Source organism: Prinia subflava, chromosome 18 (assembly GCF_021018805.1).
Source record: "Prinia subflava isolate CZ2003 ecotype Zambia chromosome 18, Cam_Psub_1.2, whole genome shotgun sequence".
NCBI lineage: Eukaryota > Metazoa > Chordata > Aves > Passeriformes > Cisticolidae > Prinia > Prinia subflava.
This window is the reverse complement of record NC_086264.1, coordinates 8,050,905-8,122,993: the sequence shown is the minus strand read 5'-3', so window position 1 is coordinate 8,122,993 and position 72,089 is coordinate 8,050,905. Positions and strand designations below refer to the sequence as shown.

General features: G+C 42.3%; 1 protein-coding gene across 4 annotated transcripts; it reads right to left on the bottom strand.

Moving 5' to 3' along the window:
* Positions 1 to 15,624: 15,624 nt before the first annotated feature.
* PCDH10 (protocadherin 10) lies at positions 15,625 to 49,212 on the bottom strand. Of its 4 annotated transcripts, XM_063415055.1 has the most exons (7): positions 46,450 to 49,212; positions 44,877 to 44,935; positions 44,210 to 44,316; positions 34,744 to 35,049; positions 21,631 to 21,726; positions 19,516 to 19,590; positions 15,625 to 17,230 (listed from the first exon to the last, which is right to left on the bottom strand). In XM_063415055.1, the coding sequence occupies exons 1-6, from the start codon at positions 49,045 to 49,047 to the stop codon at positions 19,556 to 19,558; spliced, it is 3,201 nt and encodes a 1,066-aa protein (XP_063271125.1). In that variant the 5' UTR covers positions 49,048 to 49,212; the 3' UTR covers positions 15,625 to 17,230; positions 19,516 to 19,555. The 4 variants fall into 4 exon arrangements, with proteins under 4 accessions (XP_063271125.1, XP_063271126.1, XP_063271127.1 ...); XM_063415056.1 differs by lacking the exon at positions 19,516 to 19,590; XM_063415057.1 differs by lacking the exon at positions 21,631 to 21,726 and having other exon boundaries at positions 46,450 to 49,211.
* Between the last annotated feature and the right edge of the window lie 22,877 nt (positions 49,213 to 72,089).

Here is a 72,089-nt window from a genome sequence, read left to right as displayed (position 1 = left end):
TAGCCTCCCCTCCTCCTCCCACCCCACTATCAAAACCTAGCCTCACTAACCCAATACAACATGTATTACAAAAAATAAAATGCTGGTAAAATGATTACAAGTAGGAGGAGGGGATTTCTCCGAAGATTATGATAGGCAGCATTCAATCTTGATTAAAAGCATTTTCTTGCTTATTTGCAAATGCAATGATTTCCGTTTTTTTTTTTTTTTTTTTAGAATTCTGTATATTAAAAAAAACCCAAAAAACTTCAGGCTTTTACCATGGAGACATTGAAGCATATGGTAATTCCCGTCCCAAACACTAAAATGTGTCTGTCTGTGCCAACTCTTAATTACCAGCTCATTAACACTCAGGTGTCAATTGCTGATGGCAAAGGCAGTACTCAGTTGGCCTGGTTTCTGTCATGCACAATGTAATTAAATTGACCTCTGCAAAAGGAGCCCTGTGGTTGCCTGATACCACTTGGACACCCATTGCCGTGCTAATCACAATCGTGTAATTTAGTGAATCACAGAGTGTAATGAGGGAAAGGCTCTGGAGAGTACCAAATTGTACTTGCATATGTAATAATGACTTTAAGGACAATTAGGGAAATGGTCGCTGCTCTGTTTTCTTCCAAGCTAATAATGAACTGCAGTAACTACTTGAGTACCTATTGTTGATTTAAAACTTTAGCTGATGTTTTCTGTTTTAAAATAATGGTTAGAAGTAACTAAAATGTTTTTAAAAAATGAAAATAAACTTTCTGCTGCTTTTGGTTGGGGTAGAGTTAATTTTCTTCACAGTAGACTGTGGTTTTGGATTTCTGCTGTGAACAGTGTTGATAATTCAGGGATGCTTTTGTCATTGCTGAACAATGCTTACAGAGATGGATATGTTACTTCCCTGGTAAGGGCTCCAGCTTTGACAGCAGCATCTGCATGTGACTTCACCTTGAGTATTGTGTCCTGTTAAAGGCAGCACAATGTAAGAAGTATAAAGAGCTTCATCCTTGTTCTGGCCAGGACAGGGTTAATTTTTGCAGTAGCCAGGAGGGGCCATGGCTAGGACCCTGAGTTTATTCTATACCACCCCACACCCTACATAGGGGATGAGGAGGAGAAGGCTCCTTTTCAGTCAGGCCAGTGGTGAAACGAACGATGAAGGCAGTGCTGGGTTCTGCGTGGTGAAAAATCACACGTGAATCATTCACCTCTCTTCTAGACTCTGGTGTCATTATTGTTTCTGTTATGTTTGGTTTTATTTCATTGCTGTTTCCAGCAACTGTCCTTGTTCCAATCCATGATCTTTACCTTTTGTGTCTCCTTCTCTCCATCCCTCCACAGGAGAAGGGAAGGAGGATGGGGAGCCAGCAAGCAGCGCACGGTTGGGAGTGTTTCAGTGGGAATGTTGCACTGGGGAATACCATTGCTAAACCACAATAAACTATGAGAAAATGTCCAAAGCAGGGCTACAAAGATGGTGAAGAGTCTCGGGGTGAAGCTGTATGAGGAGCTGCTGAAGTCTGGAGGAGAGGAGGCAGAGGAGACTGCAGAAGAGGGAGGCTCAAAACTGTCTGCAGCTTCCTGACAAGGGAAAGAGCAGGGGCAGGAACAGATCTCTCCTCTCTGGTGACCACTGTCAGGACTGTTACAACCCACCTGTGAGGCAGGGCAGGTTCATTGTGAAAGGATCTTCTGGGATGGATTAAAGCAAAATGATGCTAAACAACAGAGCAACGAATTTTGTTAGAACAACCGCTTTGAAACAGTAACTGGGGAAAAAAAAAGTAATGGGTTGGAAGAGAGGTGTATAGCCATCCTGGGATGTACATTCACCCTAAAAGAGGAAATTGTAAAGGGAGAAGTAGGGAAAGAGAGGTAGAAGAGCTAGAGGGTTACCCCCACCTGTGGCACCAGCAATGTGTGGGTGATTGTTGTATGGGGTTGGGACACACAGTCCTGATCCATTTGGGGTGAGGGTAAAGGTATGCATCAAAAATTTATAAGCCTGTTTTTTTCCAGTAAACACCCCAATACCTACCCTGGAAGCAGATCTGGGCATGCATCTTCTTGGTAAGTCTGGTGGCATCGAGGGGATGGAGGGATTGTGTTGGTGTCTGTGTGTCCAGGTGTGCCTGGACAAAGCTTCTAAACAAAGTTCCTGAGTTAACTTCCCGAGTTTTGAGGCTGCTCATGGTGCAGGAAAGAGGCAGACATGTAAACCCTGCTGCTGTTCAGGATCTGTTTCTTAATGACAGAACCAAACCCAGCTTGTTTAAAGCAAAGTTGAGCCGTAAGGTCCAAGTGGTTTACTGCAAGGACACGAGGGAATGGCATGGGGAGGTTTAAGGGAACCTCAAGGGAAAGTACCCAACTTAAACCCAGTACTTAAACCTCAGGAGAGGTTTAAGCTGTTTCTTCACCCAGAGGTGGTGGGGCCCTGGCAGAGATTCCCCTGGGCAGTGATCACAGCACCAAGCCTGACAGAGTCTGAGAAGTGTTTGGAAAGTGCTCTCAGGCACATGGTGTGATTCTTGGGGTGTTCTGTGCAGGGCCAGGACCTGGATTTAGATGGTCCTTGTACATCACTCCCAACTCAGGATATTCTGTGATTCTCTGATCTGATTGATTTGTATGAACAGAATTACCCGGTTTAGCCAAAAGCTAAATAATGAGGCTTTCTCTGGCCAACACAGAGCTTCTGAGCTCTTCAGAGAACTCTCTGCCTTAGGACTTAGGAAGATGAGGCTTTTAAGACTGAGTTTATTGTATTGAATTTTTTTTTATTTGATGGCCTAAACGAAGCCATCAGCATTTGAAGTCTATGCAATCTTGACCTGCTTCTTGGCCAGGTAAGCAGCATTACCAGTCATTTCAGTGCTGCCTCAATTTCAGCTTTCTCTGATACAATTTTCTCTTTCCCTGTATTATTTAGTAGCTTGCTGCCATATCCTAATGGGGTCATCTCATGTTGATGTCTAAACTTGAATGGGATCAATCTAGGCTACGACATGCAACAATTCAAACTTGCAAAGTTCCAAAAGGTCAGACACACCTAAACTTGAGAATTTTGTCTTCATTAGTTCTGAAGGCTGAGAGTCCCCAGACTGATCTCTGTTCTTACACAAGTAGTGAAATTCCAGAATTGATATTTTGGTGAAGAAAAGAGCAAATTTTCAAACTTTTTTCATCACTGCCTGCCCTTTGTCACCAGGCCATCTTTCCTACACATTTTTCATGAAGTACAACTGAATTTCAGCACCACACAGGCTGGATTCCTGCTTCTCATTGTTGGGCACTTTCCCTTGTGATCCTTTTTTTTTTGGACAAAAGGATATTTTGTATTTGTACTAATTCATTGAATGCATTTCATTAGCCAGCAAATCATAATATGAAGCAGAATTTTTATGATACATGTGTAACCTTTTTAAGGTGTTTTTTTGGGGGGAAATTGGATGGTGTCAATTTGCAACACATGCTCAAATGTAAAAATTCAAGACTCTGCTGCAAGTATTTTGCATATAATAAAAATCTGCATCTTAGATGTTTCTTTTACACTGATATCAGTGGGATATCTGAACCCTGGGCTTGTGTGTGATTGATTCAGTTGTCATGGTGAATAGCTGAAAAGCCACCACCAAGGAGTGCAAGCCATCTGATGAAGAGTTACGGAACTGGGAGAAGAACAAAGGGAAAGTAAAAACTTTACTTCTCTGAGAGTGAAGTAAATAGACTTGCTGACAACTTTATGCAAAGCACGTAGAAGGAACAAAATAATTCTAGAGATGTTACAAAATCTAAAGAATAGTTGAAAGCATTTTGTGTGATGATGTGTTTATTAAAGATTGTGAATTCTGGAGAAGTGATCCATCTAACACAGAGAAAGCAATGCTGTGCAGAGATTAGGAACAAAAGGGAAGGATCCTTCTCAATGAGTGGCAGGCCATCAAGGAAAGATACTTCCCAGTGAAGTGCTAACAGATGTAACAGATGAGACTCTCTCTGTTGAAAGTTATACAATCTACAAACAAGTGGAATTCAACATTGTTCATGCATAAGTTCCTACCTGCAAAACAGTGCTCAGCATGGATTGCATAAATATGCAGCTGAGGGAGACAGGAAAATTCACTGTACCCTCCTAGCAGACATCTGTAAATGTGTCTTGTGTTTTTAGAACAAAGAAAGCTTATTGTTGAAATAAAGATGATGGAAATGCTGCATCCGTAATGGTGGGAGAAAGGAAGCCAGGCTCTTATTAATGTAGGAACTTGTTTTTGAGAAACATTGAATATTCCCAGCACCCTTGGACCTGTGACTGCTCAGAAAATTTTTAAATCATTTTTCGGAGGCAATGCCCTGGTTCCAGCCAGGACAGGGCTACTCTTTGCAGTATCCAGGAGTGGGGCATGGCCAGGACCCAGAGGGTGTTCTGTGCCACCTGGCATCATTTTCCAGGAGCAGGGGAAGAGCTCCCATACAGTTTGGGGTAGAGGGCTGTGGCTGGGCACTGTCAGGCTCCACATGGTACAGTGGGTGAGCATTTGCATGTGATTTATTCTCTCACCACCACCCTCCACCCCTTTTGTAATTGATGTTGTTGCTGTTACCTTTAATTTTCTTCTTTAATTGTTTTTCCTTTTGTGCCTCCAGTTCTCCTGTCCATCCTGCTGCAGGGGGAGAGGGAGAGGGAGAGGGAGAGGGAGAGGGAGAGGGAGAGGGACAGGGACAGGGACAGGGACAGGGACAGGGACAGGGACAGGGACAGGGACAGGGACAGGGAGTGAGCAGAGCATGGTTTGGAATAGTTTCAGTGGGAACTCTAAACTGGAGAATACCACCCTTAAACTGATACAGTCATGAATCACTTTTGGATAAAAGTTACTTTCAACAGCTGATTTCTTTTTGGCCGTGAGTTGTGAAGGATGCACTCTTCATCCTGAGCACAGACCAAGGGACAGCTCCACAGGAATGGCCTGCTCTCTATTTCACTCAGTGGAAGGTAAGCAAAGGGAGGCTCCATGCTGAGGTCCCAGCAAAGTGAGCTCACTTTGTGCAAAGAAGGCCGTGCTGTATTCCCCAAACAGCCAAGTTATCTGCAGCCTTCTGAAACTCCAAACTTCTGATTATTGCTGTACCTATTGTGTGACACAAGCACACATAAACAAACCTAATAAAAATGCCTGGCGCTTAAAAGTGTTTTCCATTCAGTTTTTGAGAGGCAATACAGTATATCAATGCAGACAGAAGTACCAAGATGTGTTCACAGAATTTGCCCCTGTCTTGGGTTTAAAAATGTAACCAAAAAAAAAAGTGTATTCTATTTTCCTCTGTTGAAACCATTTGGGAGATATCATTCTTTATCTCTTGTAACTCTAGAGGGGAAGAGAGTGGATGCCTCCTGATAACAGCCCAGCTGGGACAGTGTTTCTTATCTCTTTCATCGACTTTGTGTCCCCCTCCAGGGGATATCTTCTGTTCATGGGCCATTGAGGCTCACCAGTGCCATCACACATTCCATCATCCATTGGGAGATGCTGCACCCAGTGGGGAGGAGCCAACCATTCCTACCCAGATAAAAATGGGGACACAGGGACCCCAGGGATCCTCTTTTCCACTGGATTCCCAGAGGAAGGCCGGACTCATCTCAGCACCACTGAACCTGTCTGCAGGATCATCTCTACTCCAACAGAACCACATCTGTCACTGCAGGAGGATTTATTTGGACTGCTTCCAACACCCTGAACAGGGTGTCAGGGCGTATCTCTGACTCTGTCAAGGTTCTCTAGGACTTTGTTTGCTTGCTTGTGGGTTTTGGGTTGTTTTTTTTTTTTTTGGTGTTTTTTTTTTTGTTTTTGTTTTTGTTTTTGTTTTGATTTTGGTTTTGGTTTTGGTTTTGGTTTGGTTTTTTTTTGGTTTTTTGTTTTTTTTTTTTTTTTTTTTTTTTTGGTATTACTGCATTTTTATTTTTAATATTTCTAGTAAAGAACTGTTATTCCTATTCCCATATTTTTGCCTTGAAGCTCCTAATTGCAAAATTGTAATAATTTGGAGGGAGGGGGGTTTACATTCTCCACTCCAAGGGACACTCCAGTTTTCCCTGACAGATCCCTGTTTTTCCAACCTAGACAGCCCCATATTCCCCAAACAACATTGTTAGTTACTCATTCACCACCTCTACTGTCCATACCACTCCATTTCTCTTTTGTTTTGCCTTCCCCTGAGGACGCAAGCCCTAATTTTTGTCTGTGTATGTTTATCCCCTCCAAGATGAACTCCCACACTTTCTGATCATGGCAGCTGCTGGTGATTTAAAATACAAATGGCAGCCAGAAATCAGCAGGCCATAGGGTGTCATTTTTTATGCTATTTTATCTTTGATTCTGCCCATTCTCAGGGCAATAAAGAGAAGGATGGCGCTGATATAATTCAAGGTGATAAGCAGGTCATTCTGGCTTGAATGGGCTTCTTGTGATCTTCCATATTATTTAAGGGTTCAAAGCCTACTGAGGTTTTGATCTTTTAAGAAAGACATTTTCTCCCAATTTAGCTCCTGTGTGTTGAATAAGTACAGGGGGAATACAACAGGGTGTTAAAACACAGAAGATCACTCCAGAGAGGCATTCTCACCAGCATCAAGACAGAACAGTGTCTGCTGCTCTCTTCTTTCCTCTTTGAAAGCCCTAAGGGAACACAAATCCTGGGAATAGGATATGAGCAGAGAGAGATCTTTACTTCTAATAAATAGTCTGGAAGCAATGTAGTCTGGATGGCTGATGACAACTTGACAAAATTCTGGTATAATCAGCCTATCTCAAGAATGCAGAGTTATTAATTCAGATACCTTTTTATATTTGCTCATTTCTTCTTCCCTAGGTTGTGAGCTCTGTGCTGCATCTTTCAGAGGACAACCCCATACCTCACTTTTTAATTCAGTTTGCATTCACTGATTATTTATGTTTATTCATTCAACTATAAAATTGTAGTTCGACATAGATATTTGGTATTTCAATTAATACATAATTTTGCCCTCTTTACAACAGACCTGCCAGGGCAAGATGTTAACCTGTAGCAGGCTAAGAATCTACATTTATGCTCCTTAGTTTATTTAGATGAAACTGGAACTGAAACAGAATTTCACCTCCATGCCAACAAAATTCTTCACAATAACTTCTTTTCATATGTCTCTCATTATATTACTCATTCAAGGTATTTGGTCAGGCCAATTTAAGTCTCTCAGAGGGATGTAAAATTGGGGAAAGAGGGAGAGACAGAGACCTGTCATAGGTCTGCAAGGTTTTTTCCTTTGTAAGAGCAAGCCAAGACCAAGAAATGAAATAAAAATAAATTTAAAAATAAAATAAAGATAATTTTAAAAATTAAAAATAAAATTAAAAATATAATTAAAATATAAATAAAAATAAATAACAAAAGTAAATAATAAATTAAAATTAAAATTAAAAATAAAATTTAAAAAAAGGACCTTGAGTAACATAAGTGGCAACATATGCACAGGAAATGTTCTTGTTTGATTTATTTAAAACAACTAGTGTTTTGCAATCTAAATACTCTACTATTTCAAAATAACATAAATTCAAGGAAATAAAATTATCAAAACAAAGCTGCATCTCAAAATGAAATATTCCTTTTCCACCACGTTTGGAATCTCCCTTTTACGGTGGAGGCATATCATGCCTGCTTTATTCCAGTCTCCAAGAACAGGTTAGGTCAATCTGTGTTGGCAGTGGCACCCAAAGTGCTGATCCTGCAGCAAGGCAAGAGAGCTGGGACAATGTCACCCTGCTGTCAGGGTGCTCAGGGGACAGGACCTCCCCAGGGCTGGCAGGACAGGGTCTGTCCCACTGTCCCAGCAGAGAGCAGTGGGGACAGCCCCAGCTCTGGGCACTGAGCAGGGGACAGGGCTGGGCCAAGGAAGGGCTGAAATGTCATAGGGGTCAGCATCAGGCCTGGTGAGGGGAACCAGAGTGAGATGCAGCCTGGGGAAGCCTGAGGCTGTCAAAGTAGTCCATGGGAATCTGAGGGCTGGGCAAATCCTGTTTTTCCACCAGCAGTTCTGTAAGCCACTCTCTTACTTTGTGTCTTCTCTGCCTCTTTGCAGTTGGTGACGCTGGTGTGCAGGCGCTTGTTCCAGGGAAATGACCCAACTGCTGTGGTAATTTTGTGGTCATCAGCAGGATGCTCAGGAAACACCTCACAGAAAATTTATTCGATTGTCCAAAATCTCTGAACTTTTCCACATTTGCTGAGTAAATACCAGGTAAGTCCCTCCCAGCAATGCATTCTTCCAGTGCAGGATTTTCAGACTGCCCTTGCCACCGTTGTGTCCAAACATTTTCTGGTAAAACATTCATCTACAGGACCAGCATGCCAGGGGTGGTTTGCTCTTGACCTCTCCCTTTGGAAGAAGAGAAAGCTCTCTGCAATGTGCCTGCTGCCACTCTCTGTGTCACCTACAAACACCTTCTGAGCAAAACCTTTTGCACAGTACTGAACACTCACTGGGGAGCAAGCAAATGAGCCTGTGTTTAATCAGTGGTGAGCCATGGGAGGTGGCAAGCGTGCCTGCTTCCTGAACCAAGAGATGTTTAAATGCTCTTGCAGACTGCAAGAGTAGAAAAGGAGATAATCCTCCACCTTGCTGTTTAGAAATTCCTCTGAGCTGGGTGTGGATGCAGAATTTACATGAGGTGAAAAGAACCGAATACAGATTTCTCACATGCTAACAAAATATTCCAGAAGTTACACCCTCTGCCCAGGAAATCTTAGGTATCTAGTCCTTTACATCTTATCAAACATCTCAACAAACAGGATCCTATTTTTAGATGTTTGCAGAAAACATGTATTGGGCAGAAAACTACCTGACAAGGAAATGCTGATAGAGGCCCTTTTTATGCCATATGATCACAGTATTTGCTCATAATCTTGGCTGCTGAGGACAAATGCTTCTTTAATATGATGGGATCTAAACCCAATTTCCTTTTCCCAACCCTCCCTAATCATCAAATCCAAAAGGACTTAGGCTCTGAGTGGAAAGATGAAGAGCTCTTCGTTTTTCTCTTTGAAGCTGTCCCATTTTGAAAAGAATAATTATATATTCTTTTGACAGAGAGACCAAGGGCACCAAATTGCATATTGCTCTCTAGACTGCTAGTTAGCTCATTAACCTGGATGTGGGGAGAGCTCATATGGTAGCACCCATGGGGTTTCACATTATTTTATTGCATAATGACTGTTGTGGTGGTTTTATCTCTTATTATTTTGATTTAGGAACTAGGTTCTGTTCCCACCTCTGCAGTATGAAGTTTCTCAGTTATGCCTCAGGAAAATAAGGATAGTGATGTATCTGTCATAACAGTGGAGTGTATTTTGGTTACTAATAAAGGATATAAAAGCACACAGAACAGCAGTCAATAAATCTATCTTTAAAAATCCATCTTAAAAAAACTATCAATAAAAAATACCTATCTCTAAAATAAATATTTTTTCAATTTCCGTATATTTTCCAGTGCTGACAGTTATATTTGGGATCAGAACATAAGATCTTTGAGGGGTTTTTTTTCCTGAAGCTTTAGATCTGTGAATATTAGCAACATGTTCAGTAAAGTGGTAGATTTAAATCTGTGAATGAAGAATTCAACACCTAAGAAGTTTGCATGCAACTAGTGGTTTCCAGTTTACTCCAGGTAGAAAGGAAACAGGAAAGCAATTTTCCCAGTCCAGTGAATCAGTGTGCAGACTTCAAATATTTTCTGTTACTGCATTTCATGTCCTTCCTCCTGAGCAGTGGTAGGTCTGGAAATTATTTATATAAAAAAGCAAAACAGTGAGCTATTTGATTTTTCCTCAATCTTGTCCTTATTAAGGGGTACTTCTTAGATCAGACTTATTAAATAAAACAAAATTTCATTTCTTTAATAATAAAATAAATTTATTCCTTGTGTTAAGGCATCAACAACAGAAATTAAAGTGGCAAAATTAAACCCAGGAGCCTTAATCACAGTTTCTATATGATAAGGGCTACTTGAACTCCATCTATAATTATAAAGGAAAATTTAAGTTAGACTGGTAAGTCCACTACTTAAGTATTCATAATGACAGGAAGCCATAAAAAATAGCTGACATAAATGGTCAAAAGCACAGTGAAATATCATCCCTTAAAAAGTAGTATTTGAAGCAGAATATATAATAATATATCTGTAAATTCTTAAATGTTCATAACAAGATGAGGAGTGCTCCAGAATGTTCCTGTCCCCACGGAGGTGCTGGATGCCAGGACTAACCCCCTTCCCACCCCCTGGAAACAGGTGTAAAAAAATATGATAACTCACAAATATATCTCAGCCATTTTATTTCAACTGAGCTGTGACCAATCTGATGTAAATGTCTACCTGGAGTGCCAAGAAGCAGAGTAGTTCTTTTTGTTTTGGGGGTTTTGTTTCCTTGTTTGTTTAATTTTTAGCAGATAGTTTCAAGCAGCTCAGTGAGGTTTAATGATATTATTACAAGGTATATTGCATTTTCCCTCTAGATTATATTAATTACCTATCTTTAACTTCCAGCACACTGTCTCTCTTCTCTTTCTTTGTTGACAGCCAGAATATAAATCAAACAGAGCCTCTCAAAATCTGAATGGCTGTGAGCTCCAAGGGCATCATTTACCCTCATCTTCAGGGGGTTGAGCAGGAGAATGTTTGCTTGTATTCTTTTTTTTTATTATTATTTTATCTTTTTTTTTTTTTAATATAGTGTAAGCCACAACACATATATTGCTCTCATGGTGAAATCTTTCTCCTTTCATGATATTTATGTTTCTGAACAAAATACTATTTAAGTATCAATGAATGCTGTCTGTGAGACTAGGAAGGGCAGAGGATGCTCCCTCCCTTTCTCTCTTCTCCTCTTTTTCTTCTTCACATAGGAACAGCACCACACCACTGCTTTTCCATCTGCATCCCATAGAGTTTCAGCCCTAGATTATTCTGATGCCTGGTTAGAAAAGCTGCAGTGATGGGGATGGAATTACCAGGCAATTTTGACATCAGGCTTCGTCTAGGTCTTTTTTCCAGATTATTCTCAACAAATGGGAATACCCCCCTCCACTGAGGTGAATGTGCAAACCATTCAGAGGATTGTTTTACACTCCAAATATGTTAGAGCAGCAAAGATGATAGAAAACATCCTTCAGGCAAGCCTGAAAGGAGATAATGTTCTCAGTATCTGTCACCTTCCAGAGCAAAACATTTTGGATCATCCATTAGATGGAGGTTGATATTTTCTTTGCTTGTTTTGCTTACATTTTCAACCAACAACTAGAGGAGTGGAAGAATACTCTGTCCCAATGAATTTTTAGTTGTCTGAATCATAATAAAAATATGATTCTGTCTTTTCAGGACTGCATTTCTGTCTTTATCTTAATAGAAAACCTAAATATTTATATCAGTTAACATCTTGTGTTATTTTGCTCTGAGATAAAATTATCATAAATGTCTGTTTTACACTGACACATAACCATGTCCAAACTTTCAAATTTCCAAACTGGATTATGTAGATTTTTTAAAAGCAGAAACAGTGAAGTTTCCCTTTTTCTACTGTCAAATAATTTCACTGCAGGCTGCTCTTTCTTAAAAATGCATAAAGAAACGAAAACTCCCTTTTGCTCTCCTTCAGATCACTGCAGCTTGGGCCACTGCCTTTAATGGAATTAAGCTCTGATGCATATAAAATACAGCTCAGCATTGCAACCTGAATGTCTGGATCCAACACTTCAAAAATTTAAGGTTGGTTTGGTTACATTCCCTTTATCATGTAAGGCTTTGTCATACAATACTTTGCTCTCTGGGGTTAGTGCAAATCAAAGATGAGTTACCCAAAATATGCTTCTAAGCTGAGCATCAGATGAACTTTAATCTTTGAAGTGCATGTATTTGAAAGCATTCTCTTTTCTTAAATGTTTGTCTTAATTGGTTTTTCTATATGTAGGATATAGATGAGTATTTCAGTATATATTCACCTATTTGTCTAAGTCTGTCTTCTGCATGGATGGTAAACGCTATCTGAATCCTGTTTGCAATTTTTGATATCTTCTGCTTGCCTAAAGTGGTTACCATCCAGAGGACACTTTAATCAGTGCTGACACAGTGAACAAGAAAGCTTTAGCACAGCATCTTTCATCTTGACTCAGCAAGATTTCCAGCAGTTGCATTTATACAGCTTTTTGACAGGATGCTTCCTAAGTGAAGCGTTTGCCTTCTGGAGAGCTACACCCACAGAGATTTCATTTTTCTTGATGTCTGTCAATATCATGAACTTTATTAACAAATTCAAATTCAAAAACAATTTCAGTTCAAGAAATCTGTCCAAGTTAGCTCTTGCTTATTTCTTACATACGAGGATATCTACAAAAACACAGATGCTCAACAATGGATTGTAAAGGCTGTGTATATTTGTTTATATATATATATGTATCCATTTTTTAGAGACAAAATAAAATGAAGGAGCTCTTTAAGAAGAATTTGATCTCTGATTGTAGGGATCAGTGCAAAGGTTTTGACTCACAGTTTCAGAACTTGCCATAGCACAATATTATTATAAAGTCCTACTGGCTGTCTTTTACATTACTGCAAATAGAATAGAATTAACAACTTCCTACCCTTTATTGACATCTGATGCCAAGTTTTTGCAATCAAATTGCAATAATTAAATGTGTATCAGATATGCTTATTTGGCCCCTACTGCTTTGTATAGGTTTTAATTCACAAGTCCAAGTGCCATAAAGCTTGAGGCTAGAACATGGAACAGTGGCAGGATATGATCAGCTTTCTCCAGGTAAGACACACAAATATTTAACAGCCTTGCAAAACTGCAATTGCAATTTATCAGCCTAGGAAGACTATCTATTTATCCACCCTTTACCCTGAGGAATGATATTACTTTCAAAAAGAATGAAAACAAAAAACCAACCTTTCTATGAGCAGGTAACATTTTGGAATTTAAAAAAAAAAAAATAGTTGTGTGCTTGATTGTGGGTATAACACATGAAGAAGTGGCTGAATTTAATTCTTGAATGCAAAAACTCCATTCTACACCAAGGAACAAGTCTAGTTTTCTAGTACCTTAACATGTGTTTCTACCCTTTTTTTTTTTTACATTTACTGACAGGAGCTGTAAGAAAAAAAAAAAAAATCCCATGGCAACTTCCCAGAATTTGAACTACAGTTATACACACACACACACACACACGTACCTCCCCCACAACTATATAGAGACTATAATGCAGGAATCTTTACAAATTGTATTTATCTGTGTATTTTCATTTCACCTAATTTTGCAACAACACTAATGAAAACTTACTAGTTCTTGTCCCAGTAACTTAAGAATATGGTCATGGAAATACCTTCCCTTAACAGGCATGTTTGCAAAAACTTGCTTTAAAAAATGGGAGGTTTATTTCAAGTAGTGAAATGTTCTAGTATTTCTAAGTTTTGGAAGAATCCATCTGGAAGAAACTAAAGTCTGATTTTCAAGAATTTTATTAGGCAAGCTGCTTAGAAATCTATTGCTACATATCTAAATCAGGAATTGAAAAAAAAAAAAAAAGGTCACAGACCTGATTCCATATTGTTATCTTTTATAAGACCCTGTCTCCTCTTCTTGAACTCTAATTTATTCCAAAGACAGTTGTTCTCACAGGCAGCTATTGTTCCGTTATGCTCATAAATTGTAAACTTAAACATTAAATATTGCTTCAAAGAAATAATTGAAGGAGAGAACATTCTGATCCCTACAGCTGTGCACAGATTAACTCCTCCAAAGCTCAGCATGCCCCACTAGGAACAATACAGAACAACAGGACTGAGCCTTCTCTGTGCTTTTTCTCTGAGGCAAGTTTAAGTACACTTAGATCATCCCTTACAGGTGTTTTTTGAGCTGTCCTTGAAAATCCACAATGAAGGAGATTCCAAAACCTCCCTTATCTCAGTTTTATGGGTATCAATAACATCCAACCTAAATATTTCCTGGTTATTTTCAGTTCACTGTTGGGTCCAGTGTGCAAATGAGAGTCCTTCAGCATTCTTGTACCCCGTGTGCTTTGCAGAGGAAGAGGCACACACACACCAAGGTGGTGTTTGAAGGCATTTACGGACCTGTCCCTGCACACAGGGCACCCTGCAGCACCACGGAATGCACGGGACATGCTGACAGCTCCAAGGGGAGGTGGCCAGGTGCCAATAAAACAAAAGGACAGGATTGAGCCTCTGCAGTGCCCAGTTTGCCCTTCCCTTGGGACAGCAGCTCTGTGCTGGGTTTCCATGTGCCCCAAGGCTTGTGCCAGCAAATGTTAAAGCACCAAAACTCACAGTGAGCAAGGGAAACCAGAAAAAGCTTCAGCTCGAGAGCTCAGGCTGTAACAGTACTTCAATTCCCTTCCTTTCCCTCCTGCCATGACTCCCTGTAGGACTCTCCCAGTGAACTCAGAAGGATTTCTGTGTGTATATGGACCAATGGTATTTAACATTAAAAAAAATAAAGAAGATTAATAGATCTGTATGTATATCACACTTGATTGCAAGAGTTTGGTTTTGGAAATGAATGACAGGACATGATATGGTTAATAACTTTTTCAGAAGAAAAAGGCATGCAAAAGGTGAAGAGAGTTTCACTAAATCAAAAGACTTTGGCTGTTCATGAAATAGAAAGTAAAACCATTTCCTTTTCCTCCAAAAAATTGAAAACAACCATAGATTACCATATATGCCTGTATTAAAAAGTTACTTAGAAACAGGTTTAAGAATGGCAAGGACTTTCTTGCTTTAAAAGCAGAAACAAGCTTCTAATAATCTCCTTTAAATGAAATATTTGTCACAAATTCTCTTGCTTTTCTTCATAAAATAAATGAAGCCTGTAGGCAACTAAAAGGTCTGCTGCCTATGGCAGGAGGGACACTTCACTGTTGTATTTGCTCAAATCAATAGCTACTGAAGTTGTTGGGGGATTTTTGGATTGGGTTTTGTACAACGCACATTTTCAAAAGGATCTCATGAAACAATTTTTCATTACACAAATGTGCTAGATGTGCACATTAAAGTGTTTAATGAGCATATTTTTTTTGTTTGGAATATGAAATTAACAACTTCAGGGCCTAGTTCATCAGGTGTACAAAGAACTTGTAGGATTTGAGCGGGAATGTTGGATTCCCTGTATATATTTGGATCCACAGCAGGATGGTTTTCATATAGGTGATTTATATCCTCCTATCTAATAGAAACTGCCATTACAAAGAACAAAAAAACCCCAAACAAAACAAAACAAAAAAACAAACCCCAGAACCAACAAACAAAACCAAGAAACCCAAATTCTATTATGACATAGCAATGACACCTCACACATTCATCCCATGACAGCATTGGTGGGGACAACAGAATTCCTACATAACAGCATGATCCAAATCCCACTGCAATCAATGAAACATTTTCCCTTGTTTTACATTATTTGGAATTATCAGTAGGAACTGATAGGTTTGAATTTGGCAAGGCATTGGCTGGCAACAAGGCGTGCGCTCATTTGCTTTCATTATTTGACGTTTTAAGGTAAAGCAGGGGGAAAAAAACACAGCACAAAAAAAAAAAAAGAAAAAATTTTACTAGATTTTTACATTTAGTAAATGGACATGAAAGTAGTTTTAAACTTTACCTTGGAAATTTTACTTTTTTCAATATTTCATAGAAAAGAAACGCTCTAAGATACTGTTTCAGACCACAGAATTATTACAGAACATAAAGATTATATGCAAGGGCTTAATCCTTTTCCCAACAAAGATGGTGTTGGCCACCATTTTAACTCCAATGGGACAGGGGTCAGCTGAGAATGTGCCATGTTCCTAATTGGAAATCTCCTTTGTGATAAAAGAGTCTGGCATATACTTTGCCTTTGTAATTTGAATTCTATCAACAACTATTCCTAGCCACAAGAGAAATATCTTTAGGCAATATATTTGTATAGTTTCACGAAACTATGTTAAAGAGAGATGTGTGGGTGTTTGTGTGTGTGTGTTTATGTATTTATGTATGTATGTATACATATTTATGAGCTTGGGATGATTTTCTTAAAATACTTAACTTCACTTACATTATATCTTACATTGCAAAATGTACAGACACCCAGTGTTCTTTTTTAACAACATATACAGGTGAATTTATAGAGCCTTATAAAAGATTTCGTGATTCCAAATTAAAAACCATAGAAACATAATCAAAACAATGGAGAGTGATTTATACCTCTGATAGTACATAGCGCTCAATCGGGTCATATTGACAGCTGCATCTTTGGCATTGAAAATTCCTTACAACTCTTCAGACAAAATGTTGTTGCTTACAGCTTTTTTTTTTTTTTCTTTTAAACAAGAAAAACCAGGATTGACCAAAATACGAATTTTGGGGAAGTACTACTAAAAGTTTATTTTTTTTTTTTTTTTTGTTTTTAGCAAGGATAGCTTAGGAACCCTGAATTATCTTCTCACTTTAGTGTATGGTGTGGACTGTATGAATCCATTTAAAAATCAACTAAGTTGTACCACGTTTTTCGGAAAATTATATATAATATAATATATATATATTTTATATTTATTTAGAAGCTTTGAAATAGTACAGTAAACACTTTGCAACACGGTGTATAAACTACAGAAATGTCTTTGATAATTTTGTGGGTCTTCAGATTAACAACATTTTTATGACCCACAGGTGAAAAGAACATGATCACAATCTCTCTTGTAAAGTTGGAATAGTTTGGGGAACACTTGATCACACAAAAATAATATAAAACAGTCAAGTTTAAAACAGTGATATTGCATTTATAATGCACATCTCTTTTATCTGTACGATTGGCTTTTTGTGGTGAATATAAACATCTAAAGGGCTCAGTGACATTTTGGAGAGAGAAAGATATATAGTGCTGTAAACAGGCACACACTGATCAGAGAGGCAAGATCAGTTGCCTCTGAAGTTTCTACAGTTCTACACATTTCAACTCATTTCTCAGGCCTGCTGAGAGCAATTAGGTCCTATGGTTGGCCAGGATGTCTCCAACAGCACACAAATCCTTCAGTTACACAGAACTGGATGGCCAAGATAATGAAGTTGAAAGCTGATGCTTTTTGTTGGTCGACTTTTCTTTTGTGCAAATCATGCTGCTTCAGGTAAGTCCTGTAGAAGTGACTAGCATATCCTTTTCCGTGCTGCAGGGAAGAAAGAAAGACACTTCTGAGAGGAGCAAAAATAAAAAATCAGTCTCCAACAGTTCTTAGGTTTAGGATTTCTTAGGGTGTAGAGAAACAATCAAAACTTGTCACAAACTGATGCTGGAAATTCCCATTATAGCAAACAGTTTAATGTTGATTCACTTCTCAGAGAAAAGCCCTCTTTTTGAGGCTTGATAGCCTGAACACCAAATTTCATAGACTGTTTTATTATTCTGTCTAACTTGTCATGGCAAATATTCCAACGTGCCTGTTAGAAAATCAGTATAAAGATAAGGCAAATACTCAGACTTACAGGTGAAGTATTACTGGAATTTCACAGGCTAATTTTTCCCTAGTTCAGCTTGCTCTTTGAAGCAAGATCTAGAATTCCCCCTAAAATTCAGAAGCTGGTTTTCCTTCTCTTTCAAAGTGAACCATTATCCTCATCACTAAATGACCCTTCAGTCTGGTTTGACAGATGAAAAAAAAATGGTGCATTAGTGCTAAAATTCAAATTTCAGCATTTACCGTCAGGCTGAAAATTAACTGATGTCACACGGATGAAGAAGGTTAATGCATCAGCAAAGCCACATCCCAATCCAGCAGCTGCAGCAGCTATATTACCTCAAGACACTGACTACTTTAAGTGTAATTGGGAGCAAAAGTAACAAATGATTTGTACTAGCATCCAGCAAGAGCCCAGGTTAAATTCTGATCTCAGTCACACATTAAAACAAGGAACTAACTCACTATAATAACTCAAATATTATAATTAGCATCAGCACCATCATTATCTGGTAAAGCCTGTAGTGGTAAAATCAGGTGTTACCTTAGCTCCAAATCAACCAAATCCCTAAATCCCCAAGTTCAGTCTGCTTCTCTGCATGCAGTTATACAACGGAAACAAAAAAGGAATCGTAACTTTCGAATGAATCTTTGGATCATGTTCAGGTTGATGCTTGCATGGTGACACAAAAACACATCCAGTCTCCGTTCCATTTAACATAAATATATACCTTAGCCATACTTATTTCCTATATATATATATTCACTTGTAAAGGTGTGAAATCTGGGTACTGTATCACAGGGAAGTTAAGTTACAGGAAAATGTTACTGTGGGTATGTTTGTCTAATCTAGCCTGACTACGCTACAGGATGCACACAGAAAGGTGAAAAACATTTCTGTATAAGCTATCTGTTCAACATACAGAAAATTGCCAGATGTGTTATTAAAATTAAAACATCTAATAGATGAGGTTTCCAACGTTTCAGGTCTGTAGCAGATTAGTAGCAGAATTAGAAAGGATTTTTTAAAAGCTTCTGCAAGATGTTCTTTAAACAAAGTTTTTAAGAATAATGAGATCAGAACCTTCATGATGTTTTGATGCAGTACAGGCACAGATTAATCCAGTATCTGGACATCTTTTAAAGTATCTTTTTTTACTCTTACAAGAAACAATCATTCCAATAATAGCAGTACAAATAACAAGACTTATATTGGATCTTTAAAACATTTTTTTTTTCCCCAAAGTTCAGACATAATTTCAGTTCTCTTGCAAATATTTAGGCATAATTATCTAGATTTGTGTCTGCCACTGAGGAACTCGTGCTGCACTACAGACACAGCAGGACTTTGCTGGGAGAAAGATAAACAGAGATGCAGCTGGGGCTTTTATGCAGCACCACTGCCCCACTCCTGTCTGACACAGAGCCTTGATGTGGCACCCTTGCTCAGATAATGCAGAGATTGAGTTAATGGCTGTGTCTGGCCTTTTGCCATATAAACTGATGCATTTTGAAATTTTTCATCTCCAGTTAACATGTTTATATTGCAAAACAATCAAGCCCTTTTATAGTGGTGACTAAATATTATACGTTAAGTTGCAGAACTACTGCAACTCTTGCCACCTACAAAAATGGTACCAAATCTTAAAATATGCTCTGCCAACACATAAAAATCATTGGATTTTAAAGGCAAATTTTGTGCTCTATGTTTGTCTGGCTTTTTTTCTGGCTCTGCACAGAAATACATGTGCAAGCAAATCTCTCCATGTCTATACCAATTTCCGTCTTTTTACAGATGGGGAACATAAATCAGAGAGGTTAAATGGAAAGGAGGATGGACTCAACTGAAAAAAGAGAGCAATGAAAGTTCTGACATCTGTTTGTGGCTCTGTGTGTGTGCATGCATGTGTGTTCGTAAATCAACTTTTAAATAACAAACACTAAGCCTCTCTGTATCACAATTTCTCCATCTGTAAAATGGGAATAATATTGCTTACCTATCTCCTAGAGGTGCAGGAAGGTTTAAATCACTATTCTTTATAATCCACTTTGAGATCCAGAGATGGCAAGTGCTATAGAAATGGAAGTATCACAGTCAGTGTAAGAGCTGGAACAAGAACACCATAATTTCTGGTGCCTAATATCTCCTCTGAGATCACAGCTCTCTCCTTCATCCCTATTTTATCACCTGCTCTGAACTCTCAGACTAATACAGAGAGAAGTTTCAAGCCTGTGTGAGTATGGGTAGTCAGACAAAAGGCTTTAATAATAAGCAGTTTCATAATTCTGATAATGTAATTATGCTAATTGTACACATATTCTAATATTATTTGAGGTGAACAAGATGATTGAAGGTTCACAAGTATTGCAATTCAAATTCTTAGGGTACAGGATTTGTGCTGCATTGATCCTTCCCAGAACAACAAATATTTTGGGTGTTACAGGAAGAGTACTTAATGCATAAAATCTGTATGGAATAAAATAAAATAAAATAAAATAAAATAAAATAAAATAAAATAAAATAAAATAAAATAAAATAAAATAAAATAAAATAAAATAAAATAAAATAAAATAAAATAAAATAAAATAAAATAAAATAAAATAAAATAAAATAAAATAAATATAAAATAAAAATTCAATTAAATAATGAAATAAGACCTAGCAAAAATATATGAAGATTCATTTGTTGCTCAATACACCCTAATAAGCCTTGCATCCACAGTGAGCTAATTCTGTGTAGACTGGTAAGAGAAGACATGTAAAGACATCAGTGGTAACTGAACAGAAAAAGAAATGAAAACCACTAACATAATAAACAGGAAAGAGACAATAAAGTATGCAGTAATTATTCCTAGTTCATGGATCAGAAATGAACAGAAAATATTGTAAAGCCCTTGTCTCTTTAATAAATCTTCCTTTCACCCTCTTGCAAATCATCCTATTACACCCAAACTCGATGTGGGATTACCACTTTACAACTGTGAGTACAGGCAGGAGCATTTCCCCTTATGGAAAAGCCTGGAAGGGATTGCCTGTGCTTGGAACATCCTCAAACTCTCTGAATCACATTTTGCTCCTGCTAAGCAGTTGTAGCTGATCTAAAAGGGACAGAGAAAGGGCCCAGTGCTTCCCTACACAGCTGGCAACCCAAGCAGCGAAAGAAAACACATCCCATGCCTTTTGTAACTATTGTCACTTTGCCTCTGGACTGTATTTAAGAGCTCCATAAGCTCCTGCAGCATCACTTCTGCTCCTAACAGAACAACTGCTGAGTCCCCCCAGACGCGCCAACAGCCTAAAGATCCAAAGGAACTGCTAGGCAATAAAATTCCAAAGAATATCAAATACCAGCCATGCTGCTGCTGTTACTCCTGATCCCCCTTCACTTTGGATAAAGATGACCTAAAACCTCTTTCTTTTAAATCAAAAACCTCTGCAACAGCAGAGCAGGGGTAAAGCCACCATGTAAAGCCTCATCTTGCTTCAGATAATCTAGATTAAGTTCAGACAACATCCAAGCAGTATTTCTCTTCACACAGGCTTTCACATGCAGGCTTTTGTGCAAATGCTCTGTCTCCTCTGGTGGAGCACAAACTCACCACACCACCAGATCCAGCCTTCCCCACAGAGCACAGCAAATGCTGCAGCTTCCCCAGGAGTCAGAATTCCCGCTGCATTTCACTCAGGAACAGCAAAACTGTTCTGGCTTCACTTGCAGCGAGCAGTGATTTAAAAAGGAGTCAATTATCCCATATGCACTATGGTAAGGTTGGCTTTAAATCTGCATTGTTAATTTTACCTGTCCTTTGTATTTTGCCTCACAGTCTACGTGTTAACTGTAGCATTTGAAACACAGCTCTTCACCAAGCCCCACGAGCTTCACCAGAGGCAGAAATGGATAATTCCAGCGACCAACCAAGCAGCCGGACTGCATGTTCAGCACTCCTGCTCCAACTCAGCCCAAGCAAACAGAGACCACGAGCCAGGCAGGGGCAGAATGCACTCTGTCACACTGTCCCAGCCAAGTTCAGATCACCAGCAGCTACGATTTTTGGACAGAGGTCAACAAGAAGTGAACGGGAATGCAGAGTAAACTACCATAGCTCCCTCACCCTTCGTAGTGGTGCATCCAGGTAAGGGGTGAGACACACGGCTGGGGCTGGGGCTGGGGGATGGAGGATGGGGATTACTCTGCTGCCACCCATGTTCTGTGGATAAAAAAGCATTCCAGTCACTGCAAGTGTCAATTCAGTATATTTTGCAAGCCATAAAGTCTTTTTTTCTTTTCTTTTCTTTTAAAAATGATCTATTGCTTAAAGAAGTTTGCTAAAGCATTGCTAATAATCTTCTATGAATATTCCATTAATGGCATCATAAAAAAGAGAGTGTCTTATCCAGGCCAATAAACTTTGGTACACAAATATAAAAATAACACTTTACTCATATATCATTTCCTCATGAATTAGTTTAAGGGGAACTTTTTCCTTTTCTTTCCAGGCTCTAGTGAAAAGATTTCATTCTTCAAATCTGTATATTCTGTAGAGAACTGTTGGATAAAACACCTTGAATTCCAGATGCCCACGTTTCATTTTACGCAATTAATGTGGGGGTTTAACTCTGTATTATATCAAATAATTGGGGGTGGGGCAAAAAAAAAAAGGAAGATGGAACGTACTTACTTTTGTACTTGAAAATATAGATAAATAATTGAGTAAGACAAAATCTCCCCCACTGTCAGTGAGTCTGCTGGCTTTGGTGATCACTGTTAGTGCTTTAGGAGCGTGTCTGAAGGGTCCTGAAGGTGTTAGGAGAAAATCAGACCCCGCTGCCTGTCCAGTTCTGGCACATCACAAGACAGGCAAGGCAGGAGAAGCTCCTGCCTGTGAACCTGGCAGCTGCCCCAGGGTGGAATCTGCCCCCAATAACAATATGGCACTTAGTATGGTTGAAATGTTCCTTCTGGCATCTGCAAAATCCAAGATATAAATACTGTGTCTAAAATAAACCCAGAGCATTTGGACTGATGGGTACAATTACCCAGATTTCATGTGAAACAAGAAAACCAATTGTGAGCATTGGGTCTCCAGGCTGTGAATAAATTAGTGTAGGCCAAAATGCAAAAGTTTTTGTTGCTGCACTGAAACTTTTCTGGAAACAGGCTTGATTTTAGCTAAATAAATAATTTCCACAGGCCATTAAAATCTTTTCTTCCTTTGAGAGTGTATCTTTACTTCTGGAACAAACATGATTATGCAAAGGAAAAAACAAACCCTGTCTTGTATAAAGAAAACTATGTAACCACATATATTGTGCTCCTCTTTCTCCTTTCATTAAGTGCATACATTTCCATGTCTATATACATTTAAATCAGTTCAAGAAAGAAGGATTCCCAACCATGCCAAAATTTGACAGTGCTGGAAACTGCACTGACCATAATGCAGCAAACCTGACAAATAATGTTACCTGCTGCAGGAAAAGGGGGCGAGAGGTTTGTCCTTTAAACTTTACAAAACTACCACTTTTCAAATCTGAGCATCATGTTCCAGACCAACAGCAGATTATCGCTATTTTTCCAAAAACCTTCTTGACCAAATTGCTGCCTTACACATAACACCACTTCTTTTAGCTTTGAGACTGAAAAATACATACTTAAAAGGTATTTAGGTATTTTCTGATGTTTGGAACATGCAACTATTTTCATGTGGCGAGTGAGATGCCTGATACAAATGCTGACACGTTATGACAGCAACTGAAATAATGTTTCTCTGGTGCTAATGGGTGCTCTGAGATTTATATGCTACCTGGATTTAGCTAATCTTCTGGAAAAGAAAAAAAAAGAGAAAGAAAAAAACCCAAAACTATTCAGTTCTTAAGAACTACCCAATTCCCAGTTCATTTAAGCAGTGACCTTAATCAACATGTGCTTTACATCAAGCCCATGACTAAGAAGGATTGACTTTTGAATCGAGCCCTGGGTTTTGTCATGAATGTTCTGTTCCACACAAGATACTTTTATGTGCATTTGATTTTCTGTTCTAAATGCAGAGAATTTTCTTTTCCACCCCCAGCAACAGCCCAGCGGCATAATTGATGTCAGATTTGATTTATCTCTGGTTCTGATTATTTACTACTGAAACAATGCTTTTTAGTTACTACAACTCAGCAGACAAAAGTACTAAGCTATATTCTATAATGTACCATAAAAACACAAAAGACCATTTTTCCACAAGATACAGTGGGAATAAAGCTTCTTTGTCTTTCTGTACTATTAAAACCATATTATCTACCTGAAAACACTAAAGATAATACATGACATCACCATTAAAGGCAGAGAACCACAGATTTTGCAAAATTTAATTTTGCTGGAGTTCTTATAATTATGTACTGTGTTAAGGCCTATTAAATAACTCCCAAATTGCTCCTGATGTATGTAAGGCTTACAGCACAGAGCATATTCCCTAAATATATTTCCAAATTCTGTGTCAACAACTTATTCTAATTGCATACATTTTGTAGTACCAAATTCACATTCTTTGCAATTCACTATAAGCTAATAATTTTGGTATCATCCTTAGTAAAACTCCTATTTGACTCCTTTATTTAATTATTTTTTTTATAAAAATTGCTTATGTGTTTGCATGCAACAATAATTTCTTCTCCTCAATCTTATTTGCTTTTTTCTCTATTTGTTTTTGCTCTTTGTTTTTCAAAATTCACCCTTTCTATTGCATTCTTACAAAATCTGCAGGACACCTTTCTTTCAGCTGACAAGCCTGAAAATGAACATTTCAGTCTGAGGGTTAAGCAATGCAGAGCACACTAAAGGCCAGCTACAATGTGACTTAAAATTTTCAGAGCCCTGGGGAGAAGAGGAGGGATATGAACCATCCCTCCTAAATTGCTCATAAGTGCCTCAGTTCCCTATAGATCCAAGGGAGAAGCAGACATGTAGATCACCATTTGGTGGCCTTCAGAGGTGTCTAAATTATTCATGCAGGATTTGGCCTGAAATAATTAGATTTACTTGTTCTTACATGAGGCAACATGCATTACAGCATTACATCAGCATCACACTATGCATTCCTATCCAATGCATCTTTGCCAGGATGTTTTTCCCAGTGCTCTTCTCTCCTAGCAGGGATTAGCTGGCATTAGGACCTGGCAGATATGTTCCCATTCCTCCTCTGAAAGTTTTATTTTCTGTTTCTGAAGCACATGCTTGTCATGAGCAGCACACGTGCTGATTTCAGGGAGTCTTTCCCAGTTCACCAAGATAACACAATTATGCGTATCAAAGGCTTCTCACAGGCCTTTCAAAACTTCTCTTTTTCAAAATCACATATTGGCTCATTTCTATCCAATAAATGAAGTTTGCTTATCACCATTCTTTGTCACTTAAGATTACCAGAATGCAATGATTTATACCCACAATATTAAAATTTCTCAGAACACGTCAAGCAACCTACGTGGGCCACAGCCTGTGAACATATTCCATCTGCTGTCAGGAGTGGTGCCTGGCACCATCTCCCAAACTTGTTAGGGAAAAAATCTGGCTGACACAGGCTAAAGGCAGGTCAGAGAGTGTGAGAGAACAGACCATGGCACTCCAGTGGTGGAAAGGATCCTGTTTAGCTCATCAGAGTGGCCATGAAGAAGCGTGGAAGTACAAAGCACACAGTCCTTTATCTCAAGTGGAGCAGAAAAAAAGAAGTTATTACTGCATCTCATTTGTGAGGTAGGACTTTTTTAGCTCTCAGTTCCTATCAATAAGCACAGCTGTGTGCAGCTCCATTCAATTGTCATCTAAATTCCAATTGAGCATGGATGGATGTTAAATTAAAGCCCAAACAGTCAACTAAAAAAAGTCAGAAAGTGACAGAATTTTACTCTGACAAAAGATGAATTCACCATATCAGCATCTATAAAATTCCTTATGAATAAAGAAAGGTTGTGTTCAAGCAGTTTCATAATGGATCTTTTTCCAGGGCTGAATGCAGCCCTGATGCTGAAGGTGAAAAGATAAAGTCAGAAGACTCAGCTCACTTGCAAAAACAGGAGTCTGTCATCCCTGTACCTCTTTGGGGGATCTACTCTGCATCCTTTATTTTTCCTTTCTAATCCACATTACTTCTGATGACCTGTAAAAATATCATGTAAAGTAACCCCCTTTACACATATGAAATAGGTTTATGTGTATGCAAAAAATGCAGATTTACTCTTGAAACTCATACAAGCATGAGATTTTCAGGGAGAATTTAGGAACCAAGATCTGAAAATTTGCCTCTCCATGTTCACAGTATTTCCTTCAACCAGTAAAGACTATTATCCTAACAAAGAAAGAAATCAAATTATCCCAGCAGACTTTGGATTTTCTGTGAACCCACATCCCATTTAGTTCTTCCAACATTTCGTTAGGTATTGGAGTTAAAAATTCTTATTGTATCTCCTACTTCCTCTCCAAAAAGGTCCCCAATACTTAATTTCTCACTTTTCTGCCCTCACCATACTATGTTTCTAAAACAAATATATTCACAGCTACTTCCCAGCAGCAGTCATCAGACTACTGGCATGGAAATGTGGATTCTCAGTGGTTAATGCACAAATAAAGCTGTTTACAGGCTTGCCAGACAAACAGCAACACCGATCCCTACAGCGTGCTTGTCCAAACGTGACGAACAGCTGCACTTCCCTCTCTTACTGGATATTTGTTGCACTCTTTAAATGGTTTTCCCTGTTTTTCCCACTTAGGACAAAGCAAGGAAAAGTAAGGAAAAAGGAAAGGAAACCCTCTGAAATCAAAGCAGTGGAAATGACTGTGGAAAATCACAGTTATTGTGTACAGCAAAAAGACCCAAAGCAAGGGCAAGGAGTTCCCTGGACGCAGAGAGAAGATTTTCTGTGCATGGACCCAGGATCAGGCACACAATCAATTCTCCAGCTCCTGACTGTCACAGGAAGGAGGTTTGTACATTGAAGAGCAGCATTTATTTATAATGAGTAGAATTTTGCCTATCAAAAATAAATAACTGCAGTGCCTTTGAAAATTTCAACTGCAAACATGCATCTCCATGCTTCCCACAGAGACTCGTGTCCCTGTGTGGCTGAATTGCTTTTGTCATAGGATTTAAATTTATGGGACAAGAGGCATTTTGGAATTTTAAAGCAACATAGCACAGTAATCTTAAAAATTGCCCTGAAGTTTCAAGCAATCTTTCTGCTGGGTTTTTTGGTCTGCTTCATACTCTGCTGTAGGAACGCAGAAAATGGTGTTTCATAATTAAAAAAAAAAATCTCCCCAGATGGTATATGCACAGCACACACAAGCACTGCCAAAATTGACCTAAATGAATAAATATAGCACCAGTCTGAGATAGCTAAGATACACGAGACTTCTGTGTAGTCAGAACTGGCAAATACAGATTTTACAGCCATTAGAGGAAAAGAAGCAGCTGAAATTCTGTATTTTTAAGACTAACTCAGAGTATCATTTTATTTCAAATAAAACTTACTAATTTTTAAAAACTTTTTCAGTTATTTTTCTGCACTGTAGCTGGGAAGAGCTCTAGAGTCATCTTAGATAAAGGACATTATGTAAACCTAAAGATGGGCACAATTTTAAATCAGTACTTTGTACAGTGCTGGGTACTGCTAATGCTGCCCAAGACCAGTTGCACAAACGGATTGAAGCAAATAGTATTAAAAGCTATCACCTGTGCTTTAAAATTAAAAGAAGAGGGCTTATTTCACTGTCTTATATTCATTATTTCAATAAAAATTGATAAAATAATGTAATTTATAGGCTTTATTGGGCTACAGCCAAGTTATCTTTGCATATTTACATATTCCTTTCTAAGCTGGCTTTCTGAATTATCTATTTCCTTTTTGTTGCTGCAATAATGCCCTGTAAGTGCTCTCCCCCTTGAGCAGGAGCTGCAAGAGGAATACATTCCAAAAAAAAGGCAAACCAGCCATGAATGTAAGATAAAAATACCTTTCAGAAGTTATGCAATAAACACTGAACAGTTGAATCATCAGAATTCAAGATCTTCAAGATCATAAAGATCATAAGGATCATAAGGACCATAAAGAACCTACTATGATGAATAAAAATAAAAGATCATAAAGATCCTACAATGATGAATAAAAATACACCAGAGTCTTGCTCTCCCTCAATTCTATTTTAATTAGCACACATGTTTATTTCAGGTGTAGGAGCTATTTTGTAAGATTCATTTACCTAACAGATGATGTAGCTGAGGTGGCAAACTTGAGTTATGAGCAAATAAATCTCAGCATTTCAAATACAGGAAAGTACATTTACAGTCTAGTAAATGCTTTACTAGACTTTTAAGAAAAGAAAAGGTTTCCCATTGGGTTTCTTAGCACTATTAGATGGTGGCTTTTCAAGTCATCCTCCACTTCTGCTGAGGAATTTTGCACATGCAAAGCCTTTCTCATCTGTGCAGAAATCAGAGCTGCAGCCTGTCCCGGGATGGATCCCTGAACAGAAGTCAGGAGTTTCACTGGGGCAGGATTTGCAGGATGTCCACACAGTTTTTCTTTTTGACCACAAAACTTGTTCACAAAGGAACTCATTGACTGTGCACATATAACTTGTTTATTCTTGCCAATAAGAATTTTGTTTCAGCATGACTTTTTATAATCCAGCATTATAATGTTTTCTTTTTAGCCCAAGAACTGAAATATGTACATGCCATTTATTGGTGCTAATTTCTTTGGTTTTACTTTTGGGCTTTTTTACTTTAAGTGTGTGTGAAAATCAAAACTTGAATTAAAAAACTATTAATGAAGGGATCAGATAGATCACAAATTTATACCTGATTAGTATTAGAAATTACGTAGGCTAATTTTAAAAGCAAAAATGCAGACAGGCTTCATTTTTAAAAATTGGTCAAGTGTCCCATTCAAAAAAGCTGTTATTGATGTTTCTGTAAAGGGAATACTATTATGTCCATCACAGCTGTGATAAAATTACCCAAATAATTTCCAGAAATGAGATGTAACTAAACAAATAAAAACTGCAAGAAAATTCTTCTCCCATCATATTGACTGTAGCAAAGTGTAATTTCTTTCTCTTTTTAAGTTGTTTCAAGACAGTGAAGACTTCTTGCTTAAAACATCTTTTCAAATATTTATGTTAAACATCAGCAGAAAACGTTGTGTTACAAATCCTGGCGTACAGAATTGGGCCTTTATGATCCTAACTAGATCAAAATACACAATAAATATTTACATGCACTTTTTTTATTCCTTTGAAAAATAATCAAAGGATTTTGGAGGCACTTCTTGTCCTGGTATAAATACATGAAATTTTTTCTCCTCTAGGTCATTTATTCTAATCTAATTCAGGGATGTGGATAATGACTGGAAGTTAAACTTTGTGTCAGCTCTGTGGTAGATTATTTTAAATTAATTAATGGTCCAGTTCTCAAACACTGAACTGTTAAAAGGCTTTTGAAAAACTTTTAAATTTCATTTGTAAACCAGCTTGACTTGGACAGATCAAGTCAAGCAGGTGGCAGATACTTTGTAGAGCGAAGCCATCAGATTTCAGGTGTACTTTTACAGAAACACAGGGACTTGTGCTGGGGCCAAATCCTGTTCAGACCTTCCTGGCATCTCTGCTGCAAAGGGAGTCAGAGGCAACCCAGGCAAAGAAACACAGGCATGGGATGAGGCCAAAGTTGTGTTTAATTTCCTTGGATGGCACTAACAAGTCTCATCCAAATCCTCTGACTCTGCAAGCCCAGAACTATGTGCATCTACCAAAGAGAGTGCTGATGTTTAGAAACAGTGCCACACAAACCAAAATAACCAAAATGTCAAAAAAAAAAGGATTCTTTTCTCCCTTTCCAATTCACCTAGCTTAGACAGCAGCTCTTTGAGTGAGAGGCCAGATTTTTATCCTCTATGTCCTACCTAACACGATAAAATCCTGATTCAGACATTAAATATGTTGATGGTGGTGGCAATATTTTCCATGACAATGACACCATTTCATCAGTGAGGATGAAAATGCTTGAGTGTATGTAGAAAATGTTGCAGAGCTGAGTAGGGGGCTACTTTAGAACACAATTATTAGTCCAGAATGTCTCCCTCTATAAACATGTTATTTCATGCAGGAAAATGTGCCCTTATGTAGTTTACTTTAACCTGCTTTCAAAGTAGATTAAGCATTGCCAAAGCCAATTTTTTCGAGCAAAATAAACATTTCCACATAGAAATTTCAGGTGTTATGGGAATTTTTGACTAGTTTTGTATATTGAAGAAATCCTAACCTTTTAACAGGAAGAAAAATTCTTCTATCACTAACGTCAGTATGAAACTTCAGGAAAGCTCTAAAGCATTATAAAATTATTGTCCATCTAGAGTGAACCAAAATAGTGTTTAAAAAAATGAAAGCTGTTTCTTATTAACTTATTAATTTCTTATTAATATACAAAAATACTCTACTGAGGTAGATTTAATGGTGCTGTTTCCCCTGCTACCATCTCAGGAGCTGATTCAAAGTATTAGAACTAGAGCAGAATCAGACTGATCATTGATTGTGAAGACAGTCTCTGTTATATCCTACAGAATCTGGTCCAGCAGAGTTTGAATCTTGGATTAGGGATTTTGGTAATTACAGCAATATTATTTATAGAAATAATGGCTAATGTAACTACCACTGAAAGAAAAATTAGCTAGAAACGGTTAGAATTTAAAACATAGGTATTCTTTAAAAGCTACATTTTATTTTCCTCACCAGTGTTATTTCACTTATTTTCTCAAGTCATTATGAAAATTTCTTAACTGTCTGCAAAAATGCAGTGTTCAAACCACTTGGATAAATAAGAAGTAGTAGGTGTTAGTTATACCGTGAGAAGAATATGTAAGTTAGGAGAATCCTGGAGTCACTCTTATGAGAAAACTTTTCAAAAATCCTACAATTTACTGATCCCATCACAACTTTATAACCTGTACTCATAGTAATTACGTAAAACTTACATAAATATTCTTCAAAATATATTATTTAAGTATGTAGAAGCCTATTTACATTCTATTTTGTTCAGAATAATACATAGGGTATGCATGTTTAGGTGGAAATTGGTATATGAGTAAGTCCACTGGCTTAGACCAGCAAAGTGAAAATTTGATGATGGAACAGAAAGACCCTCTGTCAGGTATGAAATTTGTATACTTTTCTACATAACAATTTGCAATATAGCTGCTGTTTTCACTTAACCAAGCAATGACCTAAACCTCCAACCACAAAGACCCAAATACCCAAATGCCCACACTATATTAAGCCTTCAGTTTGAGTCATGCTGCACAAGTTCAACAAGTTACTGCAATTAATGACAAGTTGGTATAATTTTATCAAATGTGTATGATCTGATCAGTTTGTCACCCTGCTGCCCTCCTTGCTGCTCTCTTGCTGTTGAGCCCAGCAAACAAAAGCACACAGTTCACTTTCTCACTTCTCATGCAGCCTCCTTCACTTCCCATGCCCATCACAGCTTGTGAGGACATTAATTAGTACTAAGCTTTTGATGTGACTTTGCACAGAGTTATTTTGAGTATTGTTGCTACTGTGCCACGTGTTTCTATGGAATGAATAGAACAGTCTAGAGGAACACAGTGACATGATCTGTGTAGGGGTTTTGTAGCACTTTGCTCAGTGTATTTTCAATTCAATTCCTTTTTACAACCTGATATTTTATTTCCTTCTTGTTGGCTTTGTGTCAGGGTATTATTCCACAGTCTTTTTTTTTTTGTTTTTTTTCCAGGATGAACCCAAACTTCTCACGCTAACATGCATCACCTCCTCCATTTATCTTCTCCAGGGTTCTGCAGTGAATGCAGGCACTGGAAGGCAGGGAGGAATCCCAGAAAAGGCAGACACACTCCTGTGGCACCGTGGAAGCTCCACCTGGAGCTCCCAGCCAGCCTCTGGAGCCAGCTGCAGCCAGCCCCAGGGCACAGCAGCAGGCAGGAGCTCCTCAGCCTCCCCAGATTCCCAGCCCGGAGCAGGGACCTGGGAAGCAGAGGGGGTTTGCCCACACTTCACTGCACATCGGGGTAAGTGCCACCCCAGACCCGTGCACCCCAACCCCTCCCTGACATCTGCAAACACTGCCCACTTTTTTTCTGATCTCTCTCTCTCTGGGTAACTCCTTTTTTTTTTTTTTTAACTCCATGGATTTCCGCATAAATGCCTGGGGAACTCTGCTTCTGCTGAAATGTTCCATTTGTCCTTATGATTTTCTTTTCCTCTTAAGCACATAGTCTGGTAATGCTTTGCCCTATGACAACGCTTGATTACTTTGGGAGCTTCTTCTACCACACAGAAGCTGTGCTAAAAGGGGTTTTTTGACAGTTTAAATACACTCTATTGATTAATTCTCACTCACTCTATCAAAATTCTGACAGATTGACAATCTTTCTGTATTACTTTCCTGGTCAGATTCCAGGTACCTTGTTCCTAAAACCGCTAAATTACAAATGTATGTTCTATACTGAGGGTTCTCGTTGGTCTCTAATTTACAATGTTTTCTAGTACATTTTAAAGGGATAAACACAACTGCTGACATTCTTTGGTTACTAGCTCTTCTTAGAAGACAAAAATTAAAGAAACACATAATCCACGTGTCCGTTTGTTTTAGTCAATTTTTTCAACAACATCCTCTTCAATTTTTCACACACTTATTTAAAATGGTTACCCGGGATGGGTGCCTTCCCGGATATACCTGTCATTCTCTGTCCCTCATTTACAGAAATGTAAAGAACATTTAGAAAGTTTAGAACCTCTGCCACATCCTTGTCCTCACTACCTGCAGCTCAAGAGACTCACGAATTCTCTCCTAGCTTACCACACGTGGTATCCTGAAGCTGTCCATACTGCTCTGCAGGCCTTTGGCTAATTTGCTCTAAGGTATCCCTCTTATGTTCACTAATTACTACCCTAAAAGTCACTGGATAGAATTTCTGTTCTTTTCTGATCATTTGGTTTAGAATCTCTTCTTTTTTTAAAGACACGTATCAAATTCAAATAGTTTTTGCATTCTGCAATATACACTTTTTACTCTTTGCTACTCATTTTTCATGCGGCCATTTTCATACATGCTTCAACATTTTATACAGTGTTTTGCTTAATATGAGGGTTCTGTTTCATACATTTTAATTATTTCTTTTAAAAAGTCATTCAGCTAACAAACTGATTTTGACATGGTCTTCTGTGTTAAGAAGTTGAATTTAATTTTATTTTTAATTGCAATTTCCCAGTGAATCAACTGAAGTTTCTTCCTAAATCAGCATCCTCTTATATATATATTTTTTGCCTTATTTGTTTAATACATTATTAATAAAAAATATTTATTCATTTCTAGTGCCCACTTTCTTTTTGTTGTTTCTGCTCTTTGCTATAAAATTATAATCTAAAATAAAAAAAAAAGGAAAATAAAACAGAAGAGCACTACTCTTGTTTTGTGGAAATTTTAGCTTTGAGGTTCAAGGAAAAAAAGCAAAATTAAATCTGGATTCTCAAGTGTGGATTATGTAATAACACTAATTTATATTGGTTACTTCTTATATTTTACTTTCAATTTTTTATGTCCTTATACCTTAAAAGTGCAAAATGTAGATCAGTGTTTTTATGTGAAGACATTGTTCAACAACACTACTTATGTTAGTGTAACAAAATCAAAAATTCCTCAACTATCAGTAAAATAAACATGTCATTGCTATTTGAAATTAAACTCCCAGGCCTAGAACAGATCAGGACAGAACTGCCACTGTGGTGTCACCAGGAACAATCACCACTGCAACACCCACACTGCACCAGAACCCCGTCGTGGTTACACCCTCTAAAGATGCCACCAAACTTGTCAAATTAAAGTTAAATTTTTAACTGAGCTGACAGTGCTGAAATCAATACTGCCAGATCATGCCTTAGTGCTGAAGAATTTTTCAGAGAAATAAATGATGGAAGACCACTTCAGGAAAGACTGAAAGTGTACTGAAATTTCACACTGGTCTTCAGAGTATGACTGGATGATCGGCACAGGACATTTTGGCACCCACAAAATAAGCTGATTGTCTCAGGACAGGTTTTTAGGGGTGGCTTTCTTGTATCAGAACTGGTAGTCAAATTTAAAGCTGTCAGTAAAGTGAATCTAAAGAGTAAAGTGGTAAAAAGACCTCTCCTAAATGAATGAAAATACCAGGACAGGCAGTTAAGGATGGAGAACTCAGCCGTCTGTGCTGAGAATGATCTGTGACAAAGATCTTCACATTTCAGGACTGCCAGCACACCACCCCTCACAACAACTAAAGGCTTTAGGAAAATAAATAAATTAATACAATCCAGAGAGATTCTTCTCTCTTTTACCCTCAATCTGCTGTCCTAAAAGACCTCAGTTGCTTTAAAAAAGGGTCGATATTGCAGTGTTAATGTCTTTGGCTTATTTGGATGAGATAAACATCATAAATTCTTGAAGTCAAGGAAATTACAGCCTCTAATAAAATACAGAACACAGCAAATAGAATGAAAAGACATATTAGATCAAAGTGCTATTCAAGGGTTCTACAGCTGGCTCAGACTCCAAAGGAATGATGAAAATCTTTTGGAGATCTATCACCCTCTTTCATGCCACATAACCATAGTCAAAAGGTGACTAAAGAAAGAGGCAAGACTTTGGAATGAGACAGAAGGCACAGAGGAGCACTGACAAGAGTCAGTACTATGTAGGCTGAAAGATGATCAGACTGAAAGCTCTTCCTCCTTCCAAACTATGTAAACAGCTACTTCAAAATAATATACATACTGTTTATTCACAAGATACTTCTCAATTGTAAAAAGAAGCTCCTAGGACCGTTCTCTCAATTTATCTCTAGGCTTAGAAAACATCAACGTTTAAACCATCTACCCAAGAAAATTTTGAAAATAATCCAGCATCAGAAAACAAAGCTGAACAACTCCTGCACTAATATCAGCTGACATTTTTGTCGTTGACAACGACACACTAAAAACAATCATGATTTTGTCTTTTTTAAAAAAGCACTCAACAATGCCTTCTTCACTGGTGCCTGGATCCAAGAGAAGCCATTTTCCCCCCAGTTCCTAAAATCGTGCCTGCATTACTCCTAGCCTGAAAAGCAGGAAGAGCTAATTTTCATTCCCACCAAGGGAACACTTCTATAGAGGTTTTTTGAACGGTACTTACTCAAATACGGTGGTTTGTAAGGCGCTCGTGTATTAGACAGCAGTCCATCGAACTCCTTCCTCTCCAGACTGTTGTGAAGGGCCTTCTCTTTGCCAAAGGTGGAGAAGGACCTTTCTGCCCCGGGCTGGGCTTCTGGTGTTTCAAACACTTCAGTGTCTGGAACGGAGTCCATGCCGGGTACGTGCAGATTGCTGCGGTAATCCGCAGCTTGGCGTCCATCGGACGGAACAAAGGAAGGCATCCAGCACCGATCTGAGTGGCCCAGTGCTTTACATTCCTCTGTGCAATTGGAGAAGAGATCCATGCCTGCAAGCATGAAAGAAGAAAAAAAAACAACAAACTACAGATATAAGCTTCGGCATCATGAGTAGCTGCTGACAGATAAGAAAGATTACGCCAAGGAAAGAGAAGCGGAAAGAGGAATGCCGTAAGAACTTCTTCCACGAGTTTCATCTCCTCAACAACACCATGAGAAAAGATCTAGCTGTCCAGAAGCCAAAGACACCCTGTAACAAGTGTAACTAAATGCCAGAATGTCACACACACACAGAAACAGCACAAGAAGAAGAGTATCGGTGGCTCTGTCTCAGAATCACTTGCAGATCTCATCATTTAGAACACTTTCATACAAGGTTCCATTCTGCTGGCAGGTTGATGCTGTGGCTCACCCCTTGAAAATGCCTGCTTAAGAATGCTAAGGAATTGTTTTATACATGAATGTGTCTCTGAGCAAAGAAATTAAAAGTTTGGATTTAGAAATCACAGATTTTGTTCATGAAGTGAAACATTAGTGAGTCCTATAGAGGAACTATCTGTGCATACATCGGTATACAGATGGAGCCCATTGATATTAAAAGCAGATGTTTCAAAGCAGGAATTGAGCTTTCAAGTGATCAGGAGAGCTTATTCAATCGTCACATCACTCTTTCAGAGACAGTCTTCACTGCTGCTGCAGCAGCATCATCAAGTCCCCCAAGAAACGGGCAGAACCCTACAATGAAACGCTGCAATTAGCAGTACAAAGGCACCTGCAGTCCAGGGTGATGGGGCTGTGGATATTATCAAAAAATTGTTAATGCTTCCCCTGTATAAGCAAACAGTTATCCATGCCAACACGAAAATGTTTGCTTACAAATCCTTTAATGCTATTAAGATCTCGAATGACAAGCTATGCTGCTTTTGACTGCTTTCAGATCAGCCTTCCAGAGGAATATTTTCCTGGCTATGAGTCACTAAATCATTGGATTATACTTGTTTTGAGAAGAATGGTCTATGAAATCACAGGGACAGAGTAAAATAAATACCAGCATCTCCAAGTTGGTTTGTCCTGCTTTTGGGTGGGACAGAGTTCATTCTCTTCCTGGTAGCTGGTACAGTGCTGTGTTTTGGATTTAGTATGAGAATGATGATGGTAACACGTTAATGTTTTGGTAGTTGCTCAGTAGTGCTTACGCTAAATCAGGAACATTTCAGTGTCCCATGCCCTGGACATGTGAGGAAATGTTCAATTTCAGTGAGGAAATGCACAAGAAGCTGAGAGGGAGCATGGCCAGGACAGCTGATGTGAGCTGGCCAAAGGCTATTCCATACCAGAGACATCATGCCCACTGTATAAACTGGGAGAGCTGGCAGGGAGAGGCTGAGCATCCATCAGGGACTGCTGAGAAAGTGTAGTGTGCATCACTTCTCTGTCTTCAATTTCATTCCTCTCTCTTTCTCAGTTTTGTTATTATTATATTTATTTCAAATATTAAACTATTCTTATCTCAGCCCACAAGTTTTACTTTTATCTGATTCTCCTTCCCATCCTACTGGGCCTAGGAGAATGAGCAAGCAACTGTGTGCTGTTTTGCTGGTTTTAAACTAATGCAATCTTCATCATACAGGAAAGCAGGTAAAAACCTCTCCTTTTCTTGTATTTATAAAAAGAACTGAGCATCTTAGGTGTGTGTCAAAACTGCATTAAATCTGTTATGGACATTGCATTTACAAGTATTTCCTTAAGATTACAAAAAACAAAAAACACACACACACACAAAAAAAAAAAAAAAAAAAAAAAAAAAAAAAAAAAAAAAAGACACTACTCATAACAGAAATAGGAAAAAAGTTGAACAGCTGTAATGTAGGACAAGAGGACACGGTCTTAGGCTGTGCCAGAGGAGGTTTGGGTTGGACATAGGAGGAATTGCCTCGCAGAAATTGTGATCTGGCATTGGAACAGGCTGCCAGGGGGTGGGGGAGTCCCTGTCCCTTGGAGGTGTTCAAGGGAAGGCTGGAGGTGGCACTCAGTGCCTTGGCCTGGCTGGCAAGGTGGTGCCAGGGTGGACTCAGTGATTTCAAAGGTCTCCTCTGACCCAGCTGATTCTGTGATTCCAAAATGAGATTCAGGTAATGTCGCTCATTTACCAGGCAACACTGTAAAGAACTGGATTAGCTTGATCTTCAGTGTGAGGATTAGTACTAAGAATTCTACCATAGTTTTGAACTACAATTTGAATCATATTAATAATATTTATGTAATATCTCACACTACAAAAAAAGAGCAATCTCTTCAGAAAGGAACAATGATTATGAGCTATCAACAAGTTCTTGAGTGAGAAAGGCAATCATTTAGACAGAAAAAAAAACTCAAGGAAATGAGAAATAAATGCTTTTTATCTCTGATTAATCTCACTCTATAATGACTTTTTAATTTTAAATTAAGCCATATACAATGCCAGGTCCAGTTTCGATTAGAGGCTTGCTGTGATAATTGGCATGCAGAAGCCTGAAAATAAATTTCTGATCAGTGAACTGTCAAAGAATGCAAATGTGAATTGCAGACATGCTTAAGGAATCAGATGAAGATCACCAGGCAAGGAGAAAAATAGTGCAAATATAAATTCTGAAGTGGCAGTAGCTATCAAAGACTGAAAAGAAATATTAAGATGCAGGCTTCCCAAAAAGAAACTAGTATCTAACAAAGTCTATAAAACTCTGTGTGTATCTTATATATCAAAATGTCTGAAGAAAAATATTTTTGCCTTTCCAAAGATTTAAGGGACAATAAAACACAAAATGGTCATTTCAATTTGCAGACTTCTTGGCAAAGCTACATGTAAAAAACAAATAGCCCTACATTTAATAAGAAAATGATTACAGTTCCATTTTGCTGATAATGTATCAATGACCACATACATTTTAACCTTTCCTGAAAGACAGCACAAGAAAAACTTAAGGGTAAATATTAAATTATATTCTTTAGTCTAGGGGGAGGAAAGGTTAGAAAAATATTGTTTTAAGTATATCCATTCAAATAGATACCCTTTCCTTCCCTTCATGGGTCTTTATTTCACCTGGAAAATTACCCTCCATTTTACTATTTTGTTCTCAGATAAGCTGCTAAACTGCAAAATGTCTCTATCCAACTTTTTTTTTTTTTGTTCCCTTTTGAATACTGCGTGTCTACTGCAGTGCACTGAACAGTATTATATAACAGCTTATTACAGAAGAGATGTTATAGCCACTATAAATCAGGATTTTGAATAAACAAAGTAATGAATGTAGAGGATATAAAATGTGAGCTTGTATTGCAAACTTCTTCCCTTTTTGAGAGGAGAACTTGTAAAACGAAAAAAAGTTTATATCCGTCGGAATTTAAATATACACTGCTGGAACACATAGCTAAATGTAATGCTTGTTTAGAATAGGAACAAAATGTTCAGAGAGGCAAGGGTTAGGAATTGTTCCAGCTTGAATCAGTCACAACAGTCCCTGAGAGTTTAACAGGTGCAGAACCAAGCTCTTGGGTTTAGTATTTTGACAGAAAAGAAATTCAAATTAGCAGCTTATTTTCAAAATCCCTGGGCAGCCATGCAATTTTCACTGCCTGTGGTGTGAATGCTGGCTGTTCTTCCCCCACCTTTTTCCTGTGGGTCAGAGTATAGAATTTTCTGGTTCTAACTGAAAAACATTTAACACAGGTTTGGGGAAGGGTGAGGGCTATTTGCTGTTTTCCAAGAAGGAAAGACATACTGTGGTAAAGAAGTAAGACACTCAGCACAGAACTCCTCCATAGCCCAAGAATCACATTCTTGAATATATATATATATAAATAATGAAATCATCTTTATGACAAAATGTTCAGCAGTTTAACACTTCCATCTCATCTCCCTCATAAATCTGGTTTTATATATATATATATGATCCTTCTGAACTAAACTATCCATCACAAGTCCACATCAAAGAAAAATGCTTTGTATTTTTCCCTGTTATGCTGTTAGACCTTGCATGCAGATAAGCTGAGATTTAAAAGGTGACTCAATTAGGAATTTCCAGTGCCCTTTGTGGGTACCAACAGACCGTGCAGTGCACTGAAATTCTGACACTGATGAGCACTGCACTATTCCAAATTCGGCATACACATAATAAATAGCTCACTCCTATTTGTTCAAGCCTTTTTACTGGGGGGACAGGAAACAAAATGAGCTCTCCCACAGCCTTGACTTTGCAGATTTTGAAGGAAAACAATCCCCTGCCCCTCCTTCAAAAGTTGACAAAAACTAGCAAAGGTGTTAATTCAGTTTGATATCTGAATTACCTGAACTCAAGTGCTTTGAACCAGATACCTGGAAGCGCTGCATTTTGGAAGCGTGTTCCCAATTTGCTTCCTTTTCATATTTCAAAGGGAGGAAATCAAAATTTCTCAGTGACTTTTAATTGGATTGAAAGACTGTTTTGTCAAGGCAAGAAACTGGGCCTAAACCCATTTTTAAATAATGTGTCCTCCTCAAAGCAATTAAGGGATAAGAACCATACACCAAGAGCAACAAGTGAACACTTTCATATGTATTACTGAGTAAAAGATGTAACAAAAAATGAAAACACAAATTAAATGCTGACAAAGTATTTTCTGCAATACCGTTATTGGGAGGGGGTTTTCTCCAACACGTGCCATTTTTTTTTTAGAACTTGGCCTTTTACTTGGAAATAAATGACATTTCTGTTTCTCCAGTGCTGGTTAGATGTGAGATAGGTGTGAGGTAAGGAACCAAATCTTTTCAGAGCTCCCTTCCCAGAACAACTATCCATTCAGTTAGATTATCAATGAGCAAGTTATTAATTTCCCTATGATTCATGATTTGTATTGGGAAATAAGGATAATGATGTTAACATACTTTGTAGCTATCTACTGAAGAATTGGACTCCATGAATCAGAGTTATTGCTCTTTCTTGCTAAGTAATTGGTGTGCTGCCTTGGATAAAACACTGACTTCATCTTCATCAAAACATGAATAAATACTCAAATATCTTCATTATTCAGCTCTTCCAAATCTCAGCTTCAAGGGCCTGTCTGGACCACTCAGATGTGAACATTATTAAGCGTGCAGACCAAGGAAGAAGAGAAAAAAAAAACAACAAAAAAATCCTAGAAATAGCACTTAGCTTCAGTCCAAGCACTTCTTTTCTAAGTCATTTTCATGTTCACTTTCACTTTATCTGAGATAGACTTTTTGCCCAAGTGATCTTCAAAACGGGATTTAGCTGTCAGTCTGCATAGGCTCAGAGGAAATACTGGTTTTCTCTGTCCCTTTATCACTAAAATTCTTCTTCTGACTTCTCTCATGCTTCTCCTTATGGACACTGAAGAATTGCAGCTCTTCTGCCATAATGAACCCTCTTGGCATTCAGCTGATCTGTTCTGAAAAGGTGTGAGCCAGTGTTTCACCCCGTGCCTTTGCATCAGACCCTTATCAGTTCCCGTCACAAAATCCGCCAGGAGAAGCCTAAATTCAGGTTTCACCAATGTAAATTGTCCAAAAACAGATCAAAGAAGCTGATGCATTTTACAGGACATGCACAGCAGTGCATCTACTTGGCTCCTCATCTTGGGCACTCCTCCCTGAAGTGCCTCTGAGCCACTGTGCCAATTCCGTGAAAGGAAGGGTAATAATACTGTGAAGGACTCTGCTTGGGAAAGCCAAGTAGCTAGTGAGCAACCAAACGAAATAAGTTGATGGCACCAGTCCAAATCTTACAGGACAGGTGTCTAATCATACTATTTAAATGTACACACATGCAGAGTATTAATTGGCACCCAAGCTGGCAGTTTCACAAGGGAGGCCAAGAATTTAATCAACCGTGGGAAATAAACTAACCTCGTGTTGGAGAATTACTCCTCCAGAACAGGGCTGAAATGCAGTGTGTTAGTAAGAGGTGGAAGCATTGTGTGAGTTGTGTTTGGTCTATAACAAGTAGCAGCTTTTCTCTCAACAATTTTCAAAGAAGGGCAGAGGTTATTAAAACCTAGGGTTTGAGAAACCCCTCCTCTGTTTGCCAAAAACCTCCCGCACCTCTTCACCTTTGGAAAGTAATTTTTTCAAAAGGCTCGGATTACTAACCCAGTCAATGAAACTATTCAATCCACAAAAAAAAAATAAGATCTTGAGCATCTCATTCCTTGCCATCCCCTGCCAAAAACATGTGACAATACTTTAGTACTTCAGCAGTGTTAAGGTAGGTAAGGATGTGGATAATTATGAGGCATTCGTGTGGTACTTTAATGGGAAAAATATGAATCCCTTACATGCATTTCAGCACATTTAAAACACGATTAAATCACTTTTAAGAAAATAGATTTTGCGAAAAGGTGAACTATGATCTAATTTCAAAACCCAAGAGACCATTTTATGATATGTAGAACAGCATAGTTCAGAATTTTCACTAAATAACTGCAAGATAAAGCTGTGGCAGTGTGATACATTTTCATCCTACATGTTTTTCCTTCCCAGTGAATAACTGACCATGACACCCAGTTTGGACAGCAATGGACTACAACAGAATAGCAACTTGTGTGCCACAGGATTGTTCACCAGTGACAGAAGTCCCATGGCTGAACAGTAAAAAGATGTTTCGCCAGCAGAACATGTTGCTGACTAAAAGTGGTGGGGAATGAGTTTTGTCTGCCAGTGTCAACTACCTCCTATTTTTAGATGCTTTTGAAAACAAATGTGATGCTGCATTAGGTAACATCTTGGAAGAAAAAAACAGCCCAAACTGCTGCCATGTCATCAATCAGTGTGTTTTCCTTCAGTAATTTAGAAATAATTGATTTTAGAGCATCAGAGTGACCAAAACAATTGACAAGATATTCCCTCTGTACTTCCTCTAGCCATCTGACAGGAAACAAGATTTATGCTCCCTTTTTGCCCCATAAAATTCATCACCAAAAGCTAATAGGAAGAGTGAAGTTTTTATGTCAAAATATCTTCTCATCACTGAAGTAAAAGGGCACACTCTTTGCATCAAGACAGCATGATTTAGCCCAAAACCTACAGGCAAAGTATATAATATGTGTGTAGAAGATTAAAGCAGTTTCTACAGAGATTTGTACTGAAATATTTATTTGGGACTAGCATTAAAAAAATGGTGCATGCAAATTATTCTCAAATCTCAGCACCAATAAATGTAATTGGTGTATTCTGAGTTTTCAGTTCAAGCTACTAATTGTGAGTAGACCAAGCCTAATTTCATTACTTACTATGTGATCACTGAAGACACAGGAGTTCACAAATCACATCAGATTCTTAAATGATTTGAAATTATTTAAACGCACAGAATAGCTTTTCCCCACTATTTGATAAAATAGAAATGAAGAAGAATTCACCCCACTAAGGATCAATGCCAACTATGACAAGTATCCATAGTCTACTTTTAAAATGGAGGGAAAGGATAAAGAACAGAGGCACAACAATAATAGCACAGAATGCATCTAAAAGAAAATAGCTTTCAGTTGATGTGCAACTATATGATTATATTCCCACCATCAGTCAAATCCTGCCCCTTCTGCAGATGTTTATTCTTTTCCCTCCTGTTTGGTTATTATGGTTCATTATGTTGAGGGACTAAGCTGATTGAAATGTTCATGGAGATGACTGCTGCAGTAAAATGCGTAAAAGAGGGGAAAAAAAAAAGAGCAGGAATGCAGGGGGGGCAGGAGGAGAGAGAGCTTTTTATAACTCAGTAGCCCTGATTGCTGCATCAGAAACAGTGCAAAAGAAAGAGTGGGGGGAGACTAAATACATGGCTTTTTCGAACAATAATAAATCATACGCCATATATAGGCCAAAAATGAAAGAGGCTCTGTGTTCAGATGTAAACTTCTGGCAAGACGTGGTTTGTTGTCAGGTTCTCAGACACAAAATAGACACTCTGTTCACTTAGCATGAAGCCCTGCAAGAAGCAGGGAGCTCCAGAGACTCTTGGCTCTCCTCAAGTCTCATTAGGTCTGCATATTAATGACTTGCAGCAATAGAAAGAGGCCCTGTGGCAGCCTCCTCTTCCCCTGGTGCCTGGGTTTCCCATCGTTAAGGGCACAGTGACTACAGCAGCAAGAAAATAGGAGACATTAACAGAACAGGAGGGTGAGGCAGCACTGCTGTGACAGCACTGGGTCCCCTGCCCTGGTGTCTTCTAAGGTGGGGGTCAGGGGGAAAAAGATAAAGGAGAACTGACAGTATTTTGTTGTTGCAAATCTTGATACGTGACAGAGCACAAAGGAAACAAGGGGAAAGACAGCAGTGTGTTGCACAAAGAGGTACCAGACCTGTGGAGGCTGTGGTAGGAAAGAAAGCACAGCATTTGTAGCTAAAATGCAGTGGGAGGGTGAGCGTGAATTCTAATGCACAGGCTCTGAACAAATGTTCCTTTCAGAAGCAAACTGACAGTATGAGAACTAAGACAGCAAGCCCTACATATGGGCATAACACTGCAATGTGTGTATTTCCTAAGTGATTCATAGTCTTTTAAAGCCTTTCTTTCCTCTGTCAAGAAAATTTATTTAATAATACCTTATTAACGCAGAGATCACTTGCACTATATGGTGCCTCAATTCGAATTAACAGATGATCCTCCAAAAATTCTGAGGGTATTACACATTCAGAGCACCCAATGTGTCTCCACTGATCCCCAGCAAAAAAGAAAAACCCTCACAGTCTGGCTGTCATTCAACCATTGGGCTCATTCTTTCCCCTGGGAACTCCTCCTTCACTTCTCACTGCTGTGCCAGCTGAAGTGCCTACTAAACAGAATTGCTTAACGCCTTGAGAGTCTCTAAATCTGCCACAGGAGAAAATGTACTATAAAATGTACCAACAACTTTGTTTTAATGTGTAGGAAGTTTTGCTGCAGTGAATGATGCAGTATAAGACTAATATAATAAATAATAAACTGATATAACACTAATATAACACTAATTCCCACTCCCAACCAAATGAATAAAGTAAACTCTGCCCTGTGACTAAAAGAGGTTGGACATTGCCTCCTTGTCCAGGCAACTGTAGCAGCAAGCTGAGGTAAACCCAGCCTCTCCTACAATAAATATGCTCACCTTATTTATGCCTCTCTTGTATTATATTCCTTTAAGTAACTGTTCCTTCTAGTCTCCCTACTTAAAGAGCCAATATTTCCATTCTCTTATCAGACTTACCAGAGGATTGACCTCGATTAGTGGCATCATGATCACTGTCTCCTTGCTCACTGTCTCCATGACCACTGTCCTTAGAGCTTACTATGTCTGCTTCCTGGAATGCAGAACTAGACACAGAAACATCTTTACATTAGGATAAACATGAAAGAGGAACTCGTAAAACATTCTTCCGCCATCACATGGCCGAACACGGTGCTGCATTCCCCCCTCCTCCCAACTCCTGCCTGCTGCACGGCTTTCCACGGAGCTTCCCTGCCCACCAGAAACAACATGAGGAATTTTCAAGACCTTGGGAGCCTGGCTGGAAGGAACAGCAAGAGTTATTGCTCCTCCTGGGTTTCATGTAGTCGGGAAAAGTAATTTGGTAGCATTTACTTAAGCTGGTTAGCTGAACTTTACCTCAGTGAGAAAATGTTTTCTGGGAGACCCTACAGAAGGATATTCATAAGTATTTGAAGCACGTTTCAGACTAGTACAAACCGAGATTTTGTTCTTTTTTCTGTCAGTTTTGAAACCATCTTAGAAAAGCCGTAATTCAAATTTATTTAGTGCATCTACACACATTCTGCTTCCCACTGCTTTACTACTCTGTTACATCTGCAGTAAACACATTTCTGCACCCCATTCCAAAGCATGCATGAGGAACCCAAGGCTGTGGAGCTCCTACCTGTTTACTCGTCGGGGTCTGTCAACTAGATAACTGAGCTCAGCACGCTGGTGTTTTGTCTAGGAGAAAAAAAATATTGGAAGATATTTTAACTCTTGATATTTCTGTAATCAGCAGCAGAAAATATACAAGGGAGCAGCTCACCAGATTCACTATAAATGGTAATGCTTAGCTGCAAGTAGGCCAGCAAAATCTGTTTCTAGAATGTAAGGGGGAAAATACAGCTCTTAGTCACACAGATGGGAAGGCACGGGGGATTTTTCTGGAGTTTTCTGAGGCAAGGTTGTGACGTTTCCTCACAGTGCACACTGTTGAGCATCACAAGGACTCCCACAAAAAATTAGCATAACTATTTCTAGAGTTGTGGACTACTTAGATGGTAATGGTATGATACCATAAGAAAAAAAAAAAAAAAAAAAAGAAAAAAAAAGAAAAAAAGAAAAATACATTGAGATACCCTCAAGTCATCAAAAGGCAGCAGCAGCCATGAGTTTTATAGACGGTTTGAGGCAAGGTCAGTATTACAAATTAATATTAGAATATCACTGCAATACTTGATGCCTTAGAACACACCATTCAAAGTACCTTTTTCAGATGGACAACATTCAGGTTTCAGTATGTGAAGAGGAATGTGAGGTTTTCACTAGTGCACAGGCAGAGAGGTGCTGACAATATAACTGAGCTAACCCAACACAAAATGATTAATGGGGGAGTAATAAGGCATGGTATACACTTTGACAAAAATTCTCTCCACACCAGGTAACACAGCATAGGCAAGACTGCAGGGGACGTTAAGTCTCAGCACATAATTGCACAGAAACTCTTTCTTGCTGCTTCTTTTTGTAAACTTTGGGGTTATAAAGAGCTGGGGAGACAGAGTAAAGAAAAGTCAATTATTAAACCCTAATTCATAAATTAATTAAAGCTCCTGATAACCACAGTGATTGTCACAGTCCCAAAGGGGGTTTCCCCCAAAGCCTTACTTGCTCATGCAAAGATTCCAGGAAGGAAAAAGACACCGGTTTTAAGTGTTGCTTCAGAACATCCTGTGATGACACCCCACGTCACCTCAGCCTTGTCAAGTGGAGAGACTCTGCAGAGAGCCATGACCCCCCTCACATCTCTCAGCCCCCAGGCGATCCACCCACAGCTACCGCTGCCTCGGGGATCTGTGCTGCCCAGCCGGGGCCAGATCCCTTAGGGCACCAGGGCAGGGGGGCTCAGGGGGAACACGCCTGGCTGCGACAGCTGCTGAGCCCGAGCGGGGGGAGCCAGCGGGGGGTGTGTGTGTATGTGTGCGTGTATGTATGTGTGTGTATGTTTGTGTGTGTGTGTGTGCGCAACCCGCAATCCCTCTGAGACCCCCGCCTGCCGCCAAAGCCTCCCAAAAAAGAGAGAGGGCAAAGAGGGGAGAGACAGCGGATGGATTAACGGGGAAAGAAGCAGGACTGGGAATGCAAAACCGACCGGAGAGGCGGAGCGGGAGCTTCGGGGAGGATGTTCAGGGATGACTTGGGGATGAAGTCTGCGAGGGCTGGGGGGGTGCGGGATGCCGGGGGCTGCTGGCCCTTACCTCGCTGGACAAAATGCTGCCGTTGGAGATGATGTCGGGCTGCTGGTCCGCGTAGCCGGTGACGATGGCCCCGCAGGGGTTGTGCTCGGCGTCAGTGCTGCGAGAGGGGCTGCAGGGCTTGAGGAACATCAGGTCGGTCTTGGCGGACTCGGGGGTGAGGCAGACTTGGTAGCAGTAGTTCTGGTTGTGGTGGTGGGAGCCGAAGCTGCCCGACTCCTCCACAGGCACCTGCGCCGGGTTGCTCGGCACGTTGGAGCTCTGCACCAGCATGATGTCCGACTTGCTGAGCTTCTTCTTGCGGGCCCGCGCCTGCCGACTGCAGCACGGGCAGCAGCAGCAGCAGCCCAGGCAGCAGTCGCTGGCCAGGCAGGTGTAGATATTGAGCTTCTTCTCCTTCTGGCAGCGCACCGCCAGGACGATCATGGCCAGCAGAAAGATGAAGGAGACGGAGCCCAGGGCGATGATGAGGATGAGAGTGAGGTCAAGCGAGTTATCCCCCCCGGAGCGGCTGGGGCGATGCTCGCCGGAGCCGCCGCCGCCGCCCCCCGCGCCCGTGCCCGCGGCCGGGCCGCCGCCGCCTCCGGAGCGCTCTCCCGCGCCGTCCACCAGCACCACCTGGACGGCGGCGGTGGACGAGAGCGGCGGCTGCCCGTGGTCGCGCACCTCGATGACCAGCTCGTAGGGGCGCTGCGGGTCGCGCTTGGCCGGCACCCTGCGCGCCGTCCGCAGCTCCCCGGAGCGCCAGTCCATGCGGAACAGCCCGGCCTCGTTGCCCCGCGCGATGCTGTAGGTGAGGCGGGCGTTCTCCCCGTCGTCGGCGTCCACGGCCGCCACCCGGCTCACCAGGTAGCCCGGCTCGGCGCCGCGGGGCAGCGCCTCCCGCGCCGGGGTGCCGTTGCGGCCGGGCACGGGGCTGACGATGGCGGGCGCGTTGTCGTTCTGGTCCACCACGATGATGTGGACGGTGGCGTTGCCGGCCAGCGGCTGCGGCTCCTCGCCCGCGTCGCGGGCCTCTACCTGGAAGCTGAACTCTTTGAGCTGCTCGTAGTCGAAGGAGCGGAGGGCGTAGAGAAACCCGTTCTCGGAGTTGATGGAGACGTAGGTGAAGACGGACATGCCCTGGATCTGGCTCTCCAGGATGGAGTAGGCGAGGCGGGCGTTGGCGCCCTGGTCGCGGTCGGTGGCGCTCACGGCGTAGATGTAGGCGCCGGGCACGTTGTTCTCGCTCACGTACACCTGGTACACGGGCTGGCTGAAGCGCGGCGCGTTGTCGTTCACGTCGCTCACCCGCACCTGGATGGACTTGCTGGTGCTGAGCGGCGGCTCGCCGTGGTCCCGGGCCACCACGGTGAGCGTGTAGGCGTCGCCGCCCGGCTGCTCGCGGTCCAGCGGCCCCTCGGTGACTATGGTGTAGTAGTTCTTGAAGGAGCTCTTGAGGCGGAAGGGCGCGTCGCCCTGCAGCAGCTCGCACTGCACCTGCCCGTTCTCCTCCGAGTCGCGGTCCGAGACGCTGAAAAGGGCCACCACCGTGCCCGGCGCCGCCGCCTCGCTCACCGCCTCCTTGACGGTGGAGAAGCTGATCTCGGGCGCGTTGTCGTTGGCGTCCAGCACCCGCACCAGCACTTTGCAGTGGGCGGGCACGGCGTTGGGCCCCAGGTCCTTGGCTTGGACGTACACCTGGTACACGTTGCTCTCCTCGTAGTCCAGCTCGCCGCTCACCTCCAGGCGCCCGGTGCGCGGCGCGATGCCGAAGAGCTCCCGGGCGCGGGCCGAGATGTGGCTGCTGAAGGAGTAGATGATCTCGCCGTTCTGCCCCTCGTCGGGGTCCGTGGCGTTGAGCTGCAGCACCAGGGTGCCCGGCGGCGAGTTCTCCGGCAGCGACACGGTGTAGACGGGCTGCTCGAAGGCGGGGACGTTGTCGTTGGAGTCCAGCACCCTGACGGTGAGCAGGGCGGTGCCGGTGCGCTGCTGGGGCTGCCCGCCGTCCACCGCCGTCAGCACGTAGCGGTGCACCGCCTGCTGCTCCCGGTCCAGCGGCTGGTCCAGCACCAGCTCGGCGAAGCGGTTCCCGTCGCCCTGCGTCTGCACGTCGAGGGAGAAGTAGCTGTTGGGGGTGATCTCGTAGGTGCGCAGGGAGTTGGTGCCCACGTCGGGGTCGAAGGCGCTCTCCAGCGGGAAGCGGGTGCCCGGCGTGGCGCTCTCCGAGATCTCCACGGTGAGGTCGGGCTCCGGGAAGGAGGGCGGGTTGTCGTTGATGTCCAGCACCTCGATCTCCACCCGGAACAGCTCGAGGGGGTTCTCCAGGAAGACCTCCAGGTGCAGCAGGCAGGAGGGGCTCTGCTTACAGATCTGCTCCCGATCGATCTTCTCGTTCACGTAGAGTACCCCGGTTTCTAGGTTAAGCTCCAGGTAAGGGCTGCGGGAGTTGGGCGCCGTCTGGAAGCGCCGAGCCGAAAGTTTTGTAATGTCCAAGCCCAGGTCCTCGGCGATATTCCCCACGAACGTGCCATGCTCCTGCTCTTCCTGCACCGTGTAATGGAGCTGGCAGAAAGCCCCCTCCACCATCCAGAGCAAGGCAAAGAGGAATAGCACAACCATCTCCAGACGGGGAAAGAGATTCCCCCCTCCCCGACACCACCGCTGCCTCCTCTTCCAAAAGCCACCGCCACCTCCTCCTCCTCCGAAAATACACACTACAGTGTGTGTGTGTGTGTGTGCGCGTCTGTGTGTGCGCGCCGCGCGTGTCCGCGCCTGCAAGCGTGTGGAGAGAGAGAGGGATCGGGGGGGGGGAAGGGGGGAGAGGTTGGTTTGGGGGGCTGGGGGGGGTGCTAGATACTATTTCTTCTGATTCATGTTAGGATTTTTTTCCTCCCCCATCTCCCTCCTTTTTGTCACGGGTATTATTGTTTCACACGCTGCCCAAATGAAGAAGACAGGCGTCCCCACTTCATCTGTGATCTTCGAAATATACGGCCAACTAAAATAGCTATTAGCCGGCTGTAGCTAGAGACACACAGTAGCCCTCTTTTATTTATTCCGAGAGTCTTGGCACTGCACCGCGGCAGCAGCAGTGGCGGCGGAGACAGCAGCAGCAGCAAATCCCAAGGAGGAAATTTTTGTATTTCAAGATTGTCCTCGGTTTGTCTTCCTGGTGGGAGTTGGAGGGTAGATGCTGCTGAAACAGCCGGTGGACATGCCCTCTTTGGATGCAAGGAAAAGGCAGAAAACCGCGAAATTAAAAAAAAAAAAAATTACCCGCAAAAATATTTCATATAAAAAAAAAAGGCAGAGATCAGCTTAGCTACCCAAAACTTTCATTCCCTGATGTCCCTAGGATTTCCTCTTTTTTTTTTTTTTTTTTTTTTTTTTTAATTCAAGGATTTTAGATTTTTCTCTCTTCTCTTAAAGGTCTTTCATTTTCTTCTCTTATTGCTATGAGTACGTTCATCATCATCATCACTCTGCTTTTACGGCGGTGCCGATGGAGGTGGGGATTTTCTTCCCTCTCTTGCTGCTTTCGCGTCTAGCCCCTGTGTCTGTGTGTGCTGCCGCCGCCGCCGCTGGGCTCCCGTCCCGGCTCCGCTCCCGCCCGGCTGCTCCGATCTCTGCCAGCAGTTTCTGAGCGCGCTGCGCTCCGCTGCGCTGTTTTTGCGCAGCGCCCGGCTCCTGCCAACCAATGGGCGCGCAGCACCGCCCCCGGGGGCGGCGTCCCATTGGCCGCGTCGCGCGTCGAGAGCGCTGCGTCACAGCCGAGCCGAGCCGCGCGCGGGCTGGGCGGGCGAGGCGGGTAGAGCGCGCGCCGGTCGCCTCAGCGCCTCAGCGCTGTCCTCCCGCGGAGCGCCCGGGGATCCCTGCCTCGCTCCCTGCCTCGCTCCCTGCCTCGCTCCCTGCCTCGCTCCCTGCCTCGCTCCCTGCCTCGCTCCCTGCCTCGTTCTTTCGCTCCCTGCCTCGTTCTTTCGCTCCCTGCCTCGTTCTTTCGCTCCCTGCCTCGGTCTCTTAGCAGAGCGATGCATCGGGAGATCGCCGCTTCGTCCCTGGCGTGCGCGCCCAAGCACACACGCACCCGGGCAAAACGTCAACAAGCCCCGCTCCTTGGAGAGGGATTTTCCACCCAGCCGCTACCAACTTTCCTTTCCAGTAAAGCTTTCGGAAAGAAGCGTAAACAAAGGGAAACTTGGGGTTATTATTGTTCCTTTCCCCCTTCCCCTCCCCTTCGTGTGTTCCACAGTGGAGAGGGTGCAACTTTCCGTCATTCGTCCGTGGAGTGTTTGCAGCTCCGGCAAATTTAAAGTATCAAGAGGCTGCGCCAGTATTTTCCTATTTCCATTTTGGAATTTCCACTAGTGTAACAGGAGACTGTCAGGCAGGGCGGAGGAGGGAAGACGGGGGATGCTGCCTGTCAGTGGGTACTCGGGGTGGGGGCGCGGATATCCCTGGAGCCTGTCAGGGAGAACCAGGGGAAACGCTCCGGTACCGGCTGGCGGTGCTGCCTGCGAGATCCACACCCGCAAAGCTACCAAATGAATAAAGGAAGAGTAAAATAATAACATACTTTTAATTCTCGTGGGGGGTTTTCTCCCCCTAAACGTTACTGTTTATGAAGAGCAGCACAAAGCGGGGACGTGCAGCTCCTGCTCTAAGCCCGTCTCTGATCCATCAGTCAGCAGCGGCTCGCTCCAGACATGGCACAGATGCGCTTCATCTACAGGTGCGTTTTTTCTGCAGCAATACACATCAGGATGGCGCGGCCCTGGCACAGGCTGCGGATGCCCCATCCCTGGAAGTGTTCAAAGCATGGCCGGACGGCGCTTGCAGGATGCAGGATGGGTCGGGAGCGGATGGGCTCCAAGGTGCCTCTGGCTCCCAGCCGCTCTGCCGTGTGCACAGCCCGGCTCCCCCCGCGGGCTCCACCGCCGGAGCCGCGGGCGCGCCCCCGCCCCGCCCCTCCCCCGGCCCCGCCGCTGCCGCGGGCGGCGGGCGCCCCCCAGCGCCCACAGCGCCGCACTGCGCCCGCACCGCCGCCGCCTCCGCCCCGCGGGGGACACGGCGCCGTGGGGACACAGCGCCGTGGGGACACAGCGCCGTGGGGCACAGCGCCGTGGGGATACAGCGCCGTGGGGCACAGCGCCGTGGGGCACAGCGCCGTGGGGACACAGCGCCTTGGGGCACAGCGCCGTGGGGACACAGCGCGGTCCGCACCCGGGACCCGCGGCCGCCTCCCGGCGCTGCGCCGCCGGCGCTGCCGCCCGTCTCCGCCCAGCCCCGCGCTCCCGTGCCGGCCGTGCGGCTGCGGCTGCCGGCACTGCCTCGCCGCGGGAGGGGGCACAGGGAAGCGGCAGCCGCCGCGGCGGGTAGGGAGATGCCCGCTCTCCGCCAAATTACATCCTGTTGTCCCCTTCAGGGTGGCTCCCTACGCACCCCTGGGCTTTGTGCAGCGCGGGGCACAGTCAGCAGGGCGATTCCGGTGGGTGTCTTCCAGAAAAATTGAAAAATTTCGTCAGACTCCCCCGGCTGCTCCCGCTGCCCCTTGGATGCGGACGGGGAGCTGGCTGCCTTCCTTTTCCATGCAGAAGCGCCGCCGCTCACCTGCCCGTCCGCTGCCGCCAGCTCCAGGCAGCGGGGATCTCCTGTCTGGGGGACCGGTGGATGCCCGCAGGGAAGCGGCCGCTGCCCGGCACCGAACGCGACCCGGGGCAGTCCGGCTTTAGCCCTTCTCTGCCCGCCGCCGGAGCCCCGGAGCGGCCGGCTTTCCTGCCTTCGAGGAACGCAGGCGGCCCGGGCGCAACCTGGAGACCGAGCCCGCCCGTGTCCGTGCCCGTGTCCGTGTCCGCCTCTGCGGGCCGGATGAAGCCCCGGGGGCAGGGACGGGGGACACATCCCCGGGCTCGGGGCGCGCCCCACGCGCGCTCGAGGCGCGGCACCCACGCGAGGTTCTGCAGAGCCGGCGGGATGCGGGGGGCAGCAGCCACGGGAACACACACATCTTGATATCCACACACGTGTACAGCGCGGGGGGAGCCGCCCCCCGCCCTCCCCGGGGGCCCGCAGCCCGGGGATCCGATCTGCCCCCGCGATCCCCAGCGCAGCCGGGTCTCCATTTTGGGTCTCCGAGCAGCGCCTGGGGAGCGGCAGGGATCCGCGGCCGCCCTCCCGCTAATGCCGAGTGACAAATCGCACTTAGGCGATACATGAACGAGAAAATGATTTATGGATTTTCACGACGGTCGGGGCCGATGAAGGCGACATGAATTATCCATCCTAATGCGCAATATATCATTTTCTAATAACACTGGGCTGGCCCTAACGCTGTGCGCTGCTCCCTTCGATAGCTGGTATCGATTCGGCACAGTCCGAGCGCTGCCTTTCCACCGGCCACGTACCCCCTGCAGCACCAGCTGAGATCTGTGTATTTACCTCTTCCTAAAGCCCTGGGCTATGGACAGACCCCTGACACCGTGGCCTTTAGTTTTTCCATCTGTCATCATTTAATTTGGCAATTTGGCCAAATGAAGACTAATCTTTCGTATTGCTGCATTTCACTCTGTGCTATGATTTGGAGATGGAAAGAGGATGCCAGTTCTGTAAATCCTCCATGCTGACAGGGATGGCACCTGGGTGAGTCAAACCTTTCCCCCCTGCCAAAATCCTCCTTGGCACCCAAAGTACAACAGGGCACTTTCTAACAAGGAGAACAGATGCTAAATCATACTTCTGCTCACACAGAGCTTCCCTGGCACCTCCATTTACCAACTCTCAAGGATGATTTTAAAGACAAAATTTTTGCATTTAACTCATACACGGTAGGAGAGTGAATCATCAACACACAAAACTGAATGCATGTGCGTAAGAGGGGGAAGAGCTGCAGAATCTGGAGGGTGCTCATCCCCAGCTCCAGCCTGTGCTAGTGCCCCAAGGCCAGGGCACCCCCTCTGCCCCAGCCAAGTTATTTTGCCCTTCATCGCAGAGTTGCAGTGAAGTCATAGTGACATAAGCTATGAACAATCCCAATTATTTATCTAAATGGTTCCAAGTCTAAAAGATCACTTTCACATTAAGAAGGACAAGCAAGTCCTGGCCTTCCATGAGTCAATATAAAACAGAGATGGGGAAGATAGAAGTAAAGGATTAATGCATTTATTTGAGGTTGGGGGTTAGATAAGTGAGTACTGGGGAAGAGGTGAGGAAATGCTTCATTTCTCATTAGCCAAGTATAGTTTTTTCCATTGCTCAGACACAAAAGGAGTCACACAAGTAAGGAAACATCCAAATGCTGTGTTCTAGAATAAACAATCACTATCCTAACCCGCACAATCATATTTAAGGTTTTAAAAAGCTAATCCCCAGAGTTTAGTTGAGTCACCAAAATGATCTTCGGGTTCTGTTTCAGGTTCAGTCTTAGCTTCAGGCTGAGGAACATTGTGGCCTCTTTGCTGTCTGGATGTTAAAAACACATTAATAATTGGCCTCCCCTGTCCCTCAAAGATCCTAGATTGTTATTCCTTGTTTTAGTATTAATTATCTTGGTTAAAAAATACCATAAAAAAAGGCAAAAGAAAACACAAAAAAACCCCCAAAAACCCACCAAAGCCAAAACCAAACCTCAAAAAACCCCCCAAAACAACAACAACAAAACAAACAAAACAAAAACAAACAAACAAAAAACCCAAACAGGTTCTCCCTCAAGAAAATGATAGCTCATGGTGCAGGAAAGATGACTGAAATCAGTGACAGGATTTGGATTGTAAATAAGAAACAGAAGATGGTTATAAAAAAGTTATGGTTAGAAAAAGCCTGCCTCCTAAGAGGAAGATGTGTATGTGTTACTGATGGGGCCATAGGATGAAATCCTGCTTCAAAGTGAAGTCGATACAGAACAATTTTGCAAATTAACTGAGAGGCCTGATAAAGGTTATTTGTATCAGAGGGGAAGGTTCACTGCCACCACTCCCTCAATGGATTTCTCTCTTAATTGCCAAAGAGGAGACAAAACAGGAAGGCTAGACAATTTGGCTAATCAATAAAAAAAGCCTGTCTTCATGTTTGCCTGAGGAGCATTCCGTATGTCAAATCGATGTAGAAGCCACCAAAGTTCTTGCAGAGGTCACCAGTGATTAAGACATTTTCTGATGGCTTTTAAGCAACCCCAGAGACAAGCATCTGCCACAAGGTTGACGATGGAAGCAGAACTAGAGATAGGACAATAATCATCACCTTCACACTTATGGGAGTGTTCAAGTGATGAAAATAATGTAATTTTTTGTATTTATGACCTTAGCTGTTTTAGTAAGCAATGATCAAGTGTGACTTCATTTTATATGCTCTGTATTTAACTTCATCAGTTATCAGATAGGATGGAGCCTCTGCAGGAGGTACCAGGAGTCTTGAACAGAATTACAGTGGATGCACCCTACAGGAGTTTCTTAAGGCCAGCTTCTGCCTCCTTTTCTTTGCCCACCCCCAAACATTCAATACACATTTCAGGGAGACTACTCAAGCAGCAAGAAGCTGTTCAGTGTGAAGCAGCAGATTGGTACAGTCTACTGCTATTATCCTGCCTTCTCCAGCTTTCAGAGTCTATCATAATGTTTATCACAAAAAGAAAAAAAAAACCCAGCCTGTTTCAATGACTTGTGATTTTAGCTGATTCAAGCCTGCATTGAAATAAATAGAAGAAAACTATTTTTTCCACAGTTAAGCTCTGAACATTTTCTATCAGTCAGGGCTTTTACAGTGTCCAGATCAGAGCAGCCAAGGTCCTGATCATATCAAAATAGTTGTTTCTGTATGCATGGCTTTACACTAACATTTGGCCTGATTCCTATAAGCTTGTGTCATGTCCCATAGTCACAAATCTGACAATTTTTACCTCCACTTTTATTGTTGTGCTGCAGATACATTATAAATAAATGAAAATTACTTTATACAAGGTGATCAAAAATACTGATTTCATCTGTTTAGTTGCAGAAAGGAGGTGACATATGTATCTAACATCACAGAAGATATTTCTTAACAAAAAGCTTTTCAATGAGGCAAATTACTTATCATCTAGCTAGAATTTTCAGAAAGATAGTTTAGTCCATAGATAGAAACCTGGTATTGAATCAGATGAAAAGCAAAATATGATCACATTGATCAGGAGAGGCATCATATTTATTTTCTCTATTTTTTTTATGGTATTGCTGAATCAGCTGCACTCATTTCCTTGAACTTCATCAAAATGCAGTTGGCCTGTATCTTAATTCAACCAATGCTGCTAAGCTTGAATGGTTACCAGAGCAAATGAGGACAAAACTACAGTGGAAAACTCCAGTTGTTTGAGGCTCTGTTGAGCTTCTTATAATATACTCAAAGTCGTAGGTAGATGTAGTTGCTCATGATAAAGAAAATTGCACTGTTGATTTTCTTTTCAACAGCAAGTTCAAACCTTGAACTAAAGCACAATTTGTTTTGAGGTTTGGCTTGAAAGCAGTAGTTCAAATACAAAACTTCTATTCTTAAGACACAACACTCTAGTGCGTGACAGAATAAATACAAAAAAGCCCTACACTCTAGAGTGTTTGCCCAGAAGAATTTTCATTTTTGGGCCTCAGTGTTCCATGTCTATATAATTACCAGCATAATTCTATCATCTGAGTCATTGTGCCAACTATTCAGCAAACAATAGCACCAACTAGGAAGGAAAAGGAAAAAGATGGCAAGAGAGATGTTATAATTATGTAGTCACTTAGGAACAGTGCACACATCTGTATTTTTGTACTTATTCTAGGATCTACTTGCACTACCAGTATGCAAAACTGGATTTTTTGAGTCTTCCCTTGGAAAGATCATATGCTCAGGTACTTGCTTTTTCTCCTAAAATTGCATTTGTCTAGGGAAAACTTTTCCATAGTCTTACCTACCTCAATTTCAAAATTGAGGAAGTTCCAGTTGGAAAGTAGATTAGTCACTTATATGAGGTAATAATCACTTTTTTTTTTTTTTTTTTTTTTTTTTTTTTTTTTTTTTTTTTTTTTTTTGTCTATGCTAAAACAATTGCAATATTCATTTCAAGATCTTACCACCTCCACATTTTGGAATAGTGACTTTAGCAGATGGAAGTCTCAGGAGTACTTGTTGCCGTTCTCAGCAAGATACCCTAACGGGATAAGTCCTCAAAACTTCTTCCACAGAAGCTGTTCCTTGAAACACTTCCATGCTCTCAGAAATTTATAAGTTGGTCTTTGAAAAATCCGTGCTAGAAACCTCCTCTCACAGCTGCTTAGTGGCTGGACTGCATGACAGAAACTGGGCAAGTTCATGTGTTCCACACAATGTCTGTGGAGGATGAACACAGTTTTTCTCAGAATAATTATTTCCAGGGTTCTGCAGAGCTGGATGTAGATCTGAAGCAAGTGCACACTTATCCGTACACTTGCTACTCTCAATGGTGGTGAGGAAGCAGGAGAAGGTGGAAAAGGAAAAGCATCTCTATAGAACAACACAGAATAACAGAAAATGGTGATCACAATTACTAAAGGATAGGGAAACGGCTATAAAAGTATAACTGCAGCAAAATAAATGGTAAGAGAGAAAAATTCAAAACAAAACAAAAAATCCCCACACAATATTTAGACTTAAAAGCAAAACCAATCAGGCTATAACCACAAAGCTAAATACCCTACCAGACTTTTCAGCAGCTTCCTAAGTTCCTGCAGCCTAAAAACAACAAAAGTGAGTTTCCTTTCCCTTTTCATTAGCAGGCTTTACATATGCATATGGGAAAGCTCCTAGCTGTGAGCTGTTACTTAATTAGGTGAAGTAGGAGTAGTCTGTGCTATAGATTTCAGTGGTCCACACTCTATTCATTATGCAAGCTGAGGCCCGGTGTTGCTACAATTACAGCTTTTCAATTAAAAATCAAACCAGAAGATCGTCTCCCTCTCCAGAAGTCGGTGCGGCCGTGGGATCTCCAGAGGCTGAGCCAGCCTGGCTGCTGCTGCCTCACGGAGCTGCAAGGTTGCTCTGATCAGCAGAGTCTCACAGCTACAGGGCACAGGGACAAGACACCGCACTCAGCAAAACTTTGGGAACGTGATTAGCAAAGTGTGCGAGTTGCATAAGCAGACTTAGGAAATGTTGGATTTCAAAGCTCCTGATGTTGTTGCTGCTAGAGAGCCTGTAAATCATGGTGACCTGTTACTAAAGGATCCCTCCCTGCTGCCTGTAAGTCCTGCAGTTTGTGCATTGGAATGAGGCACTCAAAAGGAGCCCAGCTTTCATTCTGGGATGAGTTCTTTCCCAAGAAATCTTTTGTTGTTTGATCAGTGCACACCTTGAGCAGTGGTGCTGATGCCGAATCAGAGCTGGTTCATACCTGCAGCACTTTGGCTCCTGTTACAGCATGCAGTGCAGGAGGAAGGAAAGGAGAGCTCCTGCATCCAAGGATGTTGAATACCCTGTGCCAGTGTGTGTTAACACGTGTAAAATATGCCCGCGTTCCTTGGTTTTAAGAAAGGTTCTAACAGTGTTTCCACATGTATTCTGTCCAGAATGGAGGAATACTTGGGAAGCACTTGGGTATGGTGAGAAGAGCTCCGGAGGTGATTATGATTTTGGAGGAAGTGGAGGGTTGGCTCAATATGCTCTGGAGAAGTCTGCAGCCACATGTGACTGTCTTCTCATGTGTCCACAACAAGCTGCTGAATCACACCTGCTCCCTTTAATCCTGCTCTTTTCTCATTCTACAAGCTTCACCATGCAAATCTTTTTGAAGTCACACAAGCATATACAATCTATATGCATATGCTTACACGTAATTATGTGAACCTTGATGTCGAGCTTGGAGAGAAACGATAATTCTGCAAGATTTGCAAGGGGAGGAGAGAGGAATATAGCTGCAACCAAGTTCAGCAGGAACAATGGCCAGCACAAACCCGATCCTCCCTCTAGCGAGAATCTTTTAATTCAGTGCACTCCTAAGCTCTCGGGAGAGGCTGATCAGAGACACTCGAGACAGCAAAATGTTCCCCCCGTGACTGGCAGGGTCACGGTGCTCAGCGCAGAGCCGGACCGCGGCTGCTCCCCCCGGCCGCCGCGGGGACAGCGAGCATCCTCTCCCCGAGAGAGCCCTCTGCGCTCCCGAGAGCTGCGAGCTGCAGCAGCCGCTGCTCTACGAGTGGTCTGGCAAATCCTGGCTGGATTGCAAACAATGTCCACGCAAAAAGAGGAGCTGTGCTTATTACAAATCAGCGTGCTGCGGTGCGGTGATTGCACTGCTGTGCGCTCACATCTGGATTTTTATACCTATTGGAGGTGGAGCTGCTTGCTGCTTGGAGGGGAGTGTCTGTCTCCAGAAGGCAGAGAGCCGACTTGAAGAAGTGATCAGTTGGGAAAAAAAAATATCACATGGGCGCTGTGAAAAGTCTGTGTGAGCTAAGCACGAAAGTAAAGAGATTTGCAGGAAAGGGAGGGAAAAGGAAGTGAGGACAGGAAGGACTCGAGTTGTGGGAAGTGTTAAATAGAAGAATGAGCCATGTAAATGTGATTTAGGGCAGAGTGGGAAGATGTCAGAAATGTAGGAAGGCTTGGATTTTCTTAGCTCTGAAAAGCATTTGAGAGTTTGCTGGCTTTCAGCGCTTCTCACAGATTTCCCTGTAATTGGGGGAAACTTGGTGAAAGAGGATCATTGCTTCCTGTAAAAGGCAGCGTCAAGAGCAGAGTGGGAATATTTTGGAAGATCTTACTGCTTTTACTGGTTGTGCTCTACTGCTGGCTTCAGCTGGAAAAGCTTCTCCTGGAAGGATGTTTTAGGAAGTTGTCTGCAGCTCTCCCTTGTGCTGTTATGCCGGGCAGGAGGGATCTGGGGAGCACTTGTGTCCCCCAGTTTCCATCACTGTGTAATTTCCAAGAAGCTGGAGCTGACCAGGAAATGAGGTTATAACATTCAATTTGCTGGAAAGAAAGGATATAGACATTTGACCCTTTGCTGTATTTTGCTCAGCTCAGAAAGGAACAAAAGCACAATTAGGAAGGAAGAAATAGCTTTTATGGCATGACCAAGGTTCTGATAAATAGCTTCAGAAATGCAGTTCTTATTGCAAGCCAGGATAGAAAATCCAAATAATAATTGTATACATTGATTTAACAATGTATTTATATGGGCTTACAGGATAGTATTGAAGAATATTAACTGAAAATCCTTGACCACAATTCAGAAAATTATAGTATCATCAGAAGTCCTTTATCTACAGAACTGTAATATATAAAACTGTAAATTTGAATGCCCCTTTTTTTAGAATTTTCAGCAGGTAATAAATAACCACCTTGTGCTGTGGTCTCGGTAGGAAGAAGGAGAATAATACTTGATTCACACCCTAATCTGAGAAATCACAAAAAAAATGGGGCTAGGAAAAAAATGTATATAACTGTATTTTTTTTTTTCATGCCAAAATGAGCTTTCTGGGTAATAAAGTGGTACTGCAAATTTCTAGAGGTGATTGCTGTAATAAAATGGTTTCCAGAGCTTATGTGCTTTTAGGGAATGGCAGAAATTATCATTTGATGTAGTACCAATGTTAGAAGACAGGATTGTGCTCTTGCTTTGCTAGTGGTGGTGACTTGGAGGAACTGCCTCAGTCATTATATGTGTATAACAGGCATAACATTTGAAACATATGAAAAAAAAAAAGTGAATTAGGGCCATAAGAAAAAAAGATTCCATAGAGGAATTTGATTTCATTATTGCACACGAGCCTACTCTGAGAAGGTTTCTCTTTAAGCCTCCCCACTGAAATGAGCTAGAAGCAGAAATGTGTGCTTTGGGCATCCTAACAGCAGAAGTTTGGGCAATTTTTGTAGTACATTGGTGTGGTTTGGCAGTATGAAAAATGCAGTGTTAGATCTTCCAGTGCTGCATCAAAAATGCTGAGGCCATGCCAAAATACAGCCTGGTATAAACACATTTGGCTTCTTCAAATGTCTTCAGAATACAGAGAGAAGTTAATTTCATAGTGGCAGTTGCACTGCTTGTCCCCTGTATGCTGGATCAGAGCTGCCATCTGTCTTGAGATGAAGAAGAAATCAGTAGATATTGCTTGATTTGTCTAATCTGCCAGGACTGTCTGATAATCTGGACCCTGATGCAGCCTGTCCAGTGTGTTATTGCTGGGTGATAACATCTCCATGATCTATCTATCCATGTAGAGGAGATGCCAATCATATCTTAGCAATCATCAAGCCTAGCATCAATTCATGGAAATACTCAAGAAATTAGAATAGAAGTTTCCTTTGTACCATTTGGTTGTCAAGTGTGACATCAAGCAATAATAACTTTTGGTCGTGAGAGTGGTTTTTGTAAAAATTTATATAAAATTACAAAGTGATTTAACCTTTTTGGCTATAAAAGCATTGTGACTTTGGTATCTATTCTAGTCCCACCTAAATCACTGGAGCTTTTGATACATTTTTTTGTTGTTGTTGTTTTGTTTTGTTTTCTTTTTCTTTCTTTTTTTTTTTTTTTTTTTTTTGGAGGGGGGTGTATGATGAGCTCCTGCTTGTAGCCGTGGCTTTGTTTGTCCTACAAATCTGTGTGCTTTTGTCAGTCAGTTGACAACCATTCTTTGATCATTTTTGGGTCTTGTTTTTCATTTTTCTCATACAGGAACAAAAAAAAAAATGTATTTTCTCTCACTCACAGCAAAACAATAGAAGCCTTGCCTGAAATTAAGAATGATCAGTATCCAACCAGCATACATTTTTATTAAAATGTTCTGGGATTTTTGATAAAATGTTCTGGAATCATGTTTCTCGGTTTTAATGTTTGATGCTATATTCATTTTTTGGCCTTGATCTACAGCACAGGTACATGAACACACACACACGTGTACAAGTGGGAGTAAAACTCTCGGTTACAGAAGTCTGATCTTGCATTTTGTGAACAAGTGAAAGGATGATGAAAAGCCTGTAGGTAATTGGGACATGGACTAAATGCAGAAGTAGGACTCTGGAACTGGAAATTCAGAGAGCATTTTCTGGAGAGAAAAAGCATGTCCCATTTTCACCCCAATTTTTGGCAAATGATTTTTGTTTTAGCATGAAGCTGAGGGATAAAATAGTTGTTTTCACTGTGAATAATGATAAATCTCAGAATTGGAAACAACTTCTGTGCCTTGTTTTATCTTCATTTCACTTCCTCAAACCAAGTTAATTTGATTATATTGCGGAGCAAAATGCTGGAAATGTCCTTTTTTAAAATATATGGAAAGTAAAGTAAATAGAAAGCAAGCATGTGTTCCTTTTTATTGTATTTTTATGGAGGTTATAACCAGAGTTATTTTCTTCCAGATTTAATCTGAGTTCTTATAAGCAGTTACTCTTATAGAGTCAGTATGGACCAGATCCAAAGTTTTTCAAGTAAAATAGCAAGATTTCCAGTGATTTCAGTGTTCTTTTGTTAAAATGTTAAGCTTAATAGGACTAGTGTGTAAATGGTGCTGATGGAGTTCTCTTTTGTGCCTAAAGGAGAAGAAGGTGGAGATTTACTAAGTGACTGTCCCTAAGTATTGTTTTACCTCATTGTCATTCTGTTCCCTTTCCAGATGTTTTGTATATAAAAAGTTAAAGTAAATCCCTTTTTAAAGGTTCACTATTGTGTTAAGGTACTTAAAGTTTAATGTCTTTGTGTCAAAGAGCTTTTATGAAAGAAGATTTGTCCAGGCATATCCTGTAATGAACATCTGGAAACTGCAGGGGTTCGCCTATGGTGACTATATAGCAAGAATACAGTTTAACTAGCTGGTTTTACATCAGATTAATTTTCCCCTTGGTTTGTTTTTTTTGGGGGGGGGGGAGTTGTTTGTTTTGGGTTTTTTGTTTTGTATTGGTTTGGTTTTGTTTCAGGTTTTTTGGGTTTTCTTTGGTTTGGGTGGGTATTTTTGTTTGTTTGTTTTTTGGTTTTTTGGGGTTTGTTTGTTTGTTTTTGTTTGATTTTGGGTTTTTTTGTTTTGTGTTGTTTGTTTTTTTTTTTTTTGTCTATTAATTTATTAATTTTTTAATCTGAATATTTGTGTCCTACCTTGCTCAAAAGGTCTTAAATTTGCAGACAGAAGAAAACTCCTCATCTGGGATTGATGCTGGGAGGGCTGTATGAAAGCAGATTATATCTCTGCATGGTATTCACTGATGAAGTGTTTGAACAGCAAAGTTTCTCATCTCTAAAGATAATTTCCTTTAGTACAAAATATATAGGAAAATGAGTATTTCTAGATTAGTCAAAAGAAAAAGCTGCCACAGAGGTAATAGGCATCATTTGTATGTGGAGCAGAAGTTTAATTAGGATTTAGCAAAACAGAAACCTAGGGCTTTAGCCCATCTGATACAAACCTGAAGTGAAAGCCCTTAAACAGTTTGGGGGGAGGGAATTTCAGCTTTTGTACAAAACGAAAAGGGAAAGACAATGAATAGTTTCAGTAGTAATAATGAAGATGAGCAAAAATTGCAGAAAATACCATAAAAGAATAAAGAAATAGAAGTTTCAGAGGGACAATTAGGTAAGGAAAGTTCTAGCAAATAAGAAGTAGAATATGAAGTAGTAATTCCTTTGCTACATTTATAGTCCTGTGAATGAACAAGCAAAACCAAAATCCATATTTTGGATGCGATGATGCTGAGCAGTAATGATCTGTAATGGCAAAAGTCAACATCAAAGTTCTCAGATGACAATAGCAGGCTTTAGAAAATAATTTTAAGTGTATGACTTAATCGGTAATTCTTAGAGAATTATTATCACTGACAGTCCAGGAACAGATTAATTGAGTGGCCATGCAGAAATAGAGTTATCATCTCCCCAATTTAGCTGCACTTACCTAAAGTGCAGCTTGACTCTTCCAGACGAAACGAGGCCAGGTCAGTCAGGGTGGAAGTGAGCGGAGTGAGTCAGCCCTTGGACGGAGGCACAAACCTGGATTCAGTCTTTTGAGCAATGGAAACAGCACTTCCCTGTGCCAGCAGTGCTTGCTGAAACCAGGAGAGGTTTATCAGCACAGCACCACCACGAGTACCATGGAGAAGATGCTGACCAAGGACCCGGGGGAAGCTGGTTCACCTCAGGACCTCTCTCAGAACTCCCCTGTGACTATTCCCCACAGGCCTTCCAGAAAAAAGGAAGATTTTAACTGCTTTGAGGAAGAAGGAGAAAAATAAAGATGGAAATGGGAAGTACAAGTGCTTCCAGATACTTGCAGGTCTGCACTGAAAGTGCCTTTGTTTAAGAAGTCCCCAACCCTGTTTGAGTATGAAAGAGGAAAAAAATTGCTTCTGAGGCATTTAAAACTAATTTTGTTCTCATTTGTGTGAGAAGATAAATTGCAACACTTATGAAACTATTTAATTTTAATTGTGTATGTTAAAATATGTTTAACACACAGGAAGGTCTAGATTTAGTCATTGGAAGTTTTATTTTATTGCTCTGTGTATTTCACCTGTACTTCCAATCTGTAAAACACATATTATGAAGCTGCAAGCAAGGTCTCATTGTATTTCTCTGCTGTGTTACCTCTGTTTTTTCTGAAGAGGCCTGCCTTGAGAGGCCAGGCTTTCTAAGCCCATAGACTTATTAGCCCAAACTGCTAATAAATGCCAACTAATATTAATTACGGTGTTGGTGTGTGGTTCAGATTAGGAACAGCAGGAATACTCTTAGAGCCAGAGTGGATGCAGTCTGTTGCAGCAGTATGAGCAGGTAGCGGCTCTTCCCAAGTAGGGGTCATCTATAATAAAATTTCTCAGGCCAGAACCATGCAGAATTGTGCATTTTGAAGTTAATCAGTGCTCACATGGAGCACTCTCCTCCCATCATCAATCTTTTAACAGAAAAGGGTGCAGAGAAAACCCATGCACAGGCATTGTCTACGTTTGGGTTCTGTTTACCCTGTGCAACCTATGCACTCATGGCTTTATTTATATCCAGAGTCCATAGTGGGAGAAGACTGCAAGAGGCATTGACAATGCCCTTTCTCCTTTCTCCTTTCTCCTTTCTCCTTTCTCCTTTCTCCTTTCTCCTTTCTCTCCTTTCTCCTTTCTCCTTTCTTTCCTTTCTCCTTTCTCCTTTCTCCTTTCTCCTTTCTCCTTTCTCCTTTCTCCTTTCTCCTTTCTCCTTTCTCCTTTCTTTCTCCTTTCTCCTTTCCCCTTTCTCCTTTCCCCTTTCTCCTTTCTCCTTTCTCCTTTCTCCTTTCTCCTTTCTCCTTTCTCCTTTCTCCTTTCTCCTTTCTTTCTTTTCTCCTTCTTTCTTTCTTTTCTCCTTTCTCCTTTCTCCTTTCTCCCAGCATAATTCAGATGGGACTATGGAGTGTTCAGGTGAGTTCACTGCCCTGAGCACGTGGGGAGCTGTGATCCCTTGTCTCTTCTCCCCCCTTCTGTTTTCCTGAAGTCCTCCTAAGGCATTTTCTTTTTCCTTCCAATCTTCCAAATGTGATTGTGCCATCATTTATGATGTACAGAGGTGAATTCAGATTTACATGGTTTGTGTTCTCCTCTCTTTGCTGGCTTGACAGGTTATGTGGAACACAGCACATCCACAGGAATCTTAAATCAAGTGCCCTAGGTTAGCCAGTGGGGAATAGGTCTCGAGTCCTCCACCACAGACTTATGCCAGACCAGACATCATACATGCCTCAGATTTGATGGCTCTAAGTATTTTAATTATGTGGATATATGCTGTAGGATCAAATACTTAGAGAATTTCATCCTTAAAATCAATTGATTCAGACAATTATTTTCATTAATGGAAAAAGAAATCTAAAATACCTGTTTGAAACTGACTGAAACAAAGTTTAGTTTTGGTTTTCATAGTTCCTGCAGTTATGTGAAATAGTGGAGTTCAGTTTAATTGACTGTGCACAATGTGTTTGCACGTTGCTAATTTCAAAATCCAAGGCTTAATGTTAAAGTTAGAATTTGAATTAAATAAATAGACAAATACAGGTTTTTTGTATACACCAAACTTTTCATTTGCTATGATGCTAATGCTTAGATACCTTGTTTAATGGTAGTTAATACAGTGATACTGATTTTGTCCCTGCTGTGTTCATTATTAACCCCAGAAGGCAATGGAAATTTTATTAGACTCAGTACTGGATATTAATACTGTGCCCGACTATGTTGTGAAAAAAAATGAAAAAGGAACCTGCAAATATTTGTAAGTTAATTGCCTGACTTGGAAACCACTAATGTACATGAATAACATTTCCTCACCGAGATTGTCTCAGTAAATTCAAATTCTGTCCAATAAGCAATTGTCAAATAAGGCCATAAATCACACCTTTATGGAAAGTTTAAGAAATGTTAACGAGAAGGCACCCTCAAGGTATTATGGAAACTTGAGAAGTTTTCATATTTTAAAGTAATATATAATTAAACAAAGGAACTGGTCAAGGTTTAAAAACAAAGAACCAGAAGTTAAGCTTAGTTTGCCTATGTCAAAAAAATAAATCTGGAGCAGCAATCAGCTCATAGTAGCTGTTTATATTCTTCCTGACAACAACAGCCACCACGTCCATGTTCCTTCAAACCTGGTGAGCTCAGTGGCTGAGTTATACATGCCTGCACATGGCTTTTCATTTATTTTTGTGTCTGGCCAGTGTTGCAGCAGAATCAGTGGGTGGGCAATCCCCTGAGCCGTGAAGGAGCCTGGCACTGAGCTTTCACATGGGAAGCAATGTGGGGACAAAGGTTTCACCTAGCCTGCCTCATGGCTAAGTGAAAATGGTCCATGAGGGTTTCAGCTGTGCCTTGGTACCTGAGCAGCAAGTTGGGATAATGTCACTACAGTCCTACAGTGGGTAGGAGAAAATGACAAGCTGGTGGCCAAACAAAATTCCTGTCTCAGAGAAGGTGAGTTCCTATATCACCTGCATATGGGTATCAGTTAGGATTCGGCGCTCTCACCGCCGCGGCCCGGGTTCGATTCCCGGTCAGGGAACCAAAAATGTCATGGGTCGACATTTGACAAAATGCCAATGCATGACATGAGGATATATTTTACCTAATGAACTCCTGTGAGATGTGGTCAAGAACAGAGCAGAGCAGGCCTAATTCTTGAAACAGACAGACAATTTATTATATTACATAACAATGGACAATAGAAAAGGAAAGAAAAACCCAACCACCCAAAAGCAGAAGAGAAAACCTCCCAAAACACTGCTTCTCCTCCCCCCAATTTCCATTCCATACATGCTCACTCAGTTGTCTCCAGCACATTACCTTCATCTACTTGCTTAATCCCTCAACAACCCTGGGTTCCTAATCCAAATCATCATCCTTTAAAATTCAGACAATCCACATTCCATCCAGGACGAGAGGAGTCTCTCTCGCACCACAGACCGCCCCCCCCACAGGAAACACAGGTCCACCATCCCGTGTTCCCACGTCACCCAATGGCACTGCCTCGAAGAGTCTGCCAGGGTGACACCCTCCTTTCCATGTCCAGCACTCTCACTGCCGTCCATGGACCTGCACTGCAACAGGGCTCTTTTTAAGGATGTTTTGGCCAAGTACCAAAAACCAGCCATCTTCTCATTTTGGGACTCAGGTCCCCCCCATTTACCCCTGGGGCCGGGGGCTCCACGAAGCAGGCCAAAACGTCTCTGGGTTTGAGCCAAAAACATCCACCCAAACACAGTCTTATTTATAGTCAGGAGGGTCCAGGGTCCGTCTATGGCTATCATTATGCAAGAAAAGTCCAGCCTCATAAGCCACTCCTCTTCATTCCGGCAATCGAAGGGGCTTCTTTCCATCTCACATTACCCTCTCGGTCCCAGGCTGTCCTCTCTCTTCTAAAACCACCAACTATGAGAATACAGCATCCAGGGATAACTCTCTTCTGCCTTAGAAAGAGTTAAAAGCTTTGTCTCCCACCACCAAGGTCAGGCACAGGCGATCGCAGGCACTGCAGCTCTCACAAGCAGCTCCAGCTCGGCACCTTCTCTCTGTGGGGGGAGGAGAGAGACGGGACCTGGGGGGGGAAGGGGGGGGGAACGGGATGGGACAGGGAGGGGGACGGAAGGCACCTCCAAAGTTCTCCCTCCACCCCTCCATTCTAGATGGAAGCTGGACCAGCTCCACTCCAGCTCCCTCTGTTCCCCACCCCGAGGCCCACCTTGCTAAGCCAGGCCCACCTTGCTCCCCTCCCCCACCCGGCCTAGCCAGGCTCAGGCAGGGGAGAGGAGAAGACGCTCCCTCTCCGAAAGCAGAGCAGGAAAGAGAGGGTCCTGCTGGGAAATCCGGCTTTTAACCCCTCGTGTCCTCAGAGGCGTGTCCAATCTCTTAGTGGCCAACAAAGGTGCCAATACTCAGATCTAAAGACTGATTGGTTCGACCACTACTTCCAAAAAAACTCACTTCCCTTCAAACCACGACAGTAGGAGAAAATGACAAGCTGGTGGCCAAACAAAATTCCTGTCTCAGAGAAGGTGAGTTCCTATATCACCTGCATATGGGTATCAGTCCCTCTCTAGGATGGTTAATTGGGATGCATATAGCCAGATAGAGCAAAGAATTTCTGCAAATTCAGTGGGAAGTTTGGGAAGCCAATAGTCATGCCCAGGGCAGTCATTCAGGAGTCAGCTGCATCAGATTGTGCAGCTGCAAGGCTGCAAAGCTGTCCTTGCAGCAGCCTGTGTGCAGTTGCAGTCCTTTGTGACCCTGGTGCAGTGAAAGACATGGATCCCAGTGGCCCTAGGGAATAGGAGGGGATGAATGTTGTCCTTTGAGTGGGGTTAAATTCTCTTGTTACCTGAGGTGGACCTCTCCAGCCCTATTCTGAGTGCTCAAAGCCTTTCAGCACTAATGCTCATTGCAGCCCAGGTTCCAGGAGTTCCTGTGTGCCTGGGTAGGGAGGATGAGTTCAGCTGGCAGGACATCAGAGCAGCAGCCTGGGCTGCCCTGCTAATGCTGAAGCCAAGTGTGGGTGACAATGTGTGTTGGCAGGTTCCATGCAGGCCTGTGTCCCATGATGTCACAGTGGGACACTCACAGCAGCAGCTCCAGTGTCCCTGGAGCACTGCCTCTGGAGAGGCCTGGGTGACACCAGGCTGCTGTCACCAGCTCTCTGCCCTGCCAGGAGGTGAAAGGAGGCTGTGGCAGAGCATTGGAGAAGTGTTGAGGGGGAGGAGAGGAGCAGAGGGGCTTTGCAGCAGGGAAAGCACCTCTTCCCCAGCTGTCGCAGTGCAGGCGGGCAGAGATGCAGAAGTACCTGCTCTATAGCTCTGTGCAGCCAGAGGAGCTCCCAACCCTCAGGGAGCTCAGCACCATAGGTAAGGCCCCGGGGTGCCTTGCAGGAGCCCTGTCAGTGCCAGGATTACATGAGATGAGCTGGGAAAGCCCGAGGCTGTGGGTGGGACCCTTCTGGAGAGCCCTGCTTTGTTGTGCCTTGGAGCTCAGAGGTGCCTTTGGTAGCTGTGATGTCCCACCCTTGAGGAGAAGGGAGCACCCAAGATTCATAGATGCTTGTGGGAGAAGTGATGTCTAAAGATTGCTTGTTTTTTATATATTTTTCATATATTTGTAGGTCTGTAGATTACTATTACACAGATAGATAGCTCCCAGTATTTTTCCTACCCTTTCTCTTAGATTTTAGAGTAATAACTTAACCATACAACAAATTCCTGAAATACTCTTTAGTCTTACTTTCAAGAAGAGAACCTAGAAGTGCATTCTGTTTTCCAATCAGAATCTGAGAAGACACACAAGAAGTGGAGTAAAGAAGCCCTGGACCAACTCTAGTGGGGCAGTATCCGAGGAAAAATTACCTAAGCAACTGCTCTTCTAATTGGACAAAGTTTGTTAGATATGATGATTTGTTAAACTTATAAAATTGTGTCCATGACCACTGGGACATCTGGAAGCTTCCAAATAAAGGCCTGCTTTTTATTTTACTATATTAGAAATGTTGAAACAGTTTTTCTCTTATGATATCAGGCAAGAGCAGGGAAGAACAAAAACCAGAGGGTCTACCAAAACTCACCAAGTTTTATTAAAAATATTACACAGTTGGCATGGAAATTTCTGTGTTAGTCCCTGACTTACTGCTATAGAAGCACATGGAGATAAGTCCAGGCTCCTGGGGGCTCTGACCAGGCTTGGTAGGGGTACCTTTTTATAGATAGGCTTCTTGCTTTCTGCACAAATTAGTGCAGTCTGTTCTTTCACACCTTTCAGGGAACGGGTCAGAGGGATTTGGGGAGGTCTTTGGTGGTCTTGATTCCCCCTACAGCCCAATTCTTGGCCTCATTTCTGCTCTTGCGCTGTACGGTGTTGTGCCTATCTCCAGGATCTTGAACAAGGATGTCTGTCCCAGAAAAGTGCTGCTCTGCTTCATGGCCCTCTTCTCCAGCCCCCTTTTGTCCTTTCCCACAGGGTGTTAATACAACAACCCTTGGTTATTGCCACAGTCACTGTCTGTTGTTACCAATAACCCTTGCTTAGCTCCGCAGCCATCTGGCTCTGGGTGCTTTAGACACACACATTTATCCCCCTCTGGGAATCTACAGCAGCCCAGGCCTGCAGGCACTGGCAGTGTCTAAAAGTGAAAATCACCTTTGCAAAACTACAGCCTGCCTTTACTCTCCAGACCTGTCTAGGATATAGGGCAGGCCTTGAGCCTGGGGGCAGTCGAGGACACAGCCCCAGTCAGTGAGAGTGCTTATTCTTGGCAAGAGGGAGCTTGAGAGCACTCCACTGTCACCTGCATGGGTAGGGACACGGGGAAGGTGGCCTGTGCTGACTTCAGAGCATGGTATGGCTTTCATTTGCTTTACAGAAATCTGCAAAATCTGGTCTGCAATGTCTCGGCACATCTACAAACAGCTCTTGCAGAAGAAGGTGAGATTTGCCTCCTGCATGTGCCTCATCCTGCCCCTCTGGGGCTGCAGAGCAGGGCCCAAAGTGCCATTCCCAGGGCCATGCAAGTCATCTGGCAGCCTCCTCACCTTTGGGCAGCCCTACCAACAATTCCTCTTGCTTGTGTTTTCAGGCAGTAGACATTGGAATTGGGAGTTTTGCTGTTGTCCCAGCCCATGCCAGTGTGGCAGAGGGCAAGGTTTTGCCTATTGAGAGACCTGTCTTCATTCTGAACAGGCCTGTGAAAATGTTTTACAACCTTGAGAGTGATGAGACCAAAATTCCTGGTAAGAAAATGGGATCCTTTCCTTACACAGGCCTTGCATTTTGGTTTGGTGCCAACACCTCTAATACAGCAAACAAAGACTCTTCCAGCCTGCTGAGTGTGGGCACAGATGTGCGAGCCCAGCACCCTGCTCCTCCCTGAGCAGCTCAGCTCCTCCATGCTCCTCCTGGTTGCTCACAGCAAGAGGCAAAGCTTTGCTTGGCCTTTCCTGTCCGCTGTGTCCATTCTGGAGATCTGGATGAAGCTGAAAGGGGGGCACTGTCCGGCAGGGTTGCCTGAGAGCTGGGCACTGCTGACCTCTAGGTTCTGAGCTGGCTGAACTGTGGTGAGAGAGACACTGTTGCTTTGTGCTTGTTTGCCAGAGGAGACACCTGTTGTTCATCCAGACTTTGAAGCAATTGCAGCAAGCACCCACTTTCGCCAAGAAATTTTGGAGCAGTGTGTACAGGAGACCCTGCTCTGCTTTGCTGGGGCCCTCCGAGACAACAAAGAGGTGGAATTCTCCTTCAGGACCATCGGTATCCTTGCTGTGCGAACAAAAGTGGTCAGCATGACCTTCTTCGATGGCTGCCTGCTGGAGCTGGATACGACAGGAAACATGCTGAAAGCCCTTCTGGAGGTGAGCTTCTCATTTCTGTGGGATTCCTCCTCATGGCTTTGTGGCAATGTGATGTCCAAACTTTCCAGCTGCCTTGTCTGGGCTGTTGTCACCTGCCTCACCACTCAGCCTAGGCACACTCCCAAAGAGCTTGTCCAAGTCTCAGGAGTGCCTCAGTCCCCTCGAGGGACAGGGTAATGACATCAAGGGAGAAGGGTGTGAGGCTTTCTGAGAAGCAGCCTTTGTGTCTTGGAGCACCATGGTGGTTTGCCGCCATTCTGAGCAACCAGCACATGTTCTGGATTTCTGCTGATGAACTGCTGTTCCCTTCCAGGACCCCAACATGATGAGCATTGTTGCCTTTCCGGGCCAAAACAATTTTAGTCGGGTCAGTCGAGATGAGGTTGTCCTACTGCCAAGGTGAGCAGGATGGCTGCTACAGCCCTCAGCTTGTCGAGCACCTGCTCAGCCACTGTTTAGGGGGTACCCTCCTGCCGAGGCTCCTTTCCAGACAAACTTGGGCATGAGCAGCCACTTCACAGCAGAGCTTCCCTCTCCACTGCTCACTCCTCCCTGGCTTTGGAGATTGCAGGTGAAGTGGCCATTCTGCTTTCACTGTGCCCCGAGAGAGGTGAGAGGGACTGTGCAGGCAGCAAATGCAGAAAGCATTTTGTCCTCCAAGGATTTTGTCCTCCAAGCATTTTGTCCCCTCAAAGATGCCAGCAGCTTGTAAGTGTCAGCCTCCAGGAGGGCCTGTTGCCCCAGCATTACCCAGCTGGTTCCTTCTTGTTTCCAGTCTTGTAGCTGAGACCCCGCACCAGCCGTCGGCCCCGCTGGTTTCCCTGAAGCCCAGAAGAGCCTCGGCGCCTTGGGGAGGTGGTTGCC

Coding starts and splice junctions, on each gene's coding strand:
- PCDH10 (XM_063415055.1), bottom strand. CDS start 49,047: ATGGTTGTGCTATTCCTCTTTGCCTTGCTCTGGATGGTGGAGGGGGCT. Junction 44,936..46,449: donor GCAGCATTTTGTCCAGCGAG/GTAAGGGCCAGC, acceptor TTTTTCTCCTAG/ACAAAACACCAGCGTGCTGA. Junction 35,050..44,209: donor TAATCGAGGTCAATCCTCTG/GTAAGTCTGATA, acceptor TCATGCTTGCAG/GCATGGATCTCTTCTCCAAT.